At 30.6% G+C, this 72,089-nt stretch overlaps 5 protein-coding genes and 1 non-coding gene across 15 annotated transcripts; 2 read left to right on the forward strand and 4 right to left on the reverse strand.

Moving 5' to 3' along the window:
- Positions 1–11,415: 11,415 nt before the first annotated feature.
- LOC100247307 (uncharacterized) lies at positions 11,416–18,007 on the reverse strand. The gene is made up of 5 exons (XM_002270971.5): positions 17,770–18,007; positions 16,708–16,849; positions 14,752–14,978; positions 12,446–12,703; positions 11,416–12,018 (listed from the first exon to the last, which is right to left on the reverse strand). The coding sequence occupies exons 1-5, from the start codon at positions 18,001–18,003 to the stop codon at positions 11,692–11,694; spliced, it is 1,188 nt and encodes a 395-aa protein (XP_002271007.4). The 5' UTR covers positions 18,004–18,007; the 3' UTR covers positions 11,416–11,691.
- A 13,992-nt stretch (positions 18,008–31,999) lies between these two features.
- On the forward strand, positions 32,000–33,723 carry LOC104880323 (uncharacterized). The gene is made up of 3 exons (XM_010656655.3): positions 32,000–32,891; positions 32,981–33,076; positions 33,173–33,723. The coding sequence occupies exons 1-3, from the start codon at positions 32,703–32,705 to the stop codon at positions 33,596–33,598; spliced, it is 711 nt and encodes a 236-aa protein (XP_010654957.1). The 5' UTR covers positions 32,000–32,702; the 3' UTR covers positions 33,599–33,723.
- A 109-nt stretch (positions 33,724–33,832) lies between these two features.
- On the forward strand, positions 33,833–39,012 carry LOC104880281 (uncharacterized). Of its 10 annotated transcripts, none has more exons than XR_009466565.1 (8): positions 33,835–33,950; positions 34,212–34,304; positions 34,422–34,657; positions 34,750–34,825; positions 35,777–35,839; positions 35,928–35,975; positions 36,069–36,196; positions 37,131–37,312. XR_009466565.1 is itself a non-coding variant. In XM_059739650.1 (7 exons), exons 1-7 carry the CDS (start codon positions 33,870–33,872, stop codon positions 37,159–37,161), a joined length of 645 nt encoding a protein of 214 aa, XP_059595633.1. In that variant the 5' UTR covers positions 33,833–33,869; the 3' UTR covers positions 37,162–37,312. The 10 variants fall into 10 exon arrangements, 3 of the variants coding, with proteins under 3 accessions (XP_059595633.1, XP_019077519.1, XP_059595634.1); XR_009466564.1 differs by lacking the exon at positions 37,131–37,312 and adding an exon at positions 38,732–39,012 and having other exon boundaries at positions 33,836–33,950; XR_009466563.1 differs by having other exon boundaries at positions 33,836–33,950; positions 37,114–37,312.
- A 13,803-nt stretch (positions 39,013–52,815) lies between these two features.
- On the reverse strand, positions 52,816–55,845 carry LOC100264455 (putative expansin-B2). The gene is made up of 4 exons (XM_002269154.5): positions 55,598–55,845; positions 55,386–55,498; positions 53,441–53,640; positions 52,816–53,350 (listed from the first exon to the last, which is right to left on the reverse strand). The coding sequence occupies exons 1-4, from the start codon at positions 55,788–55,790 to the stop codon at positions 53,017–53,019; spliced, it is 840 nt and encodes a 279-aa protein (XP_002269190.1). The 5' UTR covers positions 55,791–55,845; the 3' UTR covers positions 52,816–53,016.
- A 4,943-nt stretch (positions 55,846–60,788) lies between these two features.
- Positions 60,789–62,125, reverse strand: LOC100259273 (F-box protein At5g07610). The gene has a single exon (XM_002269205.4). It carries the CDS (start codon positions 61,952–61,954, stop codon positions 60,794–60,796), a length of 1,161 nt encoding a protein of 386 aa, XP_002269241.2. The 5' UTR covers positions 61,955–62,125; the 3' UTR covers positions 60,789–60,793.
- A 5,949-nt stretch (positions 62,126–68,074) lies between these two features.
- On the reverse strand, positions 68,075–68,147 carry TRNAE-CUC (transfer RNA glutamic acid (anticodon CUC)). The gene has a single exon. It is a non-coding gene; the product is annotated as a tRNA-Glu (tRNA).
- Between the last annotated feature and the right edge of the window lie 3,942 nt (positions 68,148–72,089).

Raw genomic sequence — 72,089 nt, forward strand, 5'->3', positions numbered from 1 at the left:
TCATCCAAAATACCCATAAAGTCATTGTTCCATTTTCTTTCTATCATTGTTCTATTTTCTCTTTGCATTCATTTTTATACAGTTGTTAATACTTAAGTCTACTTTTTTGAGTAGATATTGAAAACATATCACCTGATGTTTGTTGTAATCTTGTTTGCCTACACCTTTATTTAATGGTTCAAATTTAGAATTTGATTGCTCTGATACTATGGGCAACTTGAGCAATGAGCCTATCACTCCAAGCAGGGTTTTCCCAATAAAGTCTATTTGACCAAGCTTGTTCAAGCAGACTAATGAAGTTTAAAAGTAGGTTGAAACTGTCAACCATTACACATTATTAATAGGGTAACATTAAGAAGTAAATATCAAACTTAAAGGAGTCATAAAACTACACAAAAGTTACAAAATTCAATCCTATAAAATAGGAGAGCAATAGAAAAAATAGGTATGAAAAACTATCAAATACAAAATCTAACTTGATCTTCAGAGGTGTTTGTCTAGAATATATCAAAACATACCCTTTTGCAAGCTATTGACGTAGCCATCCAAAGGGTTGAACTCAATCAAGGACCAATAGGTACCACTTATCTACCTTAACATTTTTCAATACATATGCATAACCCTTTTATCCCTTTTCTTTTTTAATTCATTATTTAAATACAATAGTGCACATAGAGCATAGGAAATAGACCACTCTAAAAAAATGAAAACCAAAGATGTTAAATACACCTCTTTATCATGGATTTTGATAAAAATACATTACCATAAAAAATTTGATAATTTAAATTAACTCAAGAATAATGTAAATTTAGAAATAATTCGTGAATTGTCATATTTTTTATTTTTTATTTTCAAAATCCCCCAAGCGTCGATTACTCTTGTTAGGACATTTTTTTTACGTATTGACAATTTTGTTTCTTTTCATTTTAGCATAAAAACCCTTTTATATGTAACTCACTTTTCATTGAAGACTTAAAGTTGCTAATTATAAAATTGGATTGTTACAGGGAAGTCCAAAAAGGAATGTTAAAGGTAAGTTAGGTTATAAAAATGTATTGATTGGATCGATTTCTCAAAATTGGTTTGAACATGTTTTATTGAAAATTATCATTGAGTCTATGTATAGTTTGTAGCAACAAGGAGTTATGTAGACTTTGGGTGACTTGGTGTAGTTTTGATTGGTGTACCTTGTAAGTGTATTTTAGAGGGCAAGTAAAACGTACTTTTAGTGCAGAGGCAAAAACTTTAGATTCAAAATCACTTTTTAAAGAAAAAAACTTCCTAAAAAACCTAGGGGAATCATATAAACATGCATTAACTAAAATAATAATTTTTTTTAGAATTTTGACTTTTGGATTCACAACATGTACATTTTGGGAAAAATAATCCCCTTTTACGTGCACTTAAATAGTAACACTATCATAATGTCAATACTATCCTTCAACCCACCTTCTCACCAACCAATTACATCAAATATATATATATTTTTAGTTTATTTTATTTTATTTTATTTTATTTTCTTAACTTTCACATGTAGTGGAACCATCCCCGCCAATGCCACATGAGGTTTTTTATTTTTATTTTTATTTTTTATTTTTTAACTTAATAATTGAAGTGTGCTAATAATTTCCCCTCATGAAATCTTTTAATTTCATTTTTTCACTCTTATTTATAGGAACTTTAAACTAATAATAATCATAATAATAATAAATAATTAGTAAGAGAAAATTTAATATAAAAATAAATACGTAATAAATAAATTTAGAGGTTTAAGAAATAAGATTTTATATATTCATATTAAATAAAATATTTATTTATTTATCTATTTTATAAGTCTTATCATATTATTCTATTGTTTTGTGAACCCCGCATTTCGGCTTATGCGTCCCACTCGATGGCAAGCTCGATTTTAATTTGAAAAAAAAAAAGAATTTTATTGATTAAAAAAATTGACTTAGAGTCGCCACTTATTTTTGTTTTATTTTTAAAAGGGTAAATAAAATAAGAAAGAAAAACCTTAAGTGTGACTCCTTATTTTGGAAAAGGCGGTCTGTGAAGAACCGGATCGGGTCCGGGGGTCAGGTTGCTTATCGGGAAGGTACGGTAAAGACCATAGTACCCCTCTAAGCCCCTAAAGTTAGGTCTCTATTAATAAAATGAAGCTGACATGGCAATCAATAGGAAAATCAATGGATACTCAAGTCGATTAGGCGCATATGGGAATCAGAATATGCATAGAGAATGACCAGAATAGGAACGGATGCATACCTGGGCCACGAACGAGCGATGCGCTATCATAAAAACGGAGTCAGTGCACAATAAAGAGCACGAAATATATCACATGCGTTACCAAACATAAATTAAAATTGTTCGAAGGAAAACTGGCTTTTTGAAATTCATTTTGAAAATCGGAGTCTTAGAGATTATTTTGAAAATTGGATTTTTAGAAATTAAATATAAGAATGAGAGTTTTAGAAATTAAATTTGAAAGGAAATGGAATTTCAGAGAACTAAATTTGGGAATCGGAAATTTGAAGAATTATTTAAAGACGGAATTTTAATAAATAAATAAGTGAATAAATAAATGAATGGAATAATAATAATGATGAAATAATAAAGATTAGGTACATAATTACAAAAAATAGAATTTTAGATATTGGAGATTGAATTTAAAGACTTAAATTTTGGGGAATTATTTGGAGATGAGATTTTAAATGTATGAATAAGTGAATGAATAAATTAAATTCGGAAGTCAGATTTTTCAAGAATTGAATTTTAATGATTTGAATTTTTAAAAGAAATAAATAAATAAATATGAAATAATAATAATAATAATAACAAAAATAATGGTTAAGCGGATGGACGGGAATAGTGGAATTTTTGAGATTGAAAATTAAATTCGAAAAACGGAATTTTGAAAAATTGAACTTTAATTATTAGAATTTGTAAAATAAATTAATGAAATAATAATGCTAATTAACGGAAATAATATTTAAATGAACAAAATGAATAGTGAAATTTTTTGGGATTGAAAGTTAAATTAGAACACTAGATTTTTGAAGAATTGGATTTTAATGATCAAAATAATAAATAAATATGGAGCAATAATACTAATTAACGAAACAGTATTTAAACAAGTAAAAATGAATAGTGGAATTTTGGGATTAAAAGTTAAATTAGGATGCTAGATTTTTTAAGAATTGGATTTTAATGATCAAAATAATAAATAAATATAGGGTAATAATACTAATTAACGAAAACAGTATTTAAACGAGTAAAAATGAATGATGGAATTTTTGGGATTAAAAATTAAATTAGGACGTCAGATTTTTTTAATAACTGAACTTGAATAATTTGAATTTTTAAATGAAATAATTAAAAAAATATGAGATAATAATAATAATAATAATAAATAATATTTAAACGGATGAAAGTAAATGGTGGAATTTTTGAGATTGAATATTAAATTAGGAAGTTGGAAATTTTAAAGAATTATTTAGAAAGAAAAATGAAATTTTAAAAATTAAATTGAAAAATAGGAATTTCAGAAAATTATTTGAGAATGGAATTTTTAGCGATTATTTGAAAATTGGAATAGAAATGGGATTTTTCGTGAAATCGGGATTTTAAGAATCATTTAAAAAGAATTTACGGAAATAAGACATTTGACACCAATCAAGACACGTAAAAAAAAAGAACAAAAACAAAAAAAAGGTAAAAATAGTAATAAGAAAAATAATAATAAAATCCACCACATGAGACCACAACTGGGCCACGCAACAGTAACTAATTTATTCAAAAAGAAAACTTGAAGTGCCTGCCACTTATGAGAAATACCATGCCACCATGCCACCATTGACTTTTCATCATAGTTTATTTAAACTTTCTTATGTCCTTAGTGAGTGGCCTCTTCTGGAAGACGGAGAACGAAGCCCCATTTCTCCACTAAAGCAACAGCCTGCAGCCCATGTACACTCGGCAGCACACAAATCACCATGTAGAGCCTCATTCCACTTCCTAAAAGGCAGCAAGAGACTCGCGACATGCTTACATGACTAGGTGTCTCATGGCATTTGCATGGAGCTTCGTTTACATGGGTATGAATATGGATGGGAAGAAACGGGCACGAAATGGGCATGAGCGTGGGATGAGCAAGATGCTGTCATGCATGGCCATGCGTGGCCATGCAAAAGTGGTAAGTGATGGGTTTAAAGGATAGGTGAACAATGAGGAAGCTGGATAGAGCTGTGGGCATAAATGGTGATCAGTTCAATAACTTGAATTCTTGACATTCCCGGTTCATCACATTCAGAAACCACTCGGAACTAAAAACATTTTAAAGGTCCCAGGTAGTTTACAAAAGTAATGGCTGGTATTTATTTTTAGAAGCAAGAGGAGGGGGACTCGGGAAGCAGAGCATATTCAAAACAACATAAGCAATACAAGTAAAGAGCAATGGCTTGACTGATCAAGTAATACGTTAAATAAATAATAAAAAAAACAGTCCACACTTCAATTATTTATGAGAGAAATCAAAGAAATCACGAAACAACCAAAACGGAACAGGCATGAAATCAAACTCATATTCAGCCAAACTCAACCCATAAACACCCAAACTGATGATGCTCAAGTAGCAAAAACAAACGATGAAGAGCAGAGGATATGAGATCAGCGAGAGAAATATCCTGCAAACTCACCTGAGAAAGCCCTTAGGTAGAATTTCTTCCTTCAAACCACCTTCCTTCTCCAGCTCTAACAGCTCGCTTGCCTTTCCTCTTTTCCTCAAGTTGCTCGTCACTCTCTCGCCACCATGCTCTCCTCCCTAGGCTCTCTAAAACTCTCTCTCTCTCTCTCTCACCCCCGTAACTCCCTCTCCTCTTCTTTTCCATTTCTCCTATCTTCCCCCGCAAGCCATCAGCTACTCCACTATTCACCGGTCAGCAGGCATGGCTCCTCAACCACCCACCTGCAGCTGCACGTCCATGCCTAGAGAAGGGATCCAGCCTGCCGCTGGGGGTCCCCTACCTCTTCTAAAAATATCATGAGAAGTCCTGAAAAATCACCTCCCCAGGCCCTTACCACCAAAGGGGGTCTACATGTTTATACTTTATTCAAATTGCATAATTAAGGGCATAATAGCTTCCACTAAGGTGGGAAGGATGTATGTTGAAAGAAAGATACCACTTATTTACAAAGAAAGTAACATTGATGTGTGTTGAAAGTATAATTGAGGTGGAAAAAATTAATGTATTGCATTTTGGTTTAAGATGAAGTACATCGAAGGGTACTATTCCCTCTAAAGAAAGTAATACTAAATGTATACTAAAAACAATATTAATGTGTGTTGAAAGTACTACTTAGGTAAGAAAAATATACCGCACTTTTAGTTTAAGGTAAAGTATGTTATTATCTATTACGTATTCCATATTTTATGTAATGGTGAAATAATATGAAATACATGCGACTTTTTACACAATAACATCCACCGATACAGCCCTTGGAAAAAAGACCACTATATTATGAAAAAAGTATCATTTGAGGATGTGTTATTTTTTCTTTGTCGCACATGAAACTATATTATTTTTTTCCTAGTATATTTGAAAGATATGTATTTTCAATATGCAAAATTTTTAATTATTAATAAAATTAACAGAAAATTAATATAAATTAATAAATACAATATTTTTATGAAAAATATATATTTTTTTTATTTTTTTTTATATAAAAAAAATTTAAAATTTTTAATCAAGTAAAATGTTAGAATCATAGTCAATTTTTTTTTTTTACTTTATATTAATAAGAAAATTTAAAATTTTTAAGAGAAAATGTGTAGTCAAACATAAAACAAAAAAAATAAAAATAAAAATGGTCAAAGGTAGATAAGGTAAGTGAAAAAAAAAGGAAATTAAAAAGGTATGACAAGAAAATGCATAGTTAACATTAAAAAAGAAGTCAGTGGTGAAGAAGCTGAGGCAGAGGAGGAAAAAAAATCGAAAAGTATGATAATTACACATGTGCTTTAATTTTTTATTTGAATGATTTCCTTGAAACCTATCGCACTAAAAAATGAAAATAGATAAAATTTTGAAATAACTGAAAAAAACATATATTTTATTTCCCTCAAATTTTTCTTAGGTTATATTTGCTTCTGGAAAATATTAAGAAAAGAAAAAAATATGAAAAAAAATGATTTTTTTTTCATGTTTGGTTCTCCTATAACAAATATAAAAGAAAATCAAATATAATTAAAACTAATTAAAAATTTATGTATTTTTAAATCATTTAATTTTTATATTGATAAGTTAAAATAAATAAAATGAGTTTGAAGTAGTAAAAAAAAATTTATTAACTTTTAATCTATTTTTTTTTATTTTTCTTCATTTTTTTTCCTTCTATTTTTTCTTTATATTTTCTTTCCCTTACATTTTCCCTCAAATTTTATGGGAACCAAATATAGTCTCAATAAAAATAGAATTTTTTAGATTAAATATACAAAATTTTTAAATAATTAAAAACTTAAATATTTTATTTCCCTTGACCTTTTTCTTAATAAAAAATTATTAATGATTACTAATTTTAGGTGTATTATATTATTTTTAAATAAATATTAAGAATGCAAAAAATGGCAAAGAGCTTATTTTATAGGCATGGAAGAGGTCATCTCTCTCCCTTCAAATTACATTACTTTTTTTTTTGTCATTTATAAGTAATAAAAAAACGTTTAGTATAGAAATAATTGCTATTTTATTTTAAATTGATTAATAATTAAAAATTATTTCTCTTAATCTTGAATTTTTTTATATTAAAAATTCATTAATATCAATTAATTATAAAATATGAAATTAATTTATTTTTCTATATTTTTATTCTTTTGACGGTTACATTTTAAATTAAAGAATAATAATTTTAATTTTAAAGTTCATCTCGTAAAATTATTTTAAAAATTAAAACAAAATAAAATTATTCATTTTTAAAAAATTATTTAATACACTAAAAATATCTATAATAATTTCTTTTTTATAAATTGAAATAGAATAAAATAATATATATATATATAAATTTAAAGCTCCAATAAAATAAAATTCATAATTTATTTTAAACGTTCTTATTTTTGTCAAGTTTTTGAACATTTTTGTAACAAGTTAAATATAATTTAATTTAATTTAAGAAACTATTAATATGATCACCTATAAAAAAATTATTTTTTTATAAGTAATAAATAAAGTTTAAAAATTCAAATATTTATTATTTATCATATAAATAACGAAAGAGGATAAAATTAAATTAGTTTATATTTTTAATAATAAGTAATTAAATTAATTTAAAGATAAAAATAATTTTTTTTTAATCAATATCTAATTTAATATAAAATAGGTCATTTTTGTCAACCTACTCTAACACATGCATGTGAAACCTATGTAACCATAGGCAGGGTGGCGTGCGATGTTGTCCTAAGGTGTGCTTTGATGCTTTCAACACTTGAGATGACAATTACTAACCATATATAAAAAATAAAAATTGAATAAATTAACATAATAAACATGAAAATATATGGGAAAATTATGTTTTGGGCCAACTAGGCCCAAAAATTAAACTATGATCCATATATGTTCCATATTTAAGCCCAACACCCAATGAAAGAGTAGAAATTGAGAGTAAGGATATTATCTTTAAAAAATCCCTAAAATACTCTTAACCATTAAATGAAAAAACTAACAAATCACCTCACCTTTCTCATTATTTCTTTGACTCTTTTGTCCTTCTCTCACTTATTTAATAGTGGAACCAACTTGAATCATTTTTCTTCATCAAATATGAAAGATGGTTAAAAATTATTATTATCAAATGTACTTTTGAAGTGAATAACTTTTAAATACCTCATCAAATATTATTCTTTTTTTCAAACTTACATAATATATGATAAATATTTTTTAAATATATTGAAAACTTACATAATATATAATAAATATTATTCTTTATTTCAAACTTATATTATTTCTCATATATATTAAATAATTTTTAAACACCTCATAAAATATTAATATTATTTGTTTGTTCTAACTTGTAAATTAGATATCATCAAATATTATATTTTTTTTAAAATTTATAGAACATATAATAAATACTTTTTAAATACCTCATAAAATATTATTAATTTTTTTTTCTAACTTGCAAATTAAACACATGGTGTTTATTATTTTTTCATAAATAATGTAAACACACACATGCACATATATATAATATTAATCAAGAAGACAATATTTCTAAGACTAATTTACCAACTTTCCAATAATTTTGAAAGTGTGAATAGGGTAATTGACCGAATTAAGGTCTTCAAAATGTTCAAAATTTCTCAATTCCAAAATTACCTAATTGTTCTCCACACTAATCCTAAATATTTTTCAATAAAGATTTAAATATTTAAAACCATTAAAATAAATACTTTCTTATTAAAGCAAAATTTTCAAAGTAATAAGATAAAAATCATAAAATCTTCAAAACTATAATTACAACAAATATTTTTAACTTTAAAACTAATTTCATAATTTAAATTAATGATTTTAAAAAATAAAAATGTTATAAAAATAATTTTAGTTTATTTTTAATGTCATTTAAATATGATTTTTTTAATCTTTATTGATAACAATGAAATTATATTTATAAAGGTAAAATATTAAAAATATATATTTTATTTAGTTTACTTATAATGAACAATTTAAACATGATTGATTTTAATTTTAATTTTATTTTTTGTGTTAATTTTTGTAGAGAATGTCTTAATGACATGGTTTGGTAAAAAGAGGAAAAACAAAACTATTAATAATCGTCTTAATGTCAAATTCAAGTTGTTTAAAAATCGTACAAAACCTATTAGAAGTCTTGTACACCTTTGTACACTTAGCACATTTCTCTTGTACAGTTAGTGTAATATCCTTGTACAGTGAATGTAATACCCTTGTACAATGAATGTAATACCCTTGTATGATGACACAAATTTCATATATCTCCTAATTTATATGTCCATGTAGGTGTATTAATCATATTTTCAATGGTTTGGTTGAGAAAATGGTGGATGACTTAGGGTTAATTTTTTTTCCCAAAATATCATTATTGAGAAAAATATTGGAATTTTCATATGAGAGTTAAATAAAGTGCATGACATAGGTGTACAATCATTGGGTGACAAGGAAAATAAAAAAGTAGTTTAGAATCAATTAAAATCATTCACAAAGGTAATCTTGTACACCTTTATACAATTAGTACATTTCCCTTGTACAGTTAGTGTAATACCCTTGTACAATGACACAAATTTTATATCTCTCCTAAGTTATGTGTTCACGTAGAAGTGTTTAACTATATTTCCAATGATTTAGTTGAGAAGATGGTAGATGATTTAAGGTCAAAATTTTTTTTCTCCAAATATTATTATTAGGAAAAATATTGTAATTTCCATGTGGGAATTATATAAAGTGCATGAGATATGTGTACAATTCATGAGTGATAAAAAAACAATAAAAGAATGACTCATAATCGATTATAATATTTCACAAAATGGTAGCCTTGTACACCTTTGTACACTTAGTACATTTCCCTTGTACATTTAGTGTAATACAATTGTACAGTGACGCAATAAATGAATAAATAAAATTTATTATTTTTTTATTTTCATATAAAAAAAATAGTACTAAACAAGGTTTTCAATTTTCATTTTAAAAAATAGTTTTCATTTTTTAATTAAAAATATTTTCAAAAAGAGACAATATAGAAAATAAAAATTATTTTTGAAAATAAAAAACAAAAACTAGAAAAATATTTTAAAACAAAACTCCAATATAATTTATATAATTTTTAACTACTTGTTTTCATCTAAAATAAGTAAATATACCTTTCAACCTTTTTATATAAGAAAAATTCAATCTCTACTATGTATTGATATAATCCACTTCTAAAGTTAGGTCATATGAAAACATTTTAATTAAGTACTTAAAATAAAAACTTTCCATCCATCCTCTTTCTTTCTTTTTCTTTTTCTTATTTTAATAAATTTTCAATTAATTCAAATCATTAAAAAAAACCTTAATAAACAAATTTGTAACATTTCCTATAACTTATTACAAAAAGTTATTAAAATAAGGAAGAAGGAAGATTAAAAAAAATTAAACTATTTATTTTATAATAGTAAAAAAAAAATTTAAAATACTTTTTAATATAAAAAAATTAAAATAGTGAATATATTTATTTTAAATAGTATTTTAATCATTAAATTATTTACTTCTAAAATGTAAAAGATAAAAATAAATGTAAAATATAATTTTTATTTATTTAAATTAATATTTTTTTTAGAAAGTATTTTCCAAAATAGTCTTTGAATCATTAATATAATTTTTGTTTATTTATAATTTAAAAATAAAAAAATAATGTTGATTTTTCAATTATTTATAAAAGAGTTTTAAAAAATAATGAAAAATCCAAAAATGGTTAAATAAGAAATAAAGTGGCATGTGAAGGGTGGTAGAATAAAGACAAAAATGAGTTAAGTGGGTATTTTTGTCTATTCCTATCTCATATCCTTGTAATCAATTATGGGTGTTTGAAGAACTCTTTATTAATTATAAAAGCCAAGTCGGTCTAAAGCCCAATTCTCCCAAAATATATTGGGTGAAAAGCGTTTGTAAATTGCCAAATTGTGAAACAACTTTTGTACAAGAAAGTATGATTTTAATCATGTCAATTTACTTAAAACATTTTGGTTTTAAATCATTTATCATAAAAATAGGATAAACAAAAATATAAATTAGTGATCAAAAATCAAAAGTGTAGCTCTCCAACTTTCAAAGCAAATATAAAACCTATTTGAAAAACATTTTCGAAAATGGTTTTTAAAAACAAGTTGTGAGAACCAATTTTTTAATATTTTATAAAATAAAAATTTGTTTGAATGCTTGAAAAATGTTTTTAATCTATTTTTCATGTTTTAAAAATAACTTTTATTTATGATTTTTTATTTTAGTTATTTTCTATATTTATATAATTATTTTTTTAAATCATCCTTAAAAAAACAAGTAAAAACAATGGCTGAAAACACATTGTTTTCTAATTTTAAAACCTGTTTTCCTATATTTTTGTTTTAGAAAATAGAAAACTGTTTTAAAAAATAGTTGACAACCAGACCAAGTTTTCTAACTCTTGGATGCCTTGGATTGGTAGAAGTACCAATCTTTTCTTTACACTATCTTCAAAGGTAATCTAACTATTAATTTGAATGTAATGCTAAATGCCTCGTAATATAGAAAAATGGCCCTATGATTCTTTGTTTGTTTTTTGTTTTGAAAATAACTACAATCATACCTTCTAAAGGAGAGAATTGTTCATGTTGTTTGGCGTTTTCCTAAATTTCTGCATCAACCACAATACTAAGGTCAATGATTCTAGTCCATTGATGGGTTGACATCATATCAACTAGTGCTTCTATACATATATTTCATGCACACATATAACCTCAACTCGACCGGAAGGGAATTCAAGCAGCAACGGTATCCATTCCTAGTCTGCATAATTGTGTTTTTGCACACATGTGATTGACCTTCACAGGCCATCAACTACAAACCAACCCCAACATGACCTCAAATGGTATGTCCATAGTGTAAACTAATAAACATAGATCCTTTAGAGAATTTACCAGTCATGAGTTCAGGACGTAGTGCCAATGCAGTCTGGTATCAGCACAACACACCCAGAAGTTTTCCGGCTCTCAAGGTCTGCATGTGCCTGTGCAGCTTGTGACAAGGGGTATGTGTGATTTACACGAACCCGTAAGACACCTGAAGCAACATTAGCAAATACCTCTCCAGCTGCTTCCAGTAGCTCATCTCGGGTTGCAGTGTATTGCATGAGGGAAGGCCTTGTCAAGAAGAGGGACTTAGCACCCAGAGATGGTAATGGTACTGGATCTGGTATACCTGATGACTGTCCAAAATTCACCATGAACCCACGAGCCCTTAAGCATGCCAATGATCCCTGGATATGATAACTTGACAATTAGAAACTTTTTACCACCAAATCTAAAGTAAAACTTGGAACTCTGGGAACTGAACTTGACCTACAAATTGGTCACCCTAGGTTGTGAAATTGGCTTAACGTCACTCTGGTCAGTTAAGAATCAGTTTTTATTACACTGGATTAGTTTAACATTAAGGTTGACAATCTTCATTTAAATATAACATTCTAATTTATGTCTAAACTGAAAAAACCCCAAAAGTAAACACAGGCAGCACATGAACAAAGGGAGAAAAGAAAAAGAAAAAGGATAGAGTTGGCCATACGGCCAGTGGGAGCACATGAGAATAGAGCTAGCTTTCATGAGAATAGAGTTAACCTTGTGACAAACTGTAGTAACTGAAAGATTTGTAGTTTCTTTTGATCATGATGATAGAATGGTCATTACCTCAAAGGTGTCTTTTCCTACAGAATCATAAACAACATGAACCCCATTGCCAGAAGTAATCTCATTGACCCGGGTAACAAAATCCTCTTCCTTATAAAATATGACATGGTGACAACCATCCTCCTTGGCTTGAACCGCCTTCTCATTTGTTGAAACAGTTCCAATTACAGTGGCGCCAAGGGCATTTGCCCACTGGCATAATAGAGACCCAATTCCACCAGCTGCTGCATGGACAAGGACTATGTGTCCAGGTTCAACCTGAAATGGCAAGAAATTTAGATCCTTAGAATGATTAAAGAGTGAATCTATGATGCAAATAATGCTATCTTCTAATTATTTCAGTAATGCAAATGTGGAGATGGAGACACAAATAACTAGCTTCTTCTTCCTTTGGTTGCTTCTCAAATGGTTCAGCCAGATACCTGACCACCAGATTCAATGGGTTGGCTCAGTTCGGTTCGACAGGGTATTCAATTCAGCCATTTCTTTGTCACATTCTGAACCCAAGAATGCAGGTTTTGGGTTCTGGGATGACCTGGGTAAACCAACCTGGACTGCAAACTGGGCCCTACATAACATGTAGTATTCTGTATAATGCATGTATGAACAGTTCCATTGTGCTATTCTCTTTTTCATGTCAAGTGCATCAGAATTTTGTAATGTAAGCCCTCCAACAGTTGTTGCATAGCATACAGAGAGAGGCTTGATTTAGCCCATGTCTTTTGTTCAAGGGTTTGGCTGTTACCAAATACTGAGACTCTTTTTGGGCTTATTTATATGGTTTTACCATACTAAGTTAACATGCTTTTTAAAGGTTTCTTGAGATGCTGAACATAAAGAACTGGATTTATTTTGGTTCTAGGATTTCTTAAGGGGTTTGTGTGTTAATATCCTGATACTGCACAAAAGTCAGACTTTTTAAGTACAACTCAAACTAAACAAACCAATCTGATCATTGTCCTGATTGGTTAGGCAAAACTGGATTTGGTTTATGGAACTCAACTAAGCAAGGTTAGTTCACTTCTAGGTCAGCTATAAACCAACCTGAACCAAGTTGCAGAACAATATAAAGGATTTGTTTTATTTTATCTTAGAGCAACACTTAGATTATCTGTGAAATACTTATTTTCTACTTTTTGACTTTTTTTTCTTTTTCGTTTGATTGGATGGACAACCTACTTACATTTTGAATAAGATAGCAGTTTTGAAATCACATTTGGCATTTCAAAACATTACGTCAGATATTAATTTCTGTAAAAATTTACAAACAGTTTTCCTTCGCTTTTATAGATTCCCTTGACTTAAAGAAATATATCAAATTGCCAAATTGCCCATGATCTTGACATGAGATTAATGTTAAATTCTTAAAATCATTAACAGAATCTTCATCATATAAGTAATAGACATGCCATAAAAAGATCTACATCATATGAAGAGTAGGATCTATATTATTATCTTAACCTGATATTTCCAAACACTTTTGGACCATTGTTGTTACCATATTTTGGTTAAAAGCAACTAAAAGTTAAGTCATCCCTATGTTACATGGACTCGAGAGGTCAGCTGCTGTGCATGTGTCCCATTTGTTTAATTCACAGATCTTGTGACACAGGGACACAGCGATGAGGCTAAATAATCTAACGCAATTAAAGGTAACAAACAATTAACTCAAACCTATGTCACATTAACTCTGGTACAACCGTACAATTGTCCATTGATGGTGTCTGTCTAAGCATCAAATTCGTCTAGGACACAAGGATTTGGCTAAATAATCTAATTACCCTTTTCTATCATACTAACCCATATTCAAATTGAAGTGCATTACTAAGGTCTCAAATTTCCAACATTAGCTTAAGGTTGCTTATGGTGTAATAGGGACTTGTTCTTTGTGTTTGTTGAACAACCTATTGAATATATATCCAAACTCTTGTCATGTCATGTCCAGCAAGGGCTTTACATATTTTGAAGCGTCCATGTAACATAAACTCGTACAAATAGATAGAGTGGATTATCAAAACAAGGCCATGCAGCAAACCTGAAACAATTGAGAGAAAAAAATGGAACAATGACAGTAATAGCAATAATTATCATACTTATTACTATGCAGTTATATGCACCTGCCTAAATAAAATATTTATATAATAATATGCACACATTTGGACTTGCATATTCTCAGAGGATTTCAATGAACACAGATTAGGATAACAAAATCAGAACTTCTTCCCATTCAAAACTTATGTCATACCCTAATTTTAATGAATTTTTGTGACCAACTCAAAATGCCATTGGATGAACATTTAACCTACCTTGAAGCAGCGGCGGACAAGATAATGAACTGTCATACCCTTAAGCATGATTGATGCTCCAACAGTAGGGTCAATAGAAGGAGGTACTGGCACCACCCTGTTTGCAGGAAGAATCTGCTCTTCACTATATGAGCCCATTGGGGTACCAGCATAAGCAACAACATCTCCAACTTTCCTGCCTGTTATACCAGGGCCCACAGCTGTCACCACTCCAACAGCCTCCATACCTGCAACAGAGGAAAACTCTTGAAAATTAGTTAGTTTCACTTTATAACCTAGAATCAAAATGGTAAATCCATTTCAAATTCCTGCACTAAGAAAAAATTCTTAAGATCTCCACATATATCATGACTTTTAAAGTCTCAAAAAATGAAAAAACCAATCTTCAAAAGATCCATTTGAGAGTTCAATAATCAATCCTTACAGCAAAACAGAAAATTACATTAGGATTCTAACATCTTGCTTTCCACAATTCTTGCAAAAGCTCATGCAAAATATGTCATGTGATTTGTTAAGCTAAAAATTCATGAGCCCATTTGTCTAATTTCTTTTTATTTATTTATTTTCATATAAGTTTCTAGTTTCACTTCATTGATAAAGAGTGGCTCCATATTATATGGGGAACAGGTAGAAACAAACACCAAACTTATCTTGCAAAAAATAATAATTAAGGTACCAAATTTCAGTCTCTTCGTTGGCTGTCTTGCAAAAACAAAGTTATGGATAACAAGGATTATGGAAGGATCAACTTTCCAAGGAGGGAACAGTAGGACCAATATTGTGCACCTTTTTTTCCCTAATACATGAGGATTTATTGAAATAAAGAGAGGTACTAGGATGATACATCCTTTGAAAACAGCAACAAAAGAAACAAGAAATATAAAACCAAGAGTGGTTGTGATGTGCAAGACTGCAAGACTAAATCATTTTTCCCAAACTGACGACTCATGGAAGCGACGCTATCACAATAGTTTTACATTCAGGAAATAGTATATGCAGTTGAGTCACATTGTTCAAGGTCTAAAACAGTGATGCAAGTTCATGTTTTTGGATAATAAAAAAAACTCACCCAGGTTTTGTCACAGTTTGAAATGGGAGAAATGTGCTTAACCAGCTAGAAAGAGGATTTTATTTTATTTTCCTTTTCATTTTGTTTTGTTTTGTGCCATGCAGGTTGAGAGAATCAGAACTTTTCCAGCAGTAATGAAGGTGGATGCTCTGGCTATGGATGAGTTCAATTTAAATATAGATGAAATCAAGGTTCCTCAGTATTGACAGGAACCGCATATGGTAAATAGACATTTGATACCACAGTGCTTTGTGCAGCAAATAACAGTAAAGAACATAAATGCTAAAAGATGGATCAAAAAGGGCTCTTAATTTTCTCCTTGATAGCAGTAGGTTCAAATTGAAGAACAATTCTTAAAGTGTTAATGAGAATTGTTGGAGCATGATATATATTGTGGGGCAAGTCCTAAGAAGCTTAAGCTTTTAGGAAAATTAGTTACTTGATAAGAACACTAGGGATGATTGCATAGGATATGAATTTTAATATGTCATTCTTTTTGTGGTCAGAATGTTTCATAATAGCTCTTATACCCTAAAAAATGCATCCTGAAGCACTTGATCGTTCTCCTAAAAAGAATATTCCTCGCAGTAAGATGTTTACCATCAGCAATTGTATCCTTATTTTACTCATCTTCATAAGCAATCATTTTATATATCAGTCATAATACTTTCCTTTAGACAATTAAACATGGGAAGACAAAGCAATCAGAAAGTGATGCCCTGCTATATTTGAAATTTAGGCTTGCAAATGAAGCAATCACAAATGATTTATGCCCTAAGCAGGACATTAGGAATCACTTAGTTATATCTACTTATGCATCATTCTACTTTCAATCTTGATAGGAATGAGATTTTCTTCCTTAGTGAAGAAGAAGAAATAAAACAAACCTAGGGTAAATGGCATTGTAGTGGCCTTATAAACTCCTTTGCGGAAGTAGACATCAATGAAGTTAACCCCGATGGCCTGGTTCTTCACACAGATCTCACCCTCATTTGGCTCTCCTATTTCAACATCCTCCCACTTCAGGACCTATCATCATTTTGATCTTCTAATAAGTAAAATTGGCAACAATAATGTTGGAAGCACATGCATATATGGTGCTCCAAAATTAGAGCTACTCCAATCAGAACATAATATATGGAAATTGTAGCAAATTGTAAATAAAAAGGTTAATAATTCAAATAAAATCATGATGCAGAACAGGGAAGTGAAATGCAAGGAGGGTAAATGTTTAGAATCACTTAAGGAACTCTAGGAATCACTCCTAGAAACCTTTAGGCTTCTAGCCGAAGTGATCTTTTTATCTCACAAAGAAAATAGTGGATGTTGGAATTTTTTATCATTCATTCTTTGATTCTCTAAGCAGATTGCATATCACAAGTTTTTTTACTGATAAAATTGAAATTGATATAGTCCAAATTCATCCACCATATAATATCTGCGAGTTGTTACGACTAACCAAACTAAAGCATGACCCAACACCATTGCATTCCAAATACAACTAATGTTAATCATTAGGAATATATCAACAATCAACATAATCTTCCCAATTTGTCCATAATCAACATGAACCTTACAAGAAATTACCAACTAGAAGATAACGCAAACAAGGAAAAAAAAAAGGGTCATAACTTTTTCAAGACAAGAAACAGAGGAACTTCAATAGAAATGATGTAGCCCTGCTCTCGGTTGCTGAGAAAAACTGGGGAAAAGAAAAGAAATTGTTAAAGATCTGGATTCTCAAAATCAACATCCACCTCGAGAGACCCCAGATCATAGACAGGGCTCGGTCAAGGGAAGGGCTTTTGTTTTCTCAGCAACCAAACAGAGTAAACAGGCAAAACATGAAATTGGGAATTACAGCACAGAATTGGGGTTGTTCCAAATGGATTTAATAAAGCAGGGTAACCGAGATTTTAGAAAAAAGAGAGGGAGAAAGAGAAACAGACCTCAGGACCACCAAGTTCATGAACCCTGATGGCTTTTACCATGGTTGCAGCTGCTGAAGTGCAAAATGACCTAGGCACTGGTTTGGCAGTGATTTTGGGTTGTAAGGAGGTGTGCCCCTTCTTACTGAGCAGTGTGTGGAGTAGAGTTGGTAATGGCCTTTTCTGGTAACGGCCTGAAACAAATGGGTTTGGGAGTAGATGATCGTGGTGTAATCCTTGACTTGTAAAACTCATTTTGTAAAATATAACTCATTTTGTAAACTCTTAAACCCTCCAATTTTTTTTACCTCATTTACCAAAATACCCTCTTTTTAATAAAAAAAACCAAAATTTTAAGCCTGAATACTTTAAATGATAAATGATATTTATGGTAAAAACAAATTATTTTTCAAATAAAAATATAAGAAGTGTTAGATTCACAATTTTAGGGATTATTTTATTCTTTTAAATAATTAATTCTAAACTATAATCTTTACCCCGTATCTTGTTTTCACGATGAAATATGTCATGTTAGTAATTGAATTGAATGAGTAATTTCATCATTTATTTTATGTCATGAGTAATTTCATCATTTATTTTATGTCATTTTCAATTAAATATGAGATAAAGAGTATAATTTTATTTTATAATTATTTTCAAAAACAATTTTGAAAAATGCTTTTTCAAAAAATTTCTAAAACGTTTTGTAAAACAAATATCTTCTAAGAAATTTGAAATGTTTTTATTTTATTTTTTCCTGTTTTTAAATATATTTTAAAAATATGTAGTACTTTATTATTAATCATTTTTCATATTTTTTAAATTTATTTTTAAAATAGTTTTCAAAAACATAAATGATAATAATTGAAAATAATTAAAAAATGTTATATAAAAACACTTTATTTTTTATTTTTTTATTTTTAAATGTGTTTTTCTATTTTTTTTTTTAAAAACAAAAACTGTTTTGGAAAATAGTTATCAAAATGACACATACTATCTTATATCCTTTTTACATATCTTGTACATGTAATATAATAATCCTATAATCATAAATTTACTATTCTTATTCATTTTCTTTATTTATTTTTATATTATTCATTATGCAGAACAAAAGGAAATTAATTAAAAATTTAAATTTATATGTAATCTATATATATAAATTTTTTACAATTAATCTCATCATATAATTTTTATTAATATTATTAATAAAAAAATACTTACTAATTTTAAATTATAAAATGATTTTCAAATAATACTATACATGAGAGATTTGATATTTTTTTAAAATAACAAATATTGTGATGTAAGATAAAATAATATGTTTTCATTATATTCTTTATTCTTTTTTAAAATGAAATATAAGCTTCATGCAATATATCTATTCATCAAATATAATATTCCATTAAAAATGATATTTGGCATATCCATATGCATCTAACCACGTATAATGGAAGACTCGAGCAACATCCTTTTGTTCCCTTCCATAAGTTCCATAGGTTTGATCTAGTAGGTTCGGAGCCATTTTCTCATTGAGTGAAGGGTACAAAATAAATTAGATTGATTTTTCAATCAAAATTACTATATGAAATCTTCAATTTCATTTTCGTTATATAAATGAAAATATTTAAGTATTAAATTTATTTTGGTAATGTTTTATAAAACAAAAAGTGTATCCATCAAGTGATTGTTTAAATGATTCTTCAAAGATTTGTCACTTGCCTTATTTTTATATCTCTCAAAATTATTTCCAACTTTAAGGGTCGGTTTGATGGTGTTTTTAAAAATTATTTTCAAAATAAAGAAAAAAATTAGTTTTTTAGAATTTTAAAAAACAAGAGTATTTGACAAAATGTTTTAAAAATAGTTTTTTAAAACAAAAAACAAAAGGCTTGTTTGAATGAAAAAATTTATAGTTTTCAAAAACTATGTTTTACTTTTATTTTATAAAATTTTTATAAATTTAATTTATAATAATATGAAATCAAATTCAAGTTAAGTCTTATTAAACAATAAAAAATAAATCTACAATTTTTTTTAATTGTAGATTAAAAAATAAGTCTTATTAAAGATAAATAATTTTTTTTAATTGTCAAGACTATTTTTCTTGTTTGATCATGATTTCTTATGTTTTTTTTTTTTTTTTTGAGAAATTGTTTTTAAGTTAAAAAACCAAGGGCCTGTTTGGTTGCTATTTTTGAAAACTGTTCTGGAAAACAATTTTTGAGAACAGATTTTAAGAACAGTTTTTGGTGTTTTTAGAAGAAAAATTGTATTTGGGAACTGAATTTTGAAAAACAGTTTTTGTTCTCAAAAACAAAAAAAACATGTTTGGCTTAGTTAATAAAAAAACATGTTTGAAAGATGTTTTTTTTCTTTTCCAATTAATAAAATATTTTCTTCAAGTAACTTTATATTATAAATTTATAAATATTTTTAAATACACATTTCATTTAAATTTAAAAAATTATTTAATTTTAAATTTGTTATATAAGTTGATAAATTATTAAAAATAAAATAAAATATGATGTATGTATTTCACATGAGTCTTTTGTCCATCATACTTTTACAATTATAAATTAAATTTATAAGCAATATTTAATCATTAGAAATTAAAACAAACATTACATAACACTAATGAGAACTAGTTAAGTTAACAAATATATATAAATTCTAACAAAACACTAAAGTGTTGACAAATATTTAAAATTAAAAATAAGATAAGTCATGGATTGACATTAATATAATTTGCCCACATCACTTCAGCAATTTGATCTCTACAAGCTGCCATAGCTGCTGCACTCTCATTCGATAAATCAATTGAATGGTTTCTGCTACTTGTGCTCTCTTCTTCACCTTCGATTGAAAGGTCTTCTACCTCATATTCTCTAAACAATTGATCATTCCAAGTTGATAGACGAATCCAATTATGAAGGGTACAACATGCAACAACAATTGATGGTTGCCTACTTGGCTTATAACAAGGCATCATCCTTAATATTGGAAATTAGGTCTTTAAAACACCAAAACATCTTTCAATAATATTCCGAAGAGATGAATGTCTATAATTAAAAAGTTCTTTATACCTGATAGGTTGATTACGTCTACCCTGATATTCTTGTAAATGATATCGCTCACCTCGATATGGTGGCAAAAATCCAGATATACAAGGATAACCAGAATCAACTACATAATATTTTCCTTCACTTGGCCAAGGAAAATTGACTTCTGGTCTAGTCAATGCATCTAAAAAGACATGTGCATCGTTTGCTGTTCCTTTCCAACCAGCATAAACAAATGTAAACATCATGTCAAAATTACATGCACACATAACATTTTGTGTTATAACTGTTTTTCTACCTCTAAAACTGGTTTGTCTATCAGCTGGGACCCATGCACTAATATGAGTGCCATCAATTGCACCAATACAGTCCTACAACAACAAACATTTATTATTATTAAGGAAATAAATTAAATAATCATCATGAAATTCACATTTATAAATATTTTTTTATAAACTCTTACCTTAAACCATGGAAAATATTTAGGATTACTAGCAACATATGAAGACACCTCATTGGTCATATTGTTAGGACATATGAGAATTTTACCAAGTCGACATAATGCACGTCTAACTTCTTTAAAGTGTCGAGCGACAGTCTCTGTGGAGTGTTGAAAACGGTCTGCTACAACCCTCATTCTCACATTATGTCCTACGATTAGTAAGAACATACCCACTGCCTCTTCAACTGTGACAAATCGTGTATCCTGTAAGTTTTCATGTCTCTTAAGATGATCACAAAGGTTCATAAATGTTTCTTTATCCATCCGAAATAGTTCATAGCATGTCTGAGGATGACCTTCTATCATATCTCTTACAAATTGTGCACCACTTAACATTGATGTCCTTTGAGGTGTCTTGCATAAAAATATTTCCTCATACTCATTCATAATGTGAGCAATAAAAATTTCATCTAAATCATCACCCTCTTCAGAAGATGAAGTTGACTCATATAGTGAACCACTGCTTGTGCTATTATCATCCATTGGTTACTACATAAAACAAATGAACTCACAATATAAAATAGCACGAAATGAATATTAAAGTAGTTATAATATAAGTTTCATAACCATAAATAACATCCATACAATGACAAACTAAAGAGCATGGTAAAAGATTCTAACCAAAAGATAAATAGTACATATTACAATGTCATCATAATAGTTATGCATCCAAACATTCACATTTAAAGTCTATCAAGCCATGTCATTTTCCTCTCATCAGGCATATTCATAAATATCTATCTCCACTCCGGCATTGTGAATTTCTCAACAGCTTTTAAATATTTGTCATTATCTAACAATTCAATGGTTTGTAAGGCTGCCATGCACCTTGTTATGCTAAAATCAGTGGTACCTCCACTAGTAGCTTCACTACTAGTTCCACTCTTATATCTGTCCACTCTAGCCAATAATGCCTCAGTTCTAGCTCGAGATGTTTCTGTTCTAGCCTTTGATGCCTCAACCCAAGCTTTCAAAGCATCTCCCATTTGACTTAATCTGGATTCTTTCTTACCTCTACGCTCTAATAGAGAATCAGTTTCATGCTTTCCAGAACGGGTGGTCACTCCTCCTGCCATTTCTGGTTGTGGAGGATCATCAGGGATCTCAGTATCTACATCCACATGCACTCCACCATGTTCCAAATTGTCATCCATCTCATCTTCATCATCAGTGTTTGGTGGATCTTGGGTGGAAGAGTAGTGGAGGGCACCGGTTGCTGTTGATGGATTAAAGATCAATCCCAGCAAGTTATAGTTTGGGCATCCCTTTGAGCGGAATCTTTTTGCATTTGGGTGTGCCTAATAGAAGGAAAAAAAAATCACTCTTAGTTTTTACCAAATATTTAAATTAAAAAGTAATTAGTTTAAAAGTTATTTTTACCCGAATGTAATTTTGCCAGGTTTCCTCTAGAGCATGCACTGTGTTAGTTTCAGCATCCCAACCAAATCCAATATGCTTTAAAAGATCAGAGAACTCACGGTGCATTGCACGTAGTCTATTAAACTTTTGTTTAAGCTGCTTCAAGTTGAAATTTCTTTTCCCTTGACTATTGACCTCAAGTAAGATCCTTCTCCATGTGTTGGTACTAAATGTACCACTATCCATGTTACCTTTATTAACTTCATTTACCATGATGTCAATAAAGATTTTCTCTATATTACCTCTCCATGTTCCTGCATCCTCAACATCTGTTATCTCAGTTGTCATCTGTTCAATCCCATCACAAATAAGAACTCTATGAGGAGACAGCTTTTAAAACCACCAATAGAACTTAAGGCTATGTTTAAATGAGAATTAAGATTGTTGACGTATAGTGTAGTGTATAAAAATATGAAAGAAAAATAAATAAAAATAAAAATAGATTTGATATTAATTAGATTTTAAAGACTTTTTTTTTTAGTTTTTATAAAATTTGAAACAAAAATTGGGGAAAAAAATGAAAGAAAAGTAAGTTTGATTAATTTTATATTTGATTAATTTTAAAATTAAAATATTTTTTTATATTTTTTTAAAATAAATCAAACATGATAAAATCATTTTTATTATTTTTTTTATTGATTTAATATTTAATTTTATTAAAAATTATAGTATATTCTATTAAGATGAGATAAATTTTTTTAAAAAGAATTAATTTAATATTTATAACTAATCTAAATAAAATAAATAAGACATCAAAATAAATGCAAGTAAGGAGATGGTCACATCTCTTTCCACTTATTCTCCACCACCCCAAGAAAATAGATGAGTAATATCCAAGAGCTAATTAGTGCAGAGTTCGAGTTCAAGATTGACTTAGCCCTCAGAATATGCTGATGGATATTTCCCTTTGACCGTTTGATTTCAATAATTTTGATTTCAATAATGTTAAAAAATTAATTTTTTAATGTTTGATTTATTACAAAAATATACCATTAAAATTAATTAAAATTTATATATTTTAAATTATATAATCATATGAAAAAATTAAAATAAGTTTGAAGTAGTATATAGAAAATAATTTAATAATTTTGATTTTATTTTTTATTTTTATTTTTTACTTTATTATAATTTTTTAATTATTTTTGCTTTCATGAAATCGGGAGGTGGGAAGAAGGGAAGAAGCAAATAGTAGAGGTTAACCGGGCTTTGGAGTCTGGATGAGAGAGAGGAAGAACAGATCTACAGAGAGAAAGGGTTCTTGGTGATTCAACACCTCATCTTCTTCTGATTCTCTTCATTTTTTCCATTTTCCTTGAGGTATTTTACCCGAGCTTTGGAGTCTGGATGAGAGAGAGGAAGAGCAGATCTACAAAGAGAAAGGATTCTTGGTGATTCAACACCTCATCTTCTTCTGATTCTCTTCATTTTTTTCCATTTTCCTTGAGGTATTTTACCCGTCAAGCCTGGATTTTCCCGTTTGATTTCCATGTCTTTAAGTAAGGTTTTTGTTTTTTTTTAACAGAACAACTCAAGAAAAATAAAAACGGGAAAAAATCAGGAATTTTTTTTCTATTTTCATTCTCGTTTCCCACTTTTCTCAGCATCCAAACAAGAAAATATAAACGGAAAAAAAAAAAAACTAACAACAGGTGATAAAAAAAAAAGCTCAGATCTCATTCTATTTTCATTATAGTTCCCCACTTTTCTCAGCATCCAAACAGGAAAATATAAATGGGAAAAAAAGAAACTAACAGCAGGTGATAAAAAAAAAAAAAAAAACTCAAATCTCATTCGAATAACATAACTGATATCTCTTTACCCAGATCTAACATTTCCCTCAACAAATATTGCCAAAAAAAAGCCTATTTTACTAGATCTATAAAAAATAACTTCAACATATGTGGAAATTACCTTCGTTTCTTGCTACTGGAGATGTCGCGACTGTGCTGGAGAAGAGGCGACGCGATTATGCTGGAGAAGAGATGAGAACAGGAAGAAAAAAAAAACACGGAGAACAAATGGTTTTTTTGGGCTTTAATTTTGTTCTGTAAACAGTAAAAAAACGGGGAAAACAACATTTTGTTGTTCTCTAAACAGTGCCATTTTGAGAACACGGGGAACAACAAAAACAAAAATGACTCTCTCAACCAAACAAGTTTTTGGTGTTTTTTGTTTTCAAGAACAGAAAACAGTTCTTGAAAACACTAAACAAACATGCCCCAATTTTTTTTTTTAATGTTTTATAAAAATAAGAATACTTGGTAAGTTGTTTTTATAAAGAGATTTTAAAAATAAAAAACAAAAAGTCTTGTTTGGACAAATTGTTTTTTTTTTTTAAAAAAAAATTGTTTTGATTTTGTAAAAATATTTTAAATTCAATTTATATAATGTTAATTAATTAAATTTAATTGAGGCATTATTGATTGAATTGTTGGGAAAAATGATTGAATGTTTGTATGTAAGTACCTTCAAGTTTCTAATATTCTCTTGCTTTCTACATTTTTTTCATGCATAAAAAAGATGTTTGATATACTTACAAGTGAAAACATGTGTCGTCTTTTTATTTCCCTTTCGATTGCCTTTTTTTTCTTACTATTGACATGGCTTAATTCCTCCTATCCTTCCTCTAACAGCTTCTTATGAAACATTTTCCCTTTTCTCTTGTCTAGTTGCTAGCCAAATCCTCTTCTTTGCATATTTTACATGTCCCCTGTCTTATTTTAAGTATGTCACTTCCGGATAGAGTCATTCTCAAGTAGCCTATTTGTCAACTTTTTAATGGTCAAGAATGGTGAATTACAATCTATTCCTTAGCAACCGTCGCAAACAACTTATTCATTCTAACCTTACTTTATTCTTTTCGTGCACATGACATTGCCTTCTTCTTTTAATCCCGAAAAGTAGGTCCATCTACAGCATATGCAGATAAGATCAAAGAGATCTTGCAAAAATCTTTTTCATTAAGTTTTTAGTATATGCCATTATGTTGATGCTAATGTCGAAGAATATGCAGTGAATTTTATTTACTTATCCTATTCCTTAGAACTAGATTATTGAATCCCTATTATTTTGTTGTTGTAAGGGACATGATTAAAAATTGCTTGCAAAGAATGCAATTAGATTGATAATGTTTATGTTTTCCTTATCTAAATTTTGATGATATTAGTTCATATGAAATGTAGGGGAAAATGATTGAATGTTTGCATGCTCAAGCCTTTGAATCCTTCACATTAGGATCGATACAAATGATTGTAGATAAAATTTGCTTTGATTGTCCTTGGTAGCAAGTCTGGTTATGTTTGAGGACTTGGTCATGGTGAGGTGGCTAACATCTTAACTCAATGCAACCATATAGAGCTTATAACAACTAAAAAGAGGCTTGACCAATTGCAAAATCACGTTGAATATCAAGTTGGATGAACAAACTTGACAATTAGAGGTGCAAGATTGGTAATTGGAAGAGAAAACTAGATGGTTGGGTGAGATTACCAATGAACATCAATACATTGTGATATCATCGAGATCTGAATTATCTAAGCTTAGCAAACTAATTTTGTAGGTCATAAAAGCAAAGATGCCATCATAGGTGGCCTCTTCTTCATGGTAAATTGAATTTTTAATTGCATATCTTTCATAAATGTCACAAGGTAGTATTCTAGTAGTGCTTTAAGTTGTATTTATTATGTTTCCTTCTTTCTTACATTATATATTTTATTATCTCAATGTTTTGAGTAATATGTGTTAGAGTATTTGTTTGATTAACATGTGAATGCACATCTCAATATCTCATCAAAATTTTCTTTCTCTAGGTGCACAATCACTTTAATGTGAACTCATTTTTTCCATATTCTTGAGCCATGTATGATACATCATGAAGAGGTAAACGATTCCATAGGAGATTGAAAATTGTTTCTGGGTTATCCCTTCACCTTTTTTCCTTCTTACCTTTCTAAATATAGTAAGGGATGATGTTACTTGTAAAGATGAATTTGAGTTGATACTCATGAAATGAACAATAGTCATGTGGATATCTAATTGTGTTTGATTTTGCTTGGTTGTGTTTTAAGATAAAATTGATTATATAGGGATAGGTGGTTGAGGTATGTTCTATACTTCAACATTTAGTTTATGTTTTTGACTAAGTGAATAGTTATGGAGGCATGTACTCATATTTGACTTATACAAAGGTTCCTATTATTTAAAAAGTTGGTGTTAAATAAGAAAATGTTTTTTTCTACCATAAATGTTACTATTGAATTTATTAGAAAGATATTTAAAATTGAAACAAAGAAGATGAATTAAATGTGAAACATGCAAGCTGTATAATAATATTTTTTTTTGTAATAAAATATAGGGGAATTTATGTAACCATACACCAAGGGGTAAAATTTTGCCTTTTGGAAACTTTACTTTTTACTTTTCAAATTCAATGGATTTTGTGAAAAATAAACCATCTTTTATACACTGTAATAGTGATATTGAGGGCCCTTCCAAAAATACCCTTATACACTTTGACATAATTAATTACTCAGAAAAGTCATGTTCCACTTAAGCTAATGACATGGCTCATATGACATGTAGACACTCCATGTGGCAATATTTTAAAAAAAATATTTACTAAAATATAATAGTGAGATTTACCCGAAATCATTTCTTCTGTGTTGAATCAAAACCCTAAATCCCTTCTTCTCTCTTTGAACCAAACCCCCCAAATCCCTTCTTCTCTCTTGAACCAAACCCAACTCCAAAAACCCATATTTTTTCACTTTATTTCACAGCGACAATTCGCGAGGGGAGCTTGCAGTGAAAACAGAGAGAGGTGGTCCGAGCTGAGAGGAGCTTTCCCAGGTACGAATGTAATGGATTTATGAGTTAATTTGGGTTGGTATTGTTGCTTGTTGAGATCTTTGACAGAAAATTGGGTAATTTTTTAAAAATATCACCCAGATTTCGGTATTAATGGGTATTTTTTACCCATTTTTCAGGAAAAAAAAATAAATATGGGAAATGTTACTGAAACTAGTGAGGTTGTAAGTTTGTAACTGTCAAAAAATAAAAATAAAATTCTAGGGTTTAAGCTGTAGGTATTAAAAAGAGGCTTTGATGGAAATAAAAGGAAAATTTGATTAATTAAAGAAATAGTGTATTTGAACTCCACTTACCAGTCCAGCCCGCACACGCACACAGATCCACAATTTGAGGGCAAAGGTTGTGGTTTTCAACGTGGCTCAAAAATCGTGGATTTAAGGTTTGTAGAATTTAAATCCAATGGCACAAAAGCAATCAATTTAAAGAAATAGTGTATTTGAACTCCACTTACCAGCCCGCACACGCACACAGATCCACAATTTGAGGGCAAAGGTTGTGGTTTTCAGCGTGGCTCAAAAATCGTGGATTTAGGGTTTGTAGAATTTAAATCCAATGGCACAAAAGAAAATAGAACCCTGAATAGATCCAGAAAACACAGGGAGCAACAAAATAAAAGCATTTTTTTTTTTTTTTGGTTTTCCTTGGGAGTTTTGATGGATTTCTCTTGGAAATCAAATGAGGATGAATTTTCCCGGAAATCGAATGGGGGATGGATTTTCTTGGGAAGCAAACTGGGGTTGAAAAGAAATATTAATAACATGATTAGATTACTACCTGCGAGGATTGAGAGTGGCAGAGGAAAATAGGGCATGATGCTTGCCTAGAGAAGAATTCAGCAAAGGGGCTTCTTGATGCCTCACTCGTGGTGGCCGTCTTTTGTTTGTTTTTTAGATATAGTATAGAAATAAAAAGGAAACAAATCATAAGAACAATATTATAAATCAAAATTATTAATTATTAATTATAAATAATTATTAATTATCCATCTTTATTTTGGTTAAATCAAAATTTCAGTTTTTATCAGTAATATTTTATAAATTAAAATTAATTTGATAAGATAAATTATTAATAATATTAATTATTTAAATAAATTAATGTTAATAGAAAATTTTGTTACCATATATTTTTAATACAAATGTAGAAAATTTTTAAATGGTAGGTTACTCTTTTCTTTCAGTAGTTTTGTAACTTCATTAATTTTGTAAACATTGGTCTTTTTGTTGTTTGATGGATATTGTAGTTTAAAATGTGAAATTGTCTCTATTTGTTTATGTAGATTTGTTTCAGTTATGACAATTCATCTTGATGGCGCTAACTTCATGGGTCATATGAAGTGAATTGTAGGATTATGTACTTTTTAGTGAAACAGAGGTTTGAGGACTATGATTTTTATTGAATTGGATTTTGATATGTCATATTTTCTTTTATAGCTATTTTTGTAACCATATCAATGTTGGGACCACCGATCTTGTTGTTTGTTGAATAAAGTAGTTTAAAACAATATGGCTTTTATTTATCAATATAAAAAAATATTATATTTTAATTTACAAAAAAATCAAAATTTACATGAACTGTTATATATATACATTATATATATATATATACAAAAACTAACCTCGTTAATTCTGGAGCTTATCCGTTACAAGAACTTTTTTTCTCAAAACTGATTGGTTGACAAAGAAAATTCCAATATTATCTTCATTTATTTAAAAATAATTTAAAATGCATGCACTTTTTAATTTATGATTTAATTATTCCCAAAAATAGCCCTTTACTTGTCATGTCATCCTAATCCATTGACAATTAGAATCCTTTGTATAAATATTTTCATTCTTTTTAGATATTTTATTATTATTATTATTACTTTATTATTTTATTATTTTATTATTTGGGAATTTTTTTTCTCTAGAAACATTATAAAGTAAGAATTTGAAAAAAAAAACAGAATTTATTATAGTATTAATAAGTTAAAAATAGATTCATATTCTTGATAATAAATAAACCAATAATAAATTTCTATTTATTATATAATATTAATAATTGTTTAATATAATAATGAATAAAATTTGTTATTAGAGTTTTTCAATAATAAATTTGTTATAATATTAAAATAATTATATATTACGAAGTTTATTCTTTATTATTTAATAAACAATCTTATTACTTTTTGAATTGGTAATTAAGATTAAATATGACTTGTTTGGCAATATTTCCTAAACTTTTAGAAAACTAAAATAAGAATCCTATAAGGTGTTTGTTTCTAGAGGAAAAAAAATCTTAAATAATAAAATAATAAAATAAAAAAAAATCTAAAATAATAAGGAAACATTTATATGGAGGAGTGTAGTTGTCAATAATCTTAAATTATTATTATTATTATTATTATTATTACTTTATTATTTTATTATTTTATTATTTGGGAATTTTTTTTCTTTAGAAACATTATAAAGTAAGAATTTGAAAAAAAAAACAGAATTTATTATAGTATTAATAAGTTAAAAATAGATTCATATTCTTGATAATAAATAAACCAATAATAAATTTCTATTTATTATATAATATTAATAATTGTTTAATATAATAATGAATAAAATTTGTTATTAGAGCTTTTCAATAATAAATTTGTTATAATATTAAAACAATTATATATTACGAGTTTATTATTTATTATTTAATAAACAATCTTATTACTTTTTGAATTGGTAATTATGATTAAATTTGATTTGTTTGACAATATTTCCTAAACTTTTAGAAAACTAAAATAAGAATCCTATTAAGTGTTTGTTTCTAGAGGAAAAAAAATCTTAAATAATAAAATAATAAAATAACAAAAAAATCTAAAACAATAAGGAAACATTTATATGGAGGAGTGTAGTTGTCAATAATCTTAAATTATTATTATTATTATTATTATTTTATTATTTTATTATTTTATTATTTGGGAATTTTTTTTCTCTAGAAACATTATATTGTAAGAATTTGAAAAAAAAAAAAATTTATTATAGTATTAATAAGTTAAAAATAGATTCATATTCTTGATAATAAATAAACCAATAATAAATTTCTATTTATTATGTAATATTAATAATTGTTTAATATAATAATGAATAAAATTTGTTATTAGTGTTTTTCAATAATAAATTTGTTATAATATTAAAATAATTATATATTACGAAGTTTATTCTTTATTATTTAATAAACAATCTTATTACTTTTTGAATTGGTAATTATGATTAAATTTGATTTGTTTGACAATATTTCCTAAACTTTTAGAAAACTAAAATAAGAATCCTATAAGGTGTTTGTTTCTAGAGGAAAAAAAAATCTTAAATAATAAAATAATAAAATAACAAAAAAAATCTAAAACAATAAGGAAAAATTTATATGGAGGAGTGTAGTTGTCAATAATCTTAAATTATTATTATTATTATTATTATTATTATTTTATTTTATTATTTTATTATTTGTGAATTTTTTTTCTCTAGAAACATTATAATGTAAGAATTTGAAAAAAAAAACAAAATTTATTATAGTATTAATAAGTTAAAAATAGATTCATATTCTTGATAATAAATAAACCAATAATAAATTTCTATTTATTATATAATATTAATAATTGTTTAATATAATAATGAATAAAATTTGTTATTAGAGTTTTTCAATAATAAATTTGTTATAATATTAAAATAATTATATATTACGAAGTTTATTCTTTATTATTTAATAAACAATCTTATTACTTTTTGAATTGGTAATTATGATTAAATATGATTTGTTTGACAATATTTCCTAAACTTTTAGAAAACTAAAATAAGAATCCTATAAGGTGTTTGTTTCTAGAGGAAAAAAAAAATCTTAAATAATAAAATAAAAAAATAAAAAAATCTAAAATAATAAGGAAACATTTATATGGAGGAGTGTAGTTGTCAATTGATTTGAATAACATAAAAAATGAAATGACATTTTTTGGAATAATTGGATAACTCAGTGCATGTATTTCAAATTATTTTTAAATAGATGAAGATAATACTAATTTAAAATATTTGAGATTCTTTTTACCATATATTTTCTTATTAGTGAATCAAATCCCACTTTTCCCTAAACTATATTGATTTGGTTAGATGAGTATGTAACTTTGAGCCATATCATTTGTTTAATTGGCTGACCCACTAAAATGCACATTGTTTGTTTTTTTTTTTTTTTTGCAGTGGGTATCATAGTGGGTGACCCTATATATAACAATTTCACCCTTATTGATAACCATATTATTGAAAGGCTAGAGGAAATCGATCTCAATGATTTTCATTTACATGATGTAACAAAATGTTTTCCATTTCTTTGTTAATATATGTTATATTTGTGTAATAATTATGATGAATGTATACAGGAATACTATATTCACGTTCACATGTCTTTAACATTTGATTAATTTATTAATGAATTATGGTTGTTTAATGAAGTGATAATATGAACATACGGTGTCGTTGTTCTGGCCGTAGATTCTTCTCTGGAATCCATTTGCTCTCAGAAGTGAAGAAGGATGTAATAAGAGAACTTGGTTTTGGTGGGCTATTGCAATTAGGTTGTAAGGAGGTTAATTTAGATTTATGTTTTTGGTTGATAAAAAACACAAACATTGCTTATTCCCAACTCGAGTTATTTGGGGGTAAGAAGGTTTTTTTGACATGTCATGATGTTGGGATGACGATGGGCATTCCACATGGTGGAAGAAAGTTAATTGTTGAGAAGACAAGTGTTAAAGCTAGTCAAATGCCGAGTTTGCAAGATATAGAGTCAATGATGGTTGGCATCGATGATATGGAGGAATTTAAGCGGGTCTTCTTGATTTTTGCTTGTGCAACCTTATTGACACCCACATCTCGTTTGGAAGGTAGTCACTCGTTATGGTATACACCCTGAGAGCAGTTACTTGGGAACATAAATTGGGGAGAATATGTCTTAGAATTTTTTATTCAAGCTATACATGAACATAGGAGGAAGGAAAGTGTTTGGATTAAAGGGTGTTTGATGTCTCTACAAGTAACTTTTTGTCTTATTTATAAGTATATGTCCATGTATTAGATATTCAATAATGGTTATACACTATGTTGGCCATGATGTTACCACTAATTATGTCTTATATAATGCAACAGATATTCTACTTTTCAATATCTAATTTTCCAGCCATGTATGTGGAACTTACCACTCCTCGCATTGCTGCATGGAACGATTTTTTGGTCAAGCAACGCATCAAGTTGGAGTTAGAAATGCTTGGAGGATTTGGCAAAGTTGAGGTATAATTAGCTTTTAGTTATATTAAGATAGTTGATTACCATTGTAATTAGATTATTGGGATGACAATTTACATGTTTTGCAATGATAGTTGGTTAGCACATCGGCGGAGCAAGATGAAACAGAAAAAAATAAGGCTCCTGCAGTTGATGACCCAATTGACCCAGATGAGAATGAAGACTTTGATGTAATCCTTCATACCTAATGACTATGAATAGTAACTTATATTAAGGCTTAGTTTAAATATATGTCATTTAATGTTCCTTCATTATGTTTGACTTAGGTTATTTGTGCTCGCATGGAGGCAATACAACGTCAAATCACTGATGCACAAAGTCATCTTAATAGTCTTATTGCATCATACAACCGTGACGTGAAAGTGTTGAGGACTCGTTTCACCTCTTCACACTATCGCACAAATGAAGGCCAACCGTCATATTTTCATGAACATGTTAATGAAAGTGGTGCACCATTTCATACAAATAATCCACAGCATTCACCTGTTCATTCTGGTGGTCAAAGAAGATCTTTTGAAGATGACCTTGGATGTACAAATGAAGGGGTGTCAGAAAGACCCAACGTAGAATATGGTGTGTTCTTTTCAAACGAGGATCCCCTTCACCCTAGGCCACACAATATGTTGGTGTTAGTGCAATCGTGCATGAACACCAATGTGGATGTAGTACCACAAGCCTCAGAAGAAATATAACCACGAAGAGTAAAAATGAAAGTACGTCGTCATAGGCAACGAGCAGCTGCGTGCAAGTCACCTTTTGTACAATTATGTGTATCAAAATATAAAAGGTTGACGGAGGAAGAGACACATGTTGCCGACCATGTATGTGACGAGTCAAAAGATCCTAGATTAGTCCCAAATCACACGTTTAGCAAGTATTGTTCTTAAAAGACTATGATTATGGATTTGTCTAGAAAACAAAAAAAATTACTCACGTCTTGTGTTTCATGTGATTAATAGTGAGATGCTTTGTGCATATGGTGGCTATGGCGTGACACGGGAACAACTTCAATGCTTAGTAGGGGAGAGCTTCATTGATATTCCGGTAAGGTTTATGATAAATAAGAAAAAATACCTTCATCTTTCCATTGATCATTTTAACTAATGAAGAGGCATTATGTAGGTGATTTCCATGTTTTGCCGATATATGAATGCAAAAGAAGAGAATCCTTCTTGTCGACACTTTTTTAATCCATACTTTGGGGTGAGGTTTTTTCCTCGAGTACACCAAATCTTGTCCCTAATATAAGATGCATGTATAGTTTTAGTCATACATTGTTACTATGATCTCAACAACTTTTTACAGGAAATATGTGGTTCAATGAGCAAGTCTACCTCAAAATCAACACTCAAGAAAAGATTAGGTAGCTATTGTGTTAATCTTGAATGTTGCAACCAGGTAATGCTTGACTATTGTATTGATTACATAGATTGATGACAATTTTTTAATAATTTCGAATTTATATTTCAAATATTTAAGCCTTCATTGTTGTTATGATGATTGTCTGTTTTGTAGTTTTATATCCCCTTATTCCAATTTAATGAATGGGTCATCATGGTAATCAATTTGGAGGCTAAAAGGGTGGATCTACTTTCATCATATAATAGCATTCAACGTGTTCACTTTGTTAATGAAGCTTTCAAAGTAGTTGGATTTATGTCGCAGTTATTAAAAAATTCCTTCAAACGGAATGATGTGAATATAAATAATTTACATCCACAGTATGCAGATATCGTTGGCGATCCAAAATTGTTAGTTACATATTTTTTTTTCATGTATTCATTTTCAATCCTAATTGGGTCCTATGTTAATAACATGTCACAAATCATACTTGTTATTGCAGATGTCATACTGGGATGTATGCTATTCTCTATATGCAACATTGGGATGGAAGTGGTCTTAATAGAACCATTAATTCTGTAAGTTGTTAAATATGATGTTATGTTTTTATTTTCAAATGTACATGTTAAATGTTACCGGGATGTAGGGTCTAACATAAGTTTAATGTGTAGGAACGCATGAGCCTTGAAAGATTGAAATTTGCAACTCATATGGTTCTTGATAGCGAAAACAAAATTGGTGAAATGGTTACAGCTAATATTTGGTCAACCAACGATGCAGAATAGTATTGGGTAACCTTCACAATTAATTTCTTTTGTTTTATTTCATTCAAATTTTTAACTATACATTCAAATTTAAACTTCAAGTTGGTCATCGATAGTGAATAATAGATTTTGAGGCTATGTCATGTCTTTTTTATGGTACAATAGAAGGGATAAGTTATCAAGACTGCTTCCAATGCATGCATGGTTCATTTGACTACCAGGTTAGGTGCTATCTCCTCCCTATATATATAAAACTATAGTAAATGACATTTTTATTTTTTAAGGTTATATTATTGACAATTTCTTTATGCTTCCATAAATTGTTTGTGTTATTCCATATAACCTGTTTAAATCAGTTGATAATATTGTAATGATATGGTCTGGTTGCTTAAACTTATCCCCAATTTTCTATGTTTATGTATAATCATGAGCTAATTATTAGATAATTCAACAACCATGTAAACCAATTTGGTCAAATGGCTGTATTTTCTGTTTAGCTGAAAGAATCCTTGTTACCATCTTATTGTGGGTTTGGTTGTCTCGCATCTATAAAGCAATTGATACTAAACTTAGTTTAGAGTGATTTTTGATGGTTAGACATTTAATAAGACAAAGGATGACTTGTTCCTGCATTAATATTTCCTAGGGGAGTGTTGTGGAAGGAACCCTCTAAAACAATAAGTTCCTTCATTACTCATAAGCTTTATAGGTTTTTATTATGTTTTAGTTACATCTTGTGGTTAACTGTACTTCTCTTATCTTTAGGAGGTGACTGATAAGCTGATTGAGGAGGATGAATTTGATGCAGATCAAAAGGATGCATTTAAGGTGATATGTAATTGATGATATGCATGTAACTGATTGCTCTTGCATGTAATTAACCATACCATGAACTTAAATTGTTTTGGTTGCTCAGAATTTTGTCAAAGACAATGTCCGAGAGGCAAAAAAAGCCAATAGACAGGTATTTTATAGCAGATACCAATCGTTGCAATAGTTTTGGTCTTGCACATAAATTTCAAATATGTTGAGTACTTGTCAATTCCTTTTCTTGTAGGCTAGAGAAGCTCGAAAAAAGGCCTTGTAGAAATGAGTTAGTAGACTAAAGTAGCATTTGAAAACATGAAGTTTAACAAGTTCTACTCAGTCCAGACCGATGATACTCCTGACATATCAAATGTTAAGGTACAATTTATTTTTTCTTTTGCAAAAACTAATATTATTAACACCGCCTAATTAAAAGAAGGTGCACAAATGTACACAAGAAGTTTAGAAATTAGACATAAAGGCAATTAGATTGGGAGATTAACAAAAGCACCTCTCTATAATCATCAAGAGCCCAACCAATCAACACAATCTAATATGGACAGTCATGTTAAAAGCCAGAGAGAGCATAAGAAAGAATTTGTTAGAGTTTGTTCCGATTATTCTTCATTGACAAAAACTCTAAAATGTTAAGGTACAATTTTGAACATCTCTTCTATTGAAAGAACAGAATATCTTCGACACTACTATTTTTGTTTCTCCATATGAGACTATTGATAGCCTATGAATCTTGTGCATTTTGAAGCTGGCCTTGATGCGATATTCAAGATCATGGTGTATTGCTATAAGTCGTTCCCTACATAAATAGTCAAAAAATAATCTCTTGATGGAATATATGTTTAATTTATTTATCTGTTCCATGCTAACATAACATGTCTGCTATTTTTAATATCAACTAACTGATCGCCCAAAAGCTTTGTCATTATGTGGCCATTTTTTTTTCCTTGGTATCCAAATGGATCAATATGACACTATTTCTAAATGGTTTGACTTTTACTTAGCTAATTAAGTTGAGTTTTTTCTGTTGAGTCACCTTGTTTTCACTTGGCCATGGTTTATTGAGGGTATGTTTTGCCATCCATTCTGTGAATAAGTACAAAAAATAGTTGATTGGTTGTAGCATATCAATGAATTTGGCCTCTTCTATTAGAGCAGACACTTGTTAATGAATGCTAATTGCATTATCTTATTTGTGCCCTCTTTACATATTTTTCAGGAAATAAGTATGACTCATTAATCTTTAAATAGTAATTATTGTTGTTTGGAATGCCTTTCAGGCACCGTTTATAAACAGGTATTATGGGAAAGCTCATGAAGTTCTGTGATTGGGCTCATCAACCACCAGTATTTCTACTGCAAAAGATGCATTGGTTTGCATTGGGGACTATAGCTAGCTATTGATTCTAGGATATGTTTCATGATGAAAGTAATGGAACCCTAAATGTGTGCTAAATCTGGTGGTTCTTTCTTGGTTTCTCAAGTTTGTCTTACCTTTCCAATTTATGTACTTTGTTAGAAGTTCTAATTTTGTCCCATCAACATTATTTCTTGTATTCCCAAAAGGTTCAATTCTGCCAATGCCATGAAATACAAATAGTTATTGATCATTTATGGAGGTTTAAATGATTGTGGATGATATAAGCATTTACAAAACGAAATTGCATACTCGTGCAGCGTTTGACATGATGGAAAATATCATACTAGTAATAAATCTTTGTTTAGCAAGGTGATTAGCTTCTATGTGTAGCTATCAGAGTAATAAAGCCATAGAATTTTATATTTACGGATGATTTTTAAAAATAATTATTTTTAATGATATGGGTGATTTTTTTCCAAATTGAATTAAATAAACTTCTACTACTATTTTTGTGGAAAAAAATTGGAGTCCATGCACATTTTTTGTCAATTGTGAAAGTTTTTTTTAGCATTTTTAATAATTTAATGATACATTTTTTAAAGTATTTAAAATGTCATAAAATATGTTTTAATATACGTATTTTTTAATTTTAAAATAAATCTCTTAAATATATTAAATCAATTAATGCTACTTTTCTTATAAAAATTTAATAAATATTATATTTATTCATACTTATATCAACTACATTACACTTATTTGATAAATATTTGGCCATTTTATGTCAAAGAGAACAAAAACTTTTGTTGCATTTGATTTGATTGTACCATAGTGGACAATTAATAACTAAAGGTCAACATATTACCAATATTTATGATGCACCCACCACATAATAACTTCACATTCACTCCACATAATGATAGTCTCCAATTGTAGGCTTGTAGAAGACTTCATATTACCAATATTTATGATGCACCTACCACATAATAACTTCACATTCACTCCACATAATGATAGTCTCCAATTGTAGGCTTGTAGAAGACTTCATTCATGTTGTTTCATCCCATCCAATTTTAGTGACTTGTAACTATGCACTCATTATGGAACATTAAATGCATGTATGTACTAGCTACATCTCTTGCACATGCGGACCTCCATTCCAACTTCAACCATTTACTCAGTTTGGTTGACATCACATCCTCAACAACTCATATTCATTCCCATTTACACCTCATATTCTACTACCTATACACGTTGCACATCACAACCTCCCTCTTCCACCCACCCATTCTTCCATTGTAGTTAATCTACCATTTCACTCTAAGATTTTCACTCGTATTATCGTCAACAGTTTGCTACAATAACAACAACAATAAGGTTTGTTTTTCATTATTTTCTGCACATATTTTCTCTTGGTTGTGGCAACCACTCTTTTGGGAGTTGCTTGAATTCCTTTTTAAGCTATTTGTGGTTGGCTTGGATGCAATGAATTGAAACTTTTCATCTCTAACTTCCATCACTGAATTTTTAACAATATGTAGTGCCATTACAAGGACCAAACATCATGCCGCCTAAAAAAAAGGTTAGACATGGCTCAACGTCAACTGTACCTGAGGAAGTCCAACATGACCCTTTCATGCCTCGCCACCCACCTGATGAGCATGAATGTGATAAGCTCATAGCAAAACGACCAATTGCCGTTGAGCGTGTCATACTCATTGTTGGGTTTGAAGAACATGGCGTTGCTGAGTTACTAGATTTTTACAAATTGAGACCATTTATACAGCTAACGCAAGAATGTTATCCAACTCCTGTGCGAGCATTCTACAGCAATATCAAAAATGTTAACGAGGAGAAATATTCATTTCACACTTCATTCAAGGGAGTTGCTGTGCGAGTTTCCCCATCCCTTATTGGATGCACTTTCTCTCTAGAAACACCCAAGAAAGCTATTAACTTTTGTATTCCAGAGATTGATATAAAGGCAATGTCAGACACAATAACAAAGGAATTATGCGACCATTCTTTTCAGTTGGGTACAAGCATTGAACGTAGATCTCTACTTCCAAAATACAGGATTCTAAGTTTGATATTGTTTCATACTATCTTGAATAAGAAGGGTCATCTTAATGAGCTTACACTATATGTTCTGCATATTCTGTTCCACATGGCACGTCGCAGTAAAATTAATTTGTCCGCACTTATTTTCCATAACATGATAGAGGCACGACATAGTAATGTGAGCACACGTGCATTACCATATGGTTCAACTGTTTGCTTGCTTTTACAAAATGCAGGGTTGGATTTCAAGACACTGCCTTATGAGTCAATCCTACGCATGCAACCTATGCTCATGAAAATGTCGATAGACAAACAAACATCATCCTCTTCTTCGCGTAGGTCAACTAAAAGTTCTCAGCTTGGGGATATTTACGCAATGTGCAAATCAATGAACAATCAATTGAAGATTGTGCGTCAACAATGCGATCGTTCCATTGCAGCATGAAAAGCATTGCACCCTGATGCTCTACCTCCTACGCCATCACAGACAGATGACGAGGAAGAAGGTGATGATGATGGTGGAGATGAAGAAGACGAAGATGCACCGACTGATGGAGAGGAGTAACCTTAGTTTCTAACCGTCTTACAACCAAATGTGTATGTGTGTGCACAACATTTTCATGGATTTTGTAATAAGTTTATAAAATCTCGTTCTCAAACAACTTCTTAACTCCTTTTACTTTAACGTTTTCCAATGCCTATCGATATGCATGCTTTCATTAATCATCAATAAACTTTATACTCTCTTACACCAATTGTCAACACTCTATGCAATATTTATGTGTAAATGTGATGCTAGTTATGAGGTTGGTTTAAATTATTTTGAATGTGTGAATGACATTTTGCCTATTTTCCAATCTTAGTATGTATTGAATCTATATTTTAGGCTTCAACACATATGAAGCAATTCTCCATACATTTTATTTCAATGTGAATGTGTGGGGCCAGCCCTTCATGCGTTGGGTCTGCCTCTCATGACCATACTGTCCAATCAACAAGTAAGATAAAGTCACTATGAAGACATGCCACCTGCACAAGGGGCATGCTTATCTTTTTGATACTGCACAAATAATAACTACGATTAGGTTTTCACCCACTTGCATGCATGTCATATGAAAGGTGTGCCCCTAATTTGGCTACTGCACATGGCATCTTCGACACATAGGCATGCTTGTGAAATAAAGGGTGGACCCTTATTTTGTGTATTGCATATAACATAAGATTCCAAAGTTTATCATACCATTGGGGATGTGTATGACATGAAGGCGATGGCCATAGTTTTTCTTCATGCTCATTCCTACAAAAAAAAACGTTGTCATTACCTAATACTTTATTTCAAATTTATATTATCATTTTATTTTATATTATCTTTATTTTTTTAACTACTTTTTTTATTTAGCTCACTATTACTTTTTTTTTATTTACCCCTTAACTTTTATTTAATTTCAAAATTTTGTATTTTTAAATATTACAAAAATAGTTATACTCAGAATTTGCTACAATAAAAAAAAATGATGAAGTCCTAATATTTTATAACTTAAAATTAATTTGATTAGATAAATGATTAATAATTTTAATTATTTAAATAAATTAATGTTAATTGAAAAATTGTAACCACATATTTGTAATAAATTTTTAGAAATCATATCTCAAATCAAATATTTTATATAAATCAATTTAGTTTTTATTTAAAATGTAATAAAATATGTTTTAATAAAAGTATTTTTTTAATTTTGAAATAAATCACTTATGGGTTGCCAAATTAAATTATGGTCCATCCATGGCAATAAGGGGGTCCCGGAATCACTAGGCTCAGATGTACCAAATTTAATGAATGATGTACCAAATTTTGTGAAGGATGTACCAAGGGTTCGAAAATGTGTTCTGAAGTGGGGATTGACCCCCAATCACTTTGTTATGGGTTTCTTAAAGAAATTATGGACCATCCATGTTGAAATGAGGTTCTCAGAATCGGTCGGATCGGATGTACCAAATTTAATGAAGGATGTACCAAATTTTATGAAGGATGTACCAAGGGTCCGAAAATGTGTTCTAAAGTGGGGATCGACCCCCAATCACTTTGTTATGGGTTTCTTAAAGAAATTATGGACCATCCATGTTGAAATGGGGGTCTCGGAATCGGTCAGATCGGATGTACCAAATTTAATGAAAGATGTACCAAATTTTGTGAAGGATGTACAAAGGGTCCGAAAATGCGTTCCGAAGTGGGGATCGACCCCCAATCACTTTGTTATGGGTTTCTAAATGAAATTATGGACCATCCATGTTGAAATGGGGGTCTCGGAATATGTCAGATCGGATGTACCAAATTTAATGAAGGATGTACCAAATTTAATTAAGGATGTACCAAATTTTGTTAAGGATGTACCAAGGGTCTAAAAATGCGTTCCGAAGTGGGGATCTGCCCCAAATCACTTTGTTATGGGTTTGTAAATGAAATAGTGGCTCATCCATTGTCAGATGAGGGTCCCGGAATCACTAGGCTCAGATGTACCAAATTTAATGAAGGATGTACCAAATTTTGTGAAGGATGTACCAGGGTCCAAAAATGCGTTCCGAAGTGGGGATCGACCCCCAATCACTTTCTTATGGGTTTCTAAAAGAAATTATGGACCATCCATGTTGAAATGGGGGTCTCGGAATCTGTCGGATCAGATATACCAAATTTAATGAAGGATGTACAAAATTTTGTGAATGATGTACCAAGGGTCCAAAAATGCTTTCCGAAGTGGGGATCGGCCCCAAATCACTTTGTTATGGGTTTTTAAATGAAATAGTGGCTCATCCATGGTCAGAAGGGGGTCCCGAAATCACTAGGCTCGGATGTACTAAATTTAATGAAGGATGTACCAAATTTTGTGAAGGATATACCAAGGGTCCGAAAATGCGTTACGAAGTGGGGATCGACCCCCAATCACTTTGTTATGGGTTTCTAAATGAAATTATGGACCATCCATGTTGAAATGGGGGTCTCGGAATCTGTCAGATCGGATGTACCAAATTTAATGAAGGATGTACCAAATTTTGTGAAGGATGTACCAAATTTTGTTAAGGATGTACCAAGGGTTTCAAAGTGTGAACCGAAGTGGGGATCGGCCCCAAATCACTTTGTTATGGGGTTTTAAATGAAATAGTGGCTCATCCATGCTCAGAAGAGGGTCCCGGAATCACTAAGCTCGGATATACCAAATTTAATGAAGGATGTACCAAGGGTCCGAAAATGAGTGACGAAGTGGGGATCGACCCCCAATCACTTTGTTATGGGTTTCTAAAAGCAATTATGGACCATCCATGTTGAAATGGGGGTCTCGGAATCTATCGGATCGGATGTACCAAATTTAATGAAGGATGTACCAAATTTAATTAAGGATGTACCAAGGGCTCCAAAGTGGGGATTGACTCCAAATCACTTTTTTATGGGTTTCTAAATGAAATAGTGGCTCATCCATGGTCAGAAGGAGGTCCCGAAATCACTAGGCTCGGATGTACCAAATTTAATGAAGGATGTACCAAATTTTGTAAAGGATGTACCAAGGGTTCGAAAATGCGTTCCGAAGTGGGGATTGACCCTTAATCACTTTGTTATGGGTTTCTTAAAGAAATTATGGACCATCCATGTTGAAATGGGGGTCTCGGAATCCATCGGATCGGATGTACCAAATTTAATGAAGAATGTACCAAATTTAATTAAGGATGTACCAAATTTTGTTAAGGATGTACCAAGGGTCCAAAAATGCGTTCTGAAGTGGGGATCGGCCCCAAATCACTTTGTTATGGGTTTTTAAATGAAATAGTGGCTCATTCATGGTCAAAAGGGGGTTTTGGAATTACTAGGCTCGGATGTGCCAAATTTAATGAAGGATGTACCAAATTTTGTGAAGGATGTACCAAGGGTCCGAAAATGCGTTCCGAAGTGGGGATCTACCCCCAATCACTTTGTTATGGGTTTTTAAATGAAATTATAGACCATCCATGTTGAAATGGGGGTCTCGGAATCTATCAAATCGGATATACCAAATTTAATGAAGGATGTACCAAATTTTGTTAAGGATGTACCAAGGGTCGAAAAATGCGTTCCGAAGTGGGGATCGGCCCCAAATCACTTTGTTATGGGTTTGTAAATGAAATAGTGGCTCATCCATTGTGAAATGGGGGTCCCAGAATCACTAGGCTCGGATTGACCAAATTTGGTACATCAGATTCGACCAATTCCCGGACCTCTATTTCAATATGGATGGACCATAATATCTAATAGAAACCCATAAGAAAGTGATTGGTGGTCGATCCCCACTTCGGAACGCATTTTCGGACCCTTGGTACATCCTTAACAAAATTTGGTCCATCCTTCATTAAATTTGGTACATCCGATCCGATGGATTCCGAGACCCCCATTTCAACATGGATGGTCCATAATTGCTTTTAGAAACCCATAACAAAGTGATTGGGGGTCGATCCCCACTTCGTGACTCATTTTCGGACCCTTGGTACATCCTTCATTAAATTTGGTAATCCGAGCTTAGTGATTCCGGGACCCTCTTCTGACCATGGATGAGCCACTATTTCATTAAGAAACCCATAACAAAGTGATTTTGGGTCGATCCCCACTTCGGATCACACTTTGGAACCCTTGGTACATCCTTAACAAAATTTGGTACATCCTTCACAAAATTTGGTACATCCTTCATTAAATTTGATACATCCGATCTGACAGATTTCGAGACCCCCATTTCAACATGGATGGTCCATAATTTCATTTAGAAACCCATAACAAAGTGATTGGGGGTCGATCCCCACTTCGGAACTCATTTTCGGACCCTTGGTACATCCTTCACAAAATTTGGTACATCTTTCACAAAATTTGGTACATCTTTCATTAAATTTGGCACATCCGAGCCTAGTGATTCCGAGACCCCCTTTTGACCATGAATGAGCCACTATTTCATTTAAAAACCCATAACAAAGTGATTTGGGGCCGATCCCCACTTCAGAACGCATTTTTGAACCCTTGGTACATCCTTAACAAAATTTGGTACATTCATAATTAAATTTGGTACATCCTTCATTAAATTTGGTACATCCGATCCGATGGATTCCGAGACCCCTATTTCAACATGGATGGTCCATAATTTCTTTAAGAAACCCATAACAAAGTGATTGGGGGTCGATCCCCACTTCGGAACGCATTTTCGAACCCTTGGTACATCCTTTACAAAATTTGGTACATCCTTCATTAAATTTGGTACATCCGAGCCTAGTGATTCCGGGACCTCCTTCTAACCATGGATGAGCCACTATTTCATTTAGAAACCCATAACAAAGTGATTTGGAGTCGATCCCCACTTCGGATCCCACTTTGGAGCCCTTGGTACATCCTTAACAAAATTTGGTACATCCTTAATTAAATTTGGTACATCCTTCATTAAATTTGGTACATCCGATCCGATAGATTCCGAGACCCCCATTTCAACATGGATGGTCCATAATTGCTTTTAGAAACCCATAACAAAGTGATTGGGGGTCGATCCCCACTTTGTCACTCATTTTCGGACCCTTGGTACATCCTTCATTAAATTTGGTACATCCGAGCTTAGTGATTCCGGGACCCTCTTCTGACCGTGGATGAGCCACTATTTCATTTAAAAACCCATAACAAAAGTGATTTGGGGCTGATCCCCACTTCGGTTCACACTTTGAAACCCTTGGTACATCCTTAACAAAATTTGGTACATCCTTCACAAAATTTGGTACATCCTTCATTAAATTTGGTACATCTGATCTGACAGATTCCGAGACCCCCATTTCAACATGGATGGTCCATAATTTCATTTAGAAACCCATAACAAAGTGATTGGGGGTCGATCCCCACTTCGGAACTCTTTTTCGGACCCTTGGTATATCCTTCACAAAATTTGGTACATCCTTCATTAAATTTGGTACATCCGAGCCTAGTGATTCCGGGACCCCCTTCTGACCATGGATGAGCCACTATTTCATTTAAAACCCCATAATAAAGTGATTTGGGGCCGATCCCCACTTCGGAAAGCATTTTTGGACCCTTGGTACATCATTCACAAAATTTTGTACATCCTTCATTAAATTTGGTACATCCGATCCGACAGATTCCGAGACCCCCATTTTAACATGGATGGTCCATAATTTCTTTTAGAAACCCATAACAAAGTGATTGGGGGTTGATCCCTACTTCGTGACTCATTTTCGGACCCTTGGTACATCCTTCTTTAAATTTGGTACATCCGAGCCTAGTGATTCCGGGACCCCCATCTAACCATGAATTGGCCATAATTTCATTTAGAAACCCATAAGAAAGTGATTGGGGGTCGATTCCCACTTCGGAACGCATTTTCGGACCCTTGGTACATCCTTCACAAAATTTGGTACTTCCTTCATTAAATTTGGTACATCCGAGCTTAGTGATTCCGGGACCCCCTTCTGACCATGGATGAGCCACTATTTCATTTAGAAACCCATAACAAAGTGATTTGGGGCCGATCCCCACTTCGGATTACACTTTGGAGCCCTTGGTACATCCTTAACAAAATTTGGTACATCCTTAATTAAATTTGGTACATCCTTCATTAAATTTGGTACATCCAATCCGATAGATTCCGAGACCCCCATTTCAACATGGATGGTCCATAATTTTTTTTAGAAACCCATAACAAAGTGATTGGGGGTCGATCCCCACTTCGTGACTCATTTTCGGATCCTTGGTATATCCTTTATTAAATTTGGTACATCTGAGCCTAGTGATTTCGGGACCCCCATCTGACCATGGATGGACCATAATTTCATTTAGAAACCCATAACAAAGTGATTAGGGGTCGATCCCCACTTCGGAACGCATTTTCGAACTCTTGGTACATCCTTCACAAAATTTGGTACATCCTTCATTAAATTTGGTACATCCGAGTTTAGTGATTCCGGGACCCCCATTTGAGCATGGATGGGTCATAATTTCATTTAATATATTTAAGTTATTTATTTTAAAATTAAAAAAATACTTTTATTAAAACATATTTTATTACATTTTAAATAAAAACTAAATTGATTTATATCAAATATTTGATTTGAGATATGATTTCTAAAAATTTATTACAAATATGTGGTGGCAATTTTTCTATTAAAATTAATTTATTTAAATAATTAAAATTATTAATCATTTATCTAATCAAATTAATTTTAAGTTATAAAATATTAGGACTTCATTATATTTTTTGTTATATTGTAGCATATTCTAAGTACGACTATTTTTGTAATATTTAAAAATACAAAATTTTGAAATTAAATAAAAGTAAACGGATAAATAAAAAAAATTATTAATGAGCTAAATAAAAAAAGTAGTTAAAAAAATTAAGATAATAAAAAATAAATTGAAATTGAACAATTAATTTTTTTTTAAAATGATAAATATTTAGAAAAAATCTATGATTTTGAATCAACAAGGAATCATTTCCAACGTTTATTTCATATGAACATCAAGGGCCAACCTTTTAAGCTATCAGTATGCCTCCATTTGCCTTACTGCCCAACCCACACCTCAACTCTAGTCATCCTAAAGGCATGCCTCTGACAGAGAGTCATGTCTTTCTTTTTCCTACTGCAAGTAGCTTAACAAAAAGAAGTTTTTCACCCACATTTATGTGTCTTCCATCAAGGTTTTGCTCTTAGGTTGACTACTGCACATAGCCTGCCAATATAATGGTTTTAGCAATAGGCATGCCCCTAAAATCAAGGGTGTGCCCCTACTTTGCATACTGCATATAGAATTTCCTAATAAAGTTATCGTACCTATGGGCATACCTATGCAACCAAGGGTGCACCCTTGCTTTGCCTTCTGCATGTAGCATAGTTATATAATATCATTAACACATATGCATGCCTTTCAAATGGAAGGTGCGCCCCTAGATTGCCTTCTGCACATAACATACTAAACTAATGTTCGAATGCCTTCCCATGGTGTTAATGGTTCAACCTCCCTTTTACAGACACCTCACATAACACGAAACCAATTTTAAAGACGAAAAATGATAGGGTTGCCTATGATCTAACAGGCACAACCTTATTTTGGCTACTGCCCATTTCACACAAAACTAAATAATATGCTTAAGGGTCATCAGCCAAAAAGCAGCAACCCCTACATGTAAAGGTTGGCCACGATTATGCCCACTAGTTAACAATCTCGTTTTTTTGCCAAGGACGCCATATGAATCTATGTCACTTCAATGCCATCTTTGAACAATAATGACCAAGGTACATATTTTGCTATTACAATTACATTATCATGTAACATATCCCATAATATTGAAGAACAACATACAATCACAATATATGTACACCAAACACTTCAAATCCAATAAATTACTCATTGCTTATAATCAAGGAAACAACAACGAAGATTACCAAACTATTTCATACTAATATAAAGTCGATCTTACATTATGAAGTTTAATAAAAAAAACTTACAGCAATGGGTTATTACATGTCGCATGATTATGCCCAGGCTGATTACAACGAGAATAATGAACCGTTTTTTTTTACATGAATTGAGACTCGATTCGACGTTTCCTAGGTCTTCCAGGAAGTCGCTTTATGGTTGGAGGATTAAGAAAGGGATAAGTATGACCCAAGGCATCACGAACGGTTCCATCTTCATCAATCATTGGCATGTCATGCGTTACCAAAGTACACATGCTTCCAGAGTATATCTTCTCTTACAAATTGTACTTATACCAGTCATCAACATAATCAGATACATCAAACCCCATTCGTCGTATAGCTGCACAAGCATGATCACATGGGATTCCAAACATTTGTCATGCTTTACATGTGCAAGTTCGCTCCATTAAGTCCACTTCCAGGAATGCTTTTCCATTGGATACTTTCATCGAACTACCCAAGTGTAAATAAGTGATATAATTTTCACCTTTTCCAATGTTCAATGCAATCTTTTCTTCTGTTTTAGGACCAATACACCCATTCCATTTTACAAGTCCATTTTTATGCTCGACTAAAAGAGATCCTAACTTATCCATATGCTCGATGAAGAAAACACAAATGTTATGGTGTCGTTCATGTCTTAACCAAGAATTGAAAGATTCGGCTAAATTACTTGTCATCTTATCCCAACGCATCTTCTTAAATTTAGAGATTGCCCAATGTTGAGGGTTATTTTCTTCAACCCACTTCGCCAAATCATGATTAAATGTCCTTAAAGTATCCATTGCAACCTCATAATCACAATCTAACCTAGCATAGGCGATAGAATCAAGCATTTGCAAAGCATTTTCCTTTCATTTCCTCCCTTTAGTGTTCAGCTTTGTTAGAAAGCTATTGAAGTTTTCTTCAACAACACATATTACAGTCATATGCTTAAGACAATTCCTCTTAAACTTATATCTAAAACAGCCTCTTATTGACATGAGATATATTGCATCCTGAAATTCATTTGCAGTTGAGAAGGTATGCCCACTACCCAATATTGCACTCTCAAAACGGCTTGACTCTAGTGGACCAACATGTGATTCAGCACATCTTTGATGAAATCCTCATGATTGCATTCTAATATCAACATCTCTTGTTGAATATCGGACCGGTGAGTTAGACCCTACGATTGTTTCGTTCAAGCTGCATTATAACATCTAATGAATAAACATAAATATTACAAAATAAATAAATACATGGAATCATTTAAGATTATATATATTTTTTATATAACTTACCCTTGTCCTCCATTTTCAATCGTTTCATCGTCTTCAACTGTTGATGCTAAACATATATATACACGTGCACATCAGTCACTAAATTGAAACATGTTTGTCAAGTCTTCATCATTCAATGGTTGAAGTGCATATAAATTAAACGGAAGAGTATATGAAAATGTTGGTCCCACTATATTGATGTTCATTTTCCCACAAATCCTTGAAACAAAATCATTATATGTCATTGATCGTTCTAAACTTAGACCATCTCGTCTCCCACCCATATATTCCACATTGCCATGTTCATCCCTTACTAGCTCTCCTCCAATGTGCAGATAACAATAAATTGTATTACTTAGATCCATTTAAATGCTACTCGATCATGTGCAGCCCCTGTTTAGAAGCATAAACCTTTAGTCAAGCTGAAACAATTAACTAATTTCTTAATAACACTGCATAAACCAACTTACTTATAACAAAACTGATTATCATGCCTATGACCATCATATATTAATACATCGTTTATCTTTGAAACTTTACAAACGAGCTTCATTTACATTTCATAGTCTACAATTAATGGTGTAAATATAGACATGCATAGTGTATACTTAACATTAAGCAATGCAATTATTCTATTTTACTTCGTAGTAATTTGCTATGTTATATAAGTTAGGGAGTGAACCTCTCAATTCATGGGCTAACCATTGTTTTGGTAATTCTTTAAGCCAAATTGTGCTAATGTCACTCTCTTCGGGCCACCCCCTCAAACAATGGGTCGACCTTTATTTTTCCCACTGCCCAAATTTAACCACAACAATGTTACAACCAAGGGCCGACCTCCAAACAATTGGGTCAGCCCTTATTTTGCCCACTGCCCAACTTAAACCACAATAATGTTTACAACCAAGGACCAACCTCCAAAAAAAATGGGTCAACCTTTATTTTGCCCACTGCCTAGATTAAACCACAACAATGTTTACAACCAAGGGCCGACCTCCAAACAAATGGGTCAGCCTTTATTTTGCCTACTATCCAGATTAAACCACAACAATATTTACAACTAAGGGCCTACCTCCAAACAAATGGGTCAGCCTTTAATTCACTTACTGCAACCTCTTACGAAAACAATAATTTCATCCAAATGTCATTAACTGAATTACGGTCAACCCCTTCATCCAAGGGTAGACCCTTACTATGACCACTACACACATAAACAAAACAAATTTCATATTTGTGGTTGTGACCATCAATTTTGAACCTAAGGCTCCAATACTATTTTCCCTAATTCCCACATAAATTCATGCCCACTTTACTAAATTTGTTTTATTTTCTTCTTCAATTCAACCCTTATTCATTACAAATTCAAAACTTTTATTAAGAAATTTATTCAAACTTTAATCCCAATCATTTTTAAAATTTATACTCATCTACTCATGACTAAACATGAATTCTTTTCCCATGCATTAGATTCACCAATTAACAACTATAAAAGATCACTCAAATTACTCATTTTGGAATCCCAGATAAACAACATTAAACAACAAAACATCTCGAATCCCATATAAACAACATTAAACAACAAATTGTTTGAACATTCGTAAAAATTGTATTCCCTTCACATGCAATAGTCATATTTTTCTTCTCTTTTCCGTATTCTTCCCAACAACCACATACAACACAAACACAACAATTTAGAAAATAAAACAAAATCAATATAGCTTACCACCATCTCATTTTCCCATCATTTATCAAATTTTAAGCCATATTTCATTTCAAATAAACCCTAAATAAATTAAAATATAAATTTAGATACAATATTAATGGACATTGAACATGTAGAAATATGCAATGTAATCAAGTTTAAATCACAAAATTGCACAAATCACATAACTATGACATTATTCAAATCTCAAAGAATCAAAATGACAAATCAAAATATAAAGTTATTACAAAATTTAATAACATATATATATATATATATATCACCTGGAAAAACCCTTGCTTTAAAAGTTAAATGCAACTACAATATTTTTATTCTTCGTTATCTCGTTCTCTCAATTGCTTTCTTTCTCCTTTTTCAATGTAAAAGCAAAATAGGAAGTACAACCAGGAGAAAAATGACTGTCACTCCTGAAATAAGAAGAAGGAAATGGGTTTTTTTGTCTACCTGGCCTTTGTTAAGGGGTTCGCACTTGGACTTTTGTTTTCAGATTGATGTTTGGTGGGAAAATGAAGATGTCGTCTTCCTTATGGTGATGGAGGAAAAACAAAATAAGAGATCAAGTTTGGAGGTTCGTTTGGGGTTGATGGGTTATCGCGATTTGAGAACTTACCAGATTTTTTATGGATCCTTTCGTCTTGTAATGGGTTGTGCCTGTGAACGAATAAGAAAGAACATGAGTTTTTGGTGTTAGGGTTTGGTTGAAGAAAGAAGAAGATATTTGGGGGTAAATATTGTTTAAAACATCAATCCATGTGGAATGTCTAGTTGGCCGATGACATGTAACTGAGCCATGTCATTGGCTTAAGTGGACAACAAGCAACTTATCCAACTAGGAGAGATGTCAAACTATAGGAGGGTATTTTTGGAAGGGTCTCAACATCACTATTATAGTGTATGAAAGGTTGTTTATTTTCCACAAAATTCACTGAATTTGAAAAGTAAAAAGTAAAGTTTCCAAAAGGCAAAATTTTGCCCCTTGGTGTATGGTTACATAAATTCCCCTAAAATATATTTCATTAGAAATTTTATTTCATGGTAAAAGGGTGATCTTTCACCATGAATTTTTTTTATAGCAAAAAGATGACCTTTTAAAAAAAGTGACAAACATTATTTTCATGAAAAATAATATGTTGCCACAAATATTATTCTATGGTGAAACGTGACATGTTGCCACATTTTATTTTGTGGTGAAAAATAACATGTTGCCACAAATTTTATTTTATAGAAAAATGATTTATTATATTATAAAATTAAATTTTATGGTTAAAAATAATTCCTTACCAACTAATAGCAATAAATTGACCATAAGTAATTTTTTGGGAAATTTTTTTTTCTACCATAACATATATATTTTTTTTTTATTCAAAATTAATTTATGGTTAAAGCCCATATTTATTGTAGTGGTGATTCTTCATGTACGATAAATTGGTGAAGGGTACATAGAATAGCATGATAGATAAAAGAGATCATGGATGGTAAGAAAATCATTCATAAAATGACATTATCCTTTTCCTTAATCACATTGTTGGAGAAGATATTAAGTGGGAGATTATTTCTTTAATTGGGCCACAAGTGGATACTCAATTTAAAACCCATTTGAAAGTGACTTCAGTTAAAATGTTTATATATTCATGATGTTTTTATTAATAGCTTCTTTTATTAGAAATGTTTTTAAAAATAAATCAATTAATATTTGAATATTATAGACTAAAAAAATATTTTGATAATATTTTTTTATAACATATTTAACAAAAAGTATTCTTTTAAAAAAAAAATCACCAATTTAAGAATCACTTCAAGTGATTTTTCAAATATTTGTTAAAATGTGTTTGACAATAATTTTAATAAGTATTTTTAGTCTTTTTAATACTTGAAAAATAAAAAGTTTTAACGTCAGACTTCTTAAAATCATTACCACACCCACTTTTAGACATCTAATTTTTGTAAGAAAGTGCTTCCAAATATCAAGGAAGGCTTTTCATTTTTTCTTTTAAATTGGCTCCCAAACCAACTTTAAAGATAAGATAATTTGGCCTAACCACTTTCAGTGAAGGGATGGATATTAGTTTAAGTGATGAAAATAAAGTAGGAAATCCCCCAATTTTAGAAGACATTGTTTATAAAATCTAAGGAAAACCCATTATTCATTCCATGAGAAAAGAAAACCTAATAATTACATTGTAGTATACATTAATTTGCTAGTCACTTAAAAACCTAAACAATCACCAATAAAGCATATATCATTGTACAACACACTTATTGGTAAAACAAGCTATGCATCACATGAAGCTTGAGCCAGGGCTCAAAGGTAGTTGACCAAGGATCTATATGTCGAACCAGGCTTCCACCCATCTGGGATTACATTTTTTGCTACTAGGGTTTGTCCTGAGTACTGTGATGTCAACTGAATTGAGAAAGGAGGTTTTAATTCATAGCCAGCATCCAGCTTCCAAACAGCTCCCCATGATTGTTGCATGGCTCGCCATTTTCCCGAACCCTTTAAGGTCTCCTTTAGGGCAACACCAGCAAGGTCTCCATCCCCCTCTTCAAACTCAACCAGCACAGAGAAGGAGTTAGGGTTTGCGCCTAGGTCTACATGGAATGCTATGGTTTTTCCTGAATAATCACAAGCAACTCTATGGACAGAAAAAAAAAATGTTAGGGAATTAAGAGGAATGTGTTATTAGTATTTTGGCTCTTAAAAAACGTCGAATTTTTCATTATACCGTGCGTATCGAATTTCCAAGACTCCGACATTGCGAAGTTTTTCTTCTTGACCGGGGATTGCCATGGCGCCAAATGCAGTGCCACTGAGGTCGAAGTGTGCAGATTGGGAGGCACAGGGACCTCCGGGGCAGAAGTCTGTTATGACTACTCTCACTGGACGGCCAGAACAGGATGGATGCATACGTTTGGTGCATTTCACCTAACAACAGTGGACGGTGATCTTTATAATATATGAAGATGATCTAAGCATGAAAAGTTTTCTATCTTATCAACTAATATTGTATTTCATTGTTGTTTGATAAAGTCAATAATGATTGCATAAACTATTTGAATGACAAATTCGAATTACATTTTTTATTGTTGCTTTTCCTGAGCATATTGATATAATAGTATATTGGGGTTTGTTTGATAACGTTTTTAAAAAACAATTCTTGATAATTGTTTTTAAAAATAGTTCTCAATTATTTTCAAAAACAAAACTCTATTTGAGAACTTAAACATGCATGGAAATAATTTTCTAAGCTAATTCTAAATAAAATTACTAAGCAATTATGTATAGCATAAAAGTTTTTAATGTGTTCTCCATATTATCAATTAATTGTTGCTCAAAATACTATTAAAAAAAATTGAAAATATCTCAAATTTATTCTAGAAAATAGTCTATTTTTTATTAAAAAAAATGGAAAGCTATTTTGGGTCATAAGTTAATCAAATGCATTTTTTAACTTAAAAAACAAAGTTCAAGAACAGTGTTCAAATAGTCTTCAAAAATTTTTGGGTATGTTTGATAACTATTTTAAAAAATAATTCTTTAAAATAGTTTTAAGAACAATTTTTGAAAATTATTCTTTAATTTTTGTAGAATAAAAGTCTATTTAAAAATCTAAAATATTTTTAATCTACTTTTAAATATGTTGTAAAAATGTTTTTATATTTAGCATTTTATTTTTAATCATTCTACATATTTGTATAATTATTTTTTTAAATAACTCTCAGAAAACAAGTGAACAAAATAAAACAATTAAAAGATGTTCTTTAAAAACATTCTATTTTCAGTTTTTTAGAACAAAAAACACAAAACTATTCTAAAAAACAGTTTCCAAATTGACCTTTGTTTCTTGTTATTATTTGCAATTGGAAACCATTGAGTTTTGACTTACTTTAATTGAGTATTGGATCACTAATTTACCTTAAGCAATGCAACAAAGTCACCTTACTTTGGAAAGAAAAAAGAAGTCCAAAAATCTCATTATTTAGTATGAGTCTCACTTATTCATTTGATTCTTCAATTATATTTGTGTTAAATTCTTCAAATTATGAATGAGATGTATAGTCTCATGACTTCAATGTGATATACACTTGAAAAATTTTGAGAGAATTTTAAAGCTCGGTGAAGGGTACCTAAAAGGAAGATACATAGGAGCAATCTCCCATAGATATTCAAGGAGTGGGGTCGGATTGCAAGTGGTGCTCCATTATGATATAACAACAAAGAAAAAGAGAGGTCCAATAAGACATGCAAAGCAATCAAGCCCATTCCATATATATGGTCCCCATGTTTACGTATGAATCAACAAGTGGGGCAAAATGTTAAGAAATGGTTCTGTATGTGTTGCTCAGTATATAACCTTTCTCAGATGAGAATTCCTTGAACCACTAGCCACCGAATCCATGAGGTAATGGCAATATCAAAAATAGTTCTCCAAATGAGAGTTTGAGCTTAGCCCAATGGCCCTTCCATCGGCTGTTAACAAGAATTTTATATAGCTCCATTAACATATCATGGAATGCTTCTTTAATTTAAACAGACCAACAAGTACTTAACTTTAATTAATATTTACATGCTATATGTGACATTTTTTCAGTTTTTAATCAGGCAGGCAAAGGGGTGCAACTTTGGTTGTAGCTCAGGTATTTGTATCTTAGTTGGAAGTAATGTTATACCTGGTAACAGGCTCCACATTCCTTGCCTGATTTGTAGAGAGATGGGCCTATTCCAGTAATCATTGAAGAGAAAGGAGGCTGTGACACTGCATTTCCATATCCACAGGATCCTCCTGCACCCATTGTAGATATATACTTCATCATTAAACAGTACTGCAAAAGGCTCTGTCAAAAAATTAACAAGCAAAGAAAAGAAATTAAATGGAGAATACCATCACTTCCAGCTCCTTCAGGACTGCCATACCAAGTGGCACCTGCAGATGCCCAGTGAGTTCCTGCCCTCGACAAGTTAAAATACTTGGGTTTGAAGCTATGGCAAGTCTCAAAACAGCAAAGGAAAGCTAGTAAAAATGAAAAGGAGAGTACAGAAGAAAAGAGAGACAGATGATCAAGAGCCCTAGCCATGGCCACACCCCTCTCTCACTCAAACCCTAGTGAACTGCTCTTGGCTGCTTAGCTTGTGATTGCTAGTATGAATTTACAAGTATTTATAGAGGAAAAGCATGTGGTTTGTAGCTATCAGTCCACTTAGTTTAATTATATTACAATCACCTAGCTTAACTCTTGGGCTGGGATTAGTGATTAACATGATTTTTCAGGTGGGTAGTAATTCAGTTTAATCCATATTGGTGACTGATGCATGCAGAGTTAAATCCCTAGCTATCATTCTTAAATTACTAAACTAGCTTGTCGGTTGTCTTAATTGGTGATCAACTGACTTTTAAGTGTTGGCATTATGCTATCTCATCATTTTCTTATAGAACAAACATAATAACCCCCAGATTTCTTCATTAAAATATACTGGAAAAGATGCTGCATGTCTAAGATTATTTTGTAGGGGTATTTAAAGAAATTCTGACTTTTTCTGGTATAACCCATATGTATCATATTATCAAAACTCATGTTATATATTCTAATGGTATAGGACAGGAATTGAAAGCCCTCCTTGTTGGAAACGTCTCCTTGTCGATACCCATTTTTTGGTTCGTCATATTTAATTTTATGGGTTAATTTCATTAATACCTAAGGTTTACTATAAATACATTAAATTATTACAGATTTCAAATTTCATCGAATAACATCCTTATAAATATATTTTATGTTTAAAATTTATTTTTTAAAGAATAAAATTTAGTTTTTAAAGAGTTGTTAAGCACTCTTATTTAAAATATTTTAACTTAAATTCTCTTTAAAAAATAAATTTGATGAACAAGATAAATTTATAAAAGCTCTAATTGACCAAATTTGAAACCAATGAGACACCGAATCTCACGGTTTCAATGAAATTAACCTTTAATTTTATTTATTTATTTTCTATTATACATAGAGTCTGAACATACTCAATTTCTTTGGGAGGTAATAATTTTTTTTTTCTTTAGTCAAAACATGTGTGAAATAACCAAGTTGCAGGTGTTCACCCTCAATAGGATGAAGATTTTCACTAATTCGTCTAAATTTCCCTTCTACTTTTTCACCCAAAATAAGAATAAAAAATACAGTGGAATCCCAAATTTATCCTTCAAGTTTCATTCCCCCACGAATTCATCCATTCAGATCACAACAAAGATGAATTTTAACTCATGGCTTATCTTTCTAAAGTCGATCTCTCCCTTATACTAATAGCCAAAAAAAAAGCTCAATAAATACATAGCCAAGCCGACCAAAATGATGCAATCAATGGCTGTTTCTTGAGTTGATTATTTCCATATGGCCTTCAAAAAGTCACTCAATCACACTCGCATAAGATTCAAAAGAGATAGATCTGTCGGTTGAAGTGGAGCCCAGTCGATCTTCTTATTACTAATTTTTGCTAAACAAAAATTTCCTTGGATTCTGCCGTTGATGGTGGTTGTTGGTTGTTACTTATCCCCTCCGAGATTTTTATGATGCATCGAACGGCTGGTGTTGGATCGGGGGTTCACTGTTTCAAAACTTTATTAGGCCATGAAGCAGATGGATGTGATAATACGTTGATGATTTGGTTTGACATTAAATTTAATGCTGATTAAGTGTTGGATTTATTCATCTAAAACTTGATTAAAAAATCCCTTTGAGAAGGAGATCTCACCCACCATATCTTTCCCTTTCTAGTCTTACTGCACCATGCTCTGTTTATTTATCATTTTTATGTAATGGCTCTTGTTTTATCATGTGATATTTTACCAAAAAATAAATAAATTATCTTATTAGTCATTGTCATTTCTAAAGACCAAGTGGATGGCTTGATGCCACGAGACAATTCCCTCTTCTACTAATTAATTAATTTGTATATATTATGGAAGATTTTTGTTTTACCTTTTAAGATAAGTAGTGTCAAATGTAAATTGTATTAGGGTTCCAAACATGTCACATATTTTATGTAGTTTGAGTCATTTTCGAGTTGTTTTATTGCACTATCCGATCGGGTTGATTAGCACTTGGTCTGAATGGAGTGATTAATTAATGACAACATGCTGCCTTATTTGTTGTTAGCCACAACTTGGTTACTTAAGCATACTTCCATTGTGGAATCATCCCATACAAATCATGGCCTTAAAGAAAAATGATGAATAGAAAAGTTTTGGTTATTAACAAAGGATGAGAAGGAAAAAACATAGAAATTTTTAAGGGGATTCCTTGTCTTCCATACTTTGGATTCTTTGTCTTCTATATTTTGGTACTGTCTATGAGAACAAGAATTATAAAAGTGGAAAAGTTATGTCTCAAGCCTCAACATAGGAAAATCTAGTAGGGAGGTACCTCTGTGTTTGAATATCAGGATTCCTCTATCTTAATGATCTATAGATTTATGCAATAACAGCATTTAAATATTTAAACCTTAGATCTAGGTGTTCAAAAAAATGATATTTGTGATCCTCTAGATTAATTCAAGTTGGTGACAAGGGTGGTGTGGATCTTGAATTCCTTACGTTCTTTCACCCGATGACTTTCTCCTAGACCTTGACATTTGAGAATAGTGGAATCCTCTTTATAGGAATGGAGGCTAGGGTTTTCACTCTTTGAAAGACAAAATGACTAAAGTACTAAACTCTTTATATAAGTTTACTTGTGGGCTTAAGTGACTTAAGCCCATCTTGAGCATAGCTTATTTAATCTAATCCTTTATGTCCTAATTAATTAGTTAGTTGTATTGTGCTCGAATTAATTAATTAACCCAATCTAAAAAGACCATTTATAAGTTCTTGTGCAATCTTATATATTTACTAGAACACTCTGATATACATATGAATAAAGAACCCAACTATCCTTTAAATAATGTGCCAACAAAGAATAGACGCTTGAGTATAAAACATTAGGACATATAGGAAAATGCTATCTCCCTTGGAATTCAATTTTGAAGTTGACTCAACTACTTATTACGAAGAGTCAAGTGAACTCTAGTATCTTATGATATTAGAATAAGATAAATAGAACTTAGATCCATGGTCTACTATCCACTGTATGCAAATTCCTCATGAATTAGTGTCTGTAATCTAATGAAGTGGATGTTATCAACCTCTCAAGATTACCTCTACCATTCTTTGGTGTCATATTCTCTTACTATGTGATTAATGGCATACTCTAACTTATAAAGGGCATATATTAAATTTCAATTAAGGAATTATTATGATTATATATTTCTTTATCACATGTCCTTAGGATCATCCAAGAGGACACGTTGTCTCAAACTTATGAGATATCATAGCGCCTATCTTGATATGCTTGTTGCCTCCATCAATTGTGATCTAATTCATAGAGAATATATGACAACTTCAAGGTCTTATTCGTAGGTCAAAGTCACTGAAGACTTTAACACAAACTCAATATCCTCTCAAGGTTAAGAGACTATATGGTATAATAGCTTAGTGGAATCATAACTACTTAATAACCAATGTCGTGACTCATTATAAGTCTTATTCAATGTGTAACCATACATACTAGTGCACTCACCATGAGAAACTCATCCCGATGATCAAGACTAGTTATCATTCTAATTAAGAGGTGGTGCATTACAACCTCAAATGGATTGCCCAAGTTCATGAACTAGTTATAAACGAGTCATCAACTTACAAGCAACGATTAGATATTTTGTTCAACTCTCAATGCACCTAAGTCATATACAATGTAAGTGATGTAGACTTGAATGCTCAACATATAAAATGCATGAAAAGGACAGTGAAAGAAGAACTCAAATCATAATACAAATATTACTAAAATCTATTATGGCTACATCATGTCATACTTTTCATAACCCTATCCTAACACTCTTTCCTAAAGGATCTAACAACATTTGCAAAACTAACTTAACCAATAACATCAGCAATTTAAGTAGTGGTTATACTCGATCTTGCAACAAAATAATTAGCTTAGCAAAGAGAATGAAGTACTCTCATCATAATTAATTGTATGATTTGAAGTAAAAAAACAACATTAAATAATAAGTAAAAATAACTAATTTATTCTTAAGTCTACATCTTCATTTTATCTTTTTACCTTCATTTGCCTTAATTACCTTTATGATCTCTTTTACTACTCTATAATCTCCATTACTACTCAATCTCCTTTGCCCTAATTATATTTATAAGGAAAAATATGTTAATTTGATGATTTAGAATAAATTTTAAGTTAGTTTTATCATTCAACATCCTTAATATTTAAAGTAAAAATTAAATAATAAGTTTTAACTCAATAATTTAAATATAATTCAACTTAAAGTTAACTTAAATCATTAAATAATAGGTATTGAGTTTTACCAAACACCCCTAAGTCATTCACACACTTAACCATGTAATCTACATAACCTAAACCTTGAGTTGGACCCGCCTAAGGTGCACTCCTAGCTAACTTTATTTCATGGGTTTAGACACCCACCTAAATGGGTGTGATTGAAAGTTGGCCCAATCTTGAAAGTTGGCCCCGAACTCATGCCAAAAGTTAGCCCAAAGGCATGGTAGAGCCATAGTCCCAAACCCATCTTGTTAGTGCTTTAGGGTGAGTCAATTTCATATTTATCATGGGCTACAAACATTAACAAACCTTATTAAGTTCAAAATAGAAGGAAATCACATCTAAAATAAATTGCATCTTTTTACTTGAACTGTGACCATGCCTCCTTTGTTCCAACAAACAGATGGGTCTTTCTATGAAAAAACACTTTTTAGTATTGCATCCAAAAGTGCCACCCAATTATAAAATATCATGATTTAAAAGTTTTATTATTTTGCATTTTAATTTTATTTTTCAAAAAATTTAATCTCATCTTTATACCTTCATTGAATGATGTAAATTTAACCATTTGCTTTAACATCTAGATTAGAAGTTCAGTATGGTACTTGGGATTTTAACATTTTCATGGACAGATTCATCCAAATTCATCAAACTAAATGTTTCAGTACAATTATACAATGAAGCATCATCTTTAATTATCCTCACACAAGAGAAAGACTCTCAATGTATTGAAAGGCATAAGACCACCCAAATGCTAATGGACAATCAGTGTCACTGGTCTGGTAACTCTTACTACTAAAATTGTACCCTATAACCTTACCAGGTATATGCAGAGCTAGAAATGAATCCTCCTCTTTTTCTCTTCTAACAATACACAGTACTGAAAATGAGTACATGTAGTCATATTCCTCATGGTAGCCCTCTATTATGCCAGGAAATGCCAGGGCGACCCCATTAAGATCAACTCGAAACTTCACAAACCACCCAGAATGGTCTCTCTCCATCTCATACACATTAAATTGTGTTGTAGAACTTTCGTAAATTTCCACAAGATGTAAATGGCCACAAGACTCACCAAAACATCTAATCCCCCTCTCATTAGAATCATCAGGAACAGGAGGCATTGGCATTTCTCGAACAAGCTCTTCGTTCAGATCAAAATATAGTGAAGCTTCCCTTGGACTAATCCAATGTATCGCACCATTCCAGTAAACTCCACTGGGAAAATCTACCGAAATGGGTGCAGCGAAGGGAACTCCAGAAACTCTCCAAGGCCCCGTTTCTAATGAAGAAATCTGAATCTGACAATGATCATAAGATGATTTGCAGCGCTGAACGCAAACAACTTTGTAGGTGTGTGATTTGGAAGGGTCGAAAGCTAAATTGACCCCCAAAACCCGCCTGACAGAACGGCCACAGAGCGGAGGAAGGGTCGTGAATTGCTTGGTGGTTGGATTATAAATGTAATATTTGCGCTCAGAATCATTGTAATCAACGCTGGAACAACAGAACAAACCGTTACAAGACTGTAGAATTTCTATACCACGAGGGTGGTCCACAAAAGTGAGAGATGTGAAGGGTGCGCTAGTCTGCAAAGGGTCGAGAGGAACAAAGCTGAAAAGGGCGGAGACAGGGTTAGGCTTAAGGTTTTTGCGGCGAGAGAAATGGGGATCAGTGATGAGGGAGAGCCAATGTTTGGAGACAGATTTGAATTTGAGGAGTGATTTGATGGGAAGGCGAAGAAGGAGCTCCGATAGGAGGTCATCATTGGAGGCTACAATGTGGGCAGATGATTCCTGGCTCGAGGATTCTTCTAGAGTTCTCATTCTGATTCTGATTCTGACTCTTTTGACGGAAAGCATATTGCTGGGATTTGTGAGGATGGGAGGAGGATCTGAGTTATTGTATGCTTTCTGTCAGGCAAGTTTAGTTATATGGGAGGTGAGTATGCTTAGAATTGAGAAGTGTGCTTAGGAAGAAAGATTGCTGAAGAAGCAGCTTCCCCATGACTCTTTCTCCATAGTCAGTAAGAAGTTAGGTGGCTAGGGGAATTTCATATATTTTGGTCAACCATTTGATTTCTATATAAAAATGTAGAAAAGGGCTAGTAGTATTGACCATTATATATTATTAGAAACACAAAAAAGTTCAGGAGCTTTTATATTGACACAATGGAATAGGATCTGTCTCCAAATGCACATGGTATATAATGAAGGTTTAGATTATGTTTGGTTTCGGAATATTTGAGGGAAAATTTAAGGAAAAAAAATAGAATGAAAAAATGGAGGGAAAGAAAAAATTTGGGAAAATAAAAATTAGGTTAAAGTTAATAAATTATTTTTTATATATTTTTTCAAATTTATTTTACTTATTTTTCTCCATTATATAAATATTAAATAATTTTAAAATACATAAATTTCTATATAATTTTAATTATATGTGATTTCTTTCATATTTTTCTTAATAAACCAAATACAAGAAAAATATTTTTCTTAAATTTTTTTCTTTTATTAGTACTTTTTGAAAACCAAACATAACCTTACTGATCAAATAAGTTGCAAATTAGGTTAACAAGAAATTCTCTAACCCAGACTAGCTAAGTGGTAGAGAACTCAGAACCACAAATTGAACCATGAAAATTAACCCATGATTCATCAAGACCCTTTTAGCATTTAAGATTATTAAAGAAAAATAAACACAATATGTTCATTACAAAGTTCAAAATTTCCTAAATATATAATGAAAATTTTCAAAAAAATCAATAGTAATTATATGGGCTCAACAAAGTATTAATATTAACATAATTTTAGATTTTTAGTTCAAATAGAGAATATTGTCAATTTTTTTGTCGCTAATCTTGAAAACTTTTTCAAGGAATCTTATCAACTTTTTTATAAGGGATCTTGTTAAGCTTTTTGCGATGAATCTTGTTCAGCTTTTGTTTAAAATCTTATTGATACATATATTCATAGGTTGTTCTCTGATATCCCATCATCACTTTGGAGTACCTACTAACATTTGACCCCAATCATAAAATGGGACCGTAAAATATGTGATTATAAAAGTAAAAAGAAAAAAAAGAAAAAAAATATTAAAATGGTAAATATTACTTATTAAAAAGGTATAAATCAATGTTTTTATAATCAGACTGAAATTAAATATAAAACATCAAAATTTGGGAGGTTTCCAGCACATCATCTAACTTTTCTGGGGACACTTCCAAGTCTTCCATATTTCTTCTTCTATCGAAGATTCATCCACCAACCACACACAACCTGCCTCAAAACACTTTAGTAGGGAGTTGAACTTCATTACTTCAGTCAAGTACTAATTTTTTCCGTCAAAGGTGGCTTGAACTGCTACATTTTTCGATCGTGGGAGGGCTCTTTGCCACTAGGGGAAGCTTTCCAGCACACCATCAAGGGTGGGGAGTGGTAGGGAGCAATGGGGCTTTGTAGGCGGTGGGTTGGCGACAGGGATTTGCAGCATTTTGGGGGCGAGGTTGGGAGGTTTCCAACGCGTGGCACGGGTGGAAGGGGGGTGGGGGGTTTCCTAGCATCGAGGGTGTGCTGTCGGTGGGATGATGCTCTAGGCAATAGCGGAGGTACCGTTGCCGACAGGACGATGGTCCAGGCGATAGTAGAGGTACCAACCGTGCGGAGGAAGGGGAAAGAAAATGAGTTGTTGGGAAATAAATAAAAAGAAAAGTGGTTGAACTGGACGGTTCAGAGGAAATCATCTGGTTCGCTAGTTGAACCGTCGATTCAAGTGGTTTAATTTCGATTTAATCATTTTCTGGTCCAATTGGCCAGACTGGACCGAAACCGTGACTGGCTGGCAATCGGATCATCTTGTCCGATCTGATTTTTAAAACCATGGTATAAACACATACATCTCATATATGTAAAAACAATTTCAAGTATTTGCAAATATTAAGGTAATATTTGATATTTTTTTCTTATAAATGTAAATTTTTTAAGTAGAAATATTATGCTAAATAGTATTTGAATATTTAATTATTAATATGATTTAAATTTTAGAATTTTTTTTATGAGTTTACCAATTATCAAATTGAGATTACATATATTTTTTCATGTTTTCATAAATTAAATTTGAGGATCTTGAAGAAGGAAAGCAAAGAATTTGTATTTCTTTAAGATAATACCATAGGAGAGGTTTCAATTATTTGCAAGTGTTAATGTAATATTTGCTATTTTTTTCATTTAAATATAAATTTACTTAAGTAGAAATTTTGGGTCAAATAATATTTGAATATTTAATTATTAATAGAGTTTAAATTTTAGATTTTTTTTTTATGAGTTTGCCATTACTCAAATTGAGATAACTTAGTCAAATTTATTATCAATTGTTTTTGAAAATTTTCAATATTTTTATAACCTTTTTTTTACACCTTATGGATTAAAAAATATTATTTGTGATATTTTAATTTTAAATTATATGTTTATTGCATAACATAAATGTGAGAGTGAGGTTCTCGCATTTTTTGTTCACTTCCTCATATTTTTCCTATCTCTTCTCACATTATGCATTTCTCACTTTTAATTTTTTTCATAATTTGTCACACATTCTTTCTACTCTCACATTGTTCACATTAGTAATTAATGTAATTTATTATTTCTTTTATATTTCTTTTAAATGAAATATAAAATAATAATCTAATGTAATGCAATAACATAATGTAATATAATATTCTAATTATTAGTTCTTTTATATTTTATTTCTTTTATGGATCATATGATGAATAAAGGAAAAGGAAAGGAAAGGAATTCATCATTACTATGAAACTTTTAAGTCCATAATGCTTAAAAATAATTCTTTTTATTTTAATTATATATTACAAGTGTTTAACTAGGTTAACAATTTCAAATAAAATTCCTAAGTGTTTCCTAACTCAATTTTCCGAATCCTTCCTCGAATTACTTGCCTAATGAAGATCAAGTATAGAATTGCTTAGGGGCCAAGGTATGTAATTGAAGCTAGAGATAAATGAAATTGAATCAACCATGTTTTTCAAATTATTGTTTTTCTTAAAATATTTTTTTAAGGAGTTAGGGAGGTTTAGGAAGCATTTTTTTTATGAAGTATTTAAATGTCTTGTTCTAGGATCGATCCAAGTTGTTATTTATTGATGATATTTTAACCGTTGAATCAAGGACTTTTTTCAATTTAAAAACCTAAAAACTTGCTTCCTATTTTGTGAGAGACACCTACAATTGTTTCCTTCTTGAGCTCTCTTCTCTTACCAAATTAAGGGTTTTTGGCTGCCAAGAAAATCCCCTTTAATCCTTGATTTTCAAATAAAGTTTCATATGATTTTCTTAAAAATTGGTTGATTCTTCCTATTCATTCATCTATCATTTTCTTAGTTGACTGAATTTGAGTGAAAACTCATTTTCTTCTTATGTGGATTTAAGAAGAGGTCAAAATCAAGTTTGATGTAGATTTCAAGTATTCTTCAGAAAAAGATGTTGTGAAGCTAGAAATGGAAAGGTACTAGTCAAGTGGTCTATAAAGGATCAGTAAGCTTGAATTAGATAAAACCTTGTATTCGGTTTTTGTTCTTCATAGTGGACATTTTTTGTCACCCATGATTTTTTATCCCTTCAAAGATTTTCCATGTTACAATCTACTGTTATTGTATCTTTCTCTCATTCTATTGTTTGATTTATTTTCAATTTTTTGATACCATTTGTTACTTGGGTATATAAGTTGAATAAAAGAAAACACAAATTGAAATTGGTGTGATTATTCATTGGATATCTTGAATAATTTTTTTATTAATTTTGGTTAATGATATCAATTAGTACTTGAAAATGAATTAAGGAGATAATTGTTCTTATGGATTAATTTTGGAAAGTATTGAAATATTTACATGTGACTTATATTTATAAATTATTGAAAGAGTGTTGTTACGTTCATGCTTGCACGTGAGTTTTATCCTTTCTTAAATAGTTGTTGGATGGTGAGAAATATGTTCGAAAACCTCGTTAAATTTGTTTTAAAAAAACACCTATTCCCTAGCCCCTTCTTCTTCTTTTAGGTGTAGTTGACTGTTGCACCCTCATGTATATCTACAACTATTAACAATGATTGCTTTGATATTTCTTTTTTTTTTCTTTTTCGTTTTTTGGTAACAAGATTAAAAATCTAAAAGGAACACTAAGTTCTACAAAAATGAAAAAAAAAATCATCTCATTCACATAAATTTGTGTCAAATAATAAAAAAATAACATCACCAAAATTATCAAATAACTTTAAAAAAATTAACATTATATCAAACAAACTAAAAATAAAAATAAACAAAAACTTCTAAAATAACATACATATATATATAAGTTAGTAAAGTTTTAAGATCATTTTTCATGTCAGTTTATAAAGTAAAAGCATCAAAATTTTGAAGATAAAAAACTTAATTATTAAATTGAGTTTAAACGTTAATTGATTTTAATTAAACAAAAAAAAGAGTGATATTTCCCAAGATTTATTTTAGTACAATACCTCATTTTTCATTATTGAATTGTCGAGATTACCTCTCTCTATTATTCCACTTTTCATGTACTAGTGACATTAGTGTAGAGAGATCAGATTAAGAATGATGGTTCTATTAGACACAACTTTAGAATTGATTATATAGGATTCTTGACTTAAGATTAAATTCAAATTAATCTCAATAACTTTTTAAAAGTGATTAGATTACTCATTGAATTTATTATTTAAATATTTTAATTAGTTTTGGATTAGAAATTTACAATCTTATTTTATTTTTTGATTACTATTTTGAATTATTTATCATGTAGCTACTTGATGGATTTGTTAGACACTCATGTTTTAGGCTTTTAAGTTTGACATATAAAATAACTATGGTGCCCTTGGCCTTCGGGTTTGGGGTGTCACGGAATGACATTAGAGATATAGGATAAGGTCCTATAGACTTATTTGCTTTGTTACAATTTGGGTTAGAAAATGTGTGACAAATCATCCCCACTTCTTTACGAAGATTCAATTTCTTCCAATAATCAAGTTATACTAATTCTAACCTATTATATTGCTTTCATTCGAATTCTTCTGCATGCCATGATTAATAGGTTATCATGGCCCTAAGACGCACTACTTCCTCCCGTGATAGTCAAGCATCAGAGCACCTTAGCTTTAGAAAAGAAAAATAGTTTGACCTAAAGAAAAAGCCAATAAACAAATAAAAAATAAATAAATAAAATATTTTTCCAAAACTTGGGTACAAAGCTTATTGGACATTAAAATTTTTAAAATAAAAGAAAGAGGTTTTGACTACCAAAAGTTTAGATTTTGAACCAATTAAAATAGGCCTAAGCATTAACTATGAGTCTCAAAGTAGGTTAGCTTAACAAAAAAGAATTAGGTGGTGTTTGTTTTTTAGCTGAATAGAAAAAACCAAATATTTTGGCTTTTTCTATTCAGTTAAAAGTAACTTTTTGTCATCATTTAATATAATTAAACTGAACTTATTGATAATAAGTTCATTTTAGCTATGTTGGATGATGTTAATATGTTACTTTTAACTGAATAGAAAAAACTAAAATATTTGACTTTTTCTATTCAGTCAAAAAACAAACGCCACCTTAATCTCAAAATAGTTTGACCCAAGGAAAACGATAACAATAAAAAATATGGGTCTTAAAGTGGCCCGACCCACAGCTTTTAATTGGGCTTTTAAAAAGACTTTTAGTTTCCACAATCAATTGAAGGAAGGCCTGAATTATAGACTCTTGAGTATTGAGTGCCCATGGAAATTGGGTCTTCATATAAATAGAGTTCATAAGGGAATTTAACCCAGCAAGAAAACTGGAAATGGTACTATAGGGCTCAAAGTAAGCCCAGGTATATAGGCCTGATAGTAACGCCCAAGAAAGGACAAATTAAAAAATTAGCCCAGGAAAACAGCCCAACAAAGAACAAATTTCTTTAAAAAAACAAAAAGTGATTTCCGTTGCCGGGACTTGAACCCGGGTCTCTCGGGTGAGAGCCGAGTATCCTAACCAACTAGACTACAACGGATCCTGTCTAATCGATTAGAAAAACACAATTTCAAAGAAAAAAAAAATTATAAGCTAAAAATATTCCAAATCCAAGCATACCTATTATTTCTATGTACCATAAAACACACCTACTATAAGTGTAATTACACTAATTTATATTTAATTTCTTTAGAAGTCACCCCTATGTTTCATTATTAAAAACTTTTATGAAATTAAATAAAATTAAAATATTAGATCATTGAATTTGGAATGAGCAAAATAAATATCAATTCCAAACACTCAAAAACAACAACAAATTTATCCACAATTTAGGAATGTCCTTAAACAAAAAAGAGAAAGAAAAAATGTGGATAATTGAGATTGATTTTGAAAAATGACCGTTGGATGTTCCTAATTATGAAATACAAAGAAATAATATAAATTAATGTGTATTGGGGAGTATATATGAAAAAATTAATCAATTAATGTAATATCACAAAATAATAATAAAAAAGTAACCTCTAAAATATATACAATGACATAGAGCATGGTGGATTATTTATAAAATATATCAAACAAAAATGAACTAACATAATCAAATTTGGGATTGACATTTTTATTAGTTTCTATGTTTATGATTTAGAAAAAGTGATATTGACCAATTATTAACTAAAAATAATTTTATGTTTAAAAAAATAAAATTAATTTTATTACTACAAAATAATGAATATAACAATTCATCAATCACCAAAAATATTTTATTTGAGTAATATTATATTATTATATTATTATTTTATTTTATTATTATATTATTATATTATTATATTTTAATTTATTTGAAAATTGTACAAAAAATGTTACAAAATAATTTTATTATCAAATTAGCAATTTATTAAAAAAGAGAAAATAAAGATAAACTTAATTTTAGATGATAAGAATATTTTACAAATCTTACAAGTAAAATTATGTACCAAAATAAGGTTATTAACAAATAAGGTGTAATAAGTAAATTAAACAAGAAAACAAATTTAACGAATTTTAACTAAAAGAACTTATTTTATTTGACCCAAGTTATTTTATTGTATTTTTGTCTATGTAAAATTCAAACACCACATGTCACAAAATAATTTACATATATCTATATCTATATCTATATATATAATGGATGATAAACCAATTTAATAACTTAATAACTTAATTTAAGTCATTAAGTAAATTAAGTATATTTAGTAAAATAATTTAATGGTATGATTTGAAATAAAAAACAACATTAAATATAATTTAACTTAAAATAATAAGTTTAAGGTTGTTTGATAAAATTAACTTAAAATTTATTTCAAATTATTAAATTCACATATTTATTCACATAAATTATAAATAGGATAAAGGAGGTTGAGTAACAACGAAAGTCATAGAGTGACAAAAGAAATCATAGAGGTAACTAGGGCAAATACAGATAAAAAGATCAAATAAAAATATGGATTTAAAAATAAGTGAATTATTTTTATTTATTATTTAAAGTTGTTTTTTTCTTTAAATCATACCGTTATGTGATTTTACTAAACATACATAATTTACTTAATGACTGAAATTAAGTTGTTAAGTCACTTTATGTTATTAAGTTGATTTGTCAAACAACCACTAAGTCTTTTGAAAAATAACTAAGAAAAATCAATTTCTATATAACAAATAAATAATTTAATTAATCTAACTTTGAAAATATTTATCTAAAACAAACTATTTTATCAAATATGGGCTCATTTAAAAATTTCACATAAAATATTATAATAATATTGGTACATCCCACATGAGTTATTAATTACACAACAACTTAATTTTTCAAACATGATTTATTGATCAAATAACAATTTAATATTCTAACACAACTTAATAATAGAGGTATCCAATTGGCCGAGCCACCCATTTTGGCCCGTGGCCTGGCACACCTAAAGACTGGGTCGAGCCAGAACGACCAAATTACTATAGCAGGCTGACCAGCATGGCCTAAAGGAGCAAGTTGTGTTGGGCCTAAGGAGACAGCCCGTTGTGCCATCATACCGACTCGTCGTGCCATCATGTCAACTCGTCATGCCATCATGTCGACTTGTTGTGCCATCATGTCGACCCGTTGTGCCAGTCCATCATACCGACCCGTTGTGCCAGTCCGTCATACCGACCCATTGTGCCAACCCATCTTGCGAACCTAGCGTGCTAGCCAGTCATACCAACCCATCATGTAGGCCTACTTGGCCCTTTCAAATATCACTTTTTATTTTTTCCTTTTTCCTTTTTATTACATATCAAATATCTATAATACCCCTCTCAATAACTATATAACTACTAGTTTGAGGGGTAAAAAAGTAAATCATTTTTTCATGTTAAATATCTATATTACCTCTCTCAACAACTATATAACGACTAGTTTAAATGATAAATAATTAAATCACTCATTATTAATATTTTATATCAAATATCTATAATACCCCACCCAACAACTATATAACAGCTAGTTTTAGGGGTAAATAAGTAAATAATTCATCAATAATTCTCTATAAATACCCTTCATTTGAATTCTTTCTCACACAATTCTCTATTCTCTCTTTTTATATTGTTTACAATGCTCTCTAATATCTTTTTCCACAATTTTCTAAATTTAAATTCTCTATAAGTGCTCAAATTCAAGGCATCAAGTTATCTACTCTCCACAAGTATTCATTAGCTACAAGTTCTTTTCTACTAAAGAAATCGGCTAACTCTACAAGTGGTCATCATCACAAGGTTGAGGTATTTATATTTAGTTATTTTATTTATTTATTTTAATTCTATATTTTCATTTAATTGTTCTCTTCCTTTTACCTTATTTTTTTCCTCTAAAATTTAAAATGCATCCCCATCACCTAGATGTTGAAAACTTTGACTTTGGTATTGATGCATGTAATGAATTTAATCCTTTTGAAGATGACGAGACCCCCACCTCCTCTAATGTCCCTCCCTCTAACCTTCCGCAACCCAATCCCACGGGCAAAAGACCTAGGGTTAGTAGACACACATCTGCAGTATAGAATTACTTCACTATAATAAATGGACAAAATACAAGATGAGAGGTAGAAAATCTAGCATAATATAAATATTGTAAAAAACATATAGTTGCAAAGTTAGTGGTGGCACAAGTCACCTTAGAAGACATGTCGAACAATATACCAAAAAACATGGTGCATTAGACCCTAGACAATCCTAAATAAGTCAAAATGAAACAGGATCTAGTACACCTTCAATGTTCCCCTTTATATACAATCAACAACTCCTAAGAAAAGGGTTAGCTAGAATGGTAACTAGTATGGAGCTTCCATTGACATTTGGAGAAGATCCTAGATTTTTACATTTCAGCACAAGTATGCCCAACCAGCCTATCATTGAATTCTGAGGACTAATTGAAGTAATGTAGTTAAATCTTACAAAAATGAAAAACAATTAATAATTGAAGAATTTAAAAATCATAGTGGTATTGTACTTATGACCTCATATATATGAACTAATCAAAGTAATGATCCTTTTACATGTGTGACATTATACAGATTCAAATTAGAAATTACAAAAGAAAATATTAGGTTTTTGTCAAATATTTCATCCTCATGATGGGTCTACCATATATGATTCTTTGACAAGTGTTTTTAGAGAATATGGCATACAAAGCAAAATTTTTAGTATTACCTTTAATAATGCTTCAAATAATAAAACTATCATAAATTTATTTGTAAGAACAATTATAGAAGGTCTACTAAGTGAAATATTTCATGTAAGATGTGTTTGTGATATAATTAATTTAATAGCACAAGATGATTTAAAATTAACATCACCTTCATTATAGGTTATCCGATCTAGTTTACAATTTCTTTATTCATCTATCAAATTACAAGAATTTTATACTTTATGTCAATCAGTAGGTTTGAAGAAGAGAAAATTCCATCGTGATATTGGTCAT

Source organism: Vitis vinifera, chromosome 9 (genome assembly GCF_030704535.1).
Source record: "Vitis vinifera cultivar Pinot Noir 40024 chromosome 9, ASM3070453v1".
NCBI classification, from domain to species: Eukaryota; Viridiplantae; Streptophyta; class Magnoliopsida; order Vitales; family Vitaceae; genus Vitis; species Vitis vinifera.

Coding starts and splice junctions, on each gene's coding strand:
- LOC100247307 (XM_002270971.5), bottom strand. CDS start 18,003: ATGAGTTTTACAAGTCAAGGATTACACCACGATCATCTACTCCCAAAC. Junction 14,979..16,707: donor TACAATGCCATTTACCCTAG/GTTTGTTTTATT, acceptor CCTCTGTTGCAG/GTATGGAGGCTGTTGGAGTG. Junction 12,704..14,751: donor TTGTCCGCCGCTGCTTCAAG/GTAGGTTAAATG, acceptor TTGCCATTTCAG/GTTGAACCTGGACACATAGT.
- LOC104880323 (XM_010656655.3), top strand. CDS start 32,703: ATGTTGGCCATGATGTTACCACTAATTATGTCTTATATAATGCAACAG. Junction 32,892..32,980: donor GAGGATTTGGCAAAGTTGAG/GTATAATTAGCT, acceptor TTGCAATGATAG/TTGGTTAGCACATCGGCGGA. Junction 33,077..33,172: donor ATGAGAATGAAGACTTTGAT/GTAATCCTTCAT, acceptor TGTTTGACTTAG/GTTATTTGTGCTCGCATGGA.
- LOC104880281 (XM_059739650.1), top strand. CDS start 33,870: ATGCTTTGTGCATATGGTGGCTATGGCGTGACACGGGAACAACTTCAA. Junction 33,951..34,211: donor AGAGCTTCATTGATATTCCG/GTAAGGTTTATG, acceptor AACTTTTTACAG/GAAATATGTGGTTCAATGAG. Junction 34,826..35,776: donor TTAATAGAACCATTAATTCT/GTAAGTTGTTAA, acceptor TCTTATCTTTAG/GAGGTGACTGATAAGCTGAT.
- LOC100264455 (XM_002269154.5), bottom strand. CDS start 55,790: ATGGCTAGGGCTCTTGATCATCTGTCTCTCTTTTCTTCTGTACTCTCC. Junction 55,499..55,597: donor TGAAGGAGCTGGAAGTGATG/GTATTCTCCATT, acceptor CAATGGGTGCAG/GAGGATCCTGTGGATATGGA. Junction 53,641..55,385: donor AATGTGGAGCCTGTTACCAG/GTATAACATTAC, acceptor CACTGTTGTTAG/GTGAAATGCACCAAACGTAT.
- LOC100259273 (XM_002269205.4), bottom strand. CDS start 61,954: ATGCTTTCCGTCAAAAGAGTCAGAATCAGAATCAGAATGAGAACTCTA.